The sequence below is a fragment of the Oncorhynchus keta genome, chromosome 7 (genome assembly GCF_023373465.1).
Source record: "Oncorhynchus keta strain PuntledgeMale-10-30-2019 chromosome 7, Oket_V2, whole genome shotgun sequence".
NCBI classification, from domain to species: domain Eukaryota; kingdom Metazoa; phylum Chordata; class Actinopteri; order Salmoniformes; family Salmonidae; genus Oncorhynchus; species Oncorhynchus keta.
In genome coordinates, this window is record NC_068427.1 from 4,562,341 (window position 1) to 4,634,429 (window position 72,089).

Here is a 72,089-nt window from a genome sequence, read left to right on the forward strand (position 1 = left end):
TGTCTGTCTGTCTGTCTGTCTGTCTGTCTGCCTGCCTGTCTGTCTGTCTGTCTGTCTGTCTGTCTGTCTGTCTGTCTGTCTGTCTGTCTGTCTGTCTGTCTGTCTGTCTGTCTGTCTGTCTGTCTGTCTGTCTGTCTGTCTGTCTGTCTGTCTCTGTCCTGCCTGTGCCTGTCTGTCTGTCTGTCTGTCTGTCTGTCTGTCTGTCTGTCTGTCTGTCTGTCTGTCTGTCTGTCTGCCTGTCTGTCTGTCTGTCTGTCTGCCTGTCTGTCTGTCTGTCTGTCTGTCTGTCTGTGATATTATGTACATGTTTACTTTCATCATTCATATTGTGAAATTCCTAACACACCAAATGCATCTGTAGCAAATATTTCAATTTTTTTTTAGCATATGCCCCATTTATTTCTGCAACAACACAATAAATCATCATCACACATTTTAAGCAAGCTACAGTGCCTCCTAAATACATGATTGACATCGGGAATAGAGGGTGGGCTATCAGTTGATCATTGATGTTAATGATTGGTGTAAAACTTGATCGTAATGCTCATATGAAATAATAACTTCAAAATATAATGTTCATAATCTAACTAACTCATGATGTATGGTTGGCTGGCTAGTGACTCATGGATATTTTAGTATATGTTGGTTAATATAAATATAAATGTAGCTAGTAAATGTACTGAGTCAGAGCAAATGTAACTAGCTATACAGACTGATACAGTGATGGTGTATACCTAAATCAGCATGTTGTTTGTGCAACAGTATCTTCTAAATCAAAAAGGAAAATGCAAAATATGAATATGTATGCTACATGAAGTTGCTAAGAGAAACATTGAAAGCCAAAGATTATAGGGTCTCCTAGGAAGCACTTATCAACACTTTGGTTCCTACCCTGTCACAATAACTCCTCCTTGGCATGGTCATTCATTGTCATGTCAAACAACACTGTGTTCAAAGTGTCCACTATTATATTAAAACTATAACATCAGAATAATCATTCTATTTCTATGATTTCAACGGTTCACCTAAGTATCTAAATTGTAAGTAAAATCGCAATTGCAACATTTGGTTAAAAATGAGGTCTAGATTGTTTGCCCATTTTCTGCAGCCCTATGTGGCAGTGTAGAAATGATCTGAAATTAATGCAGGAAATGCAGAAATGGCTGAAAATGCAGAAAACATTTTTTGGTTGAAGTTTAACAGTATCCAAATAATCAGAATTGAAGAAAGACCCATTGACATCACTTAGAATGTATATGTTGCCATTCTAGGGTCATGCACTACTCATAAAGCAAATTTTGAACTTTCATTATTCAAAAACATCAAATATCATCAAATACCGTCATGCCGTAAACATTTTTTTAAATAACTTGATATGATATTTTGCCGATATCGTCCAGCCCTAAGTGACTGTGTTACTTGAATTTGTTCTACAAATTGTGTACTTTTTATAAAATTGTCTGTGAACAGTTATCGTCTCTCTTCATCTGTCTCTATCTAATGTTTGTAGAATCTACTGAATTGTTGTCACAGTAAGCTACTGTTTCTACATTGTGTGTCAGGCCTGGTCTGTACTAAATCTTATTGAGCAAGGTTACCTACATTTTTCAATGGTCCCTGAATAGTTGTTCGCAATTTTACATTGTTTACAGAAGTAACAATAGTTGTCAATCAAATAGCCTACTTTGTGTGGGTTTTGAAATAATATACTTTGTAAATATTGTCATAATTTTTGACATTTTTATCAATGTAAATGATATTTATAGTTATAATATACTATACTTGGTACATTTTGAGTGAGTCATTTAGTAAAATTTACTACGATTTAAAAACAAAATACTTTTTGTCGTGTTGAGTGTTGATCATTTTTGATATTGTTTCGTTGAAGAACCACCTGATTGGTTTTGTATTGGTTTGGTAGAAGACAAAAAGGCTACGTTGTGCATGCGTTACGTGGTGTGGGACATCAAAGCCTTGTGTAATGAACCCTTGTTTCAACACAATTGGCTGGAAAACCTCAATGCTTCATCTAGCCATCGTTTCCCCATCACTGTGTAAGAATTCTTACATAATCGCACACATTTTTGGCCTAATAACATTTGAAATGTTACATCATACTTGTAAGTACACACACCGTTCTAATCACCCCATTTAAATCTGTGGTCATAAATCTCCTGGGTCAGGTTCTATCTGGCATTACATTATATGTTATAAACAGCCGTCAATCACAGACAACCCCCATAAACCTCATTCACCGTAACATACAGAGTCTTACTTAACATAACTTAACCCCACAGCCAAAGGAGCACACACCCCAACCTAAACACCATCCCCTCAGATCATTCCCACAAGCCAAAAAAGTCAACTGAGGATTACATTCGAGTTTAAAACCATGTGTGTGTGGTAAAATGTCACTGTTTTAAAATCAAATCAAATGTATTTATATAGCCCTTATTACATCAGCTGATATCTCAAAGTGCTGTATAGAAACCCCAAACAGCAAGCATTGCAGGTGTAGAAGCACGGTGGTTGGATAAACTACCTGGAAAGGCCAAAACCTAGGAAGAAACCTAGAGAGGAACCAAATCATCAGGCCCCCTCACAATTCACACCTTTATAACCCCAGACATGAATATTAACATGTTGTGTCAGATTGGACCCAGATTGGATACTAGCTACTCAACTGTTCCGAGAGAGCCAGAGTATACAAAGTTTTTATTCAGCCAAGCCTCAACACAATTGATTCAAACGAATCAACTAATTTTGATCTTCAATCATCTTCAAGAGCCAGTTGTCTACTAGTTGTGACATCTTTCTGACTCAGGCTTGGGTGGAAGAATAGCAACATCAAAATGGAGTTATGCTTAACTATGGCAATCATCGTCATGCCATGCAAGCAATAATACAGTGCCTTGCAAAAGCATTCGTCCCCATTGGTGTTTTTCCTATTTTGTTGCATTACAACCTGTCATTTTAAATGGATTTTCATTTGGATTTCATGTAATGGACATAAACAAAATAGGCCAAATTGGTGAAGTGAAATGAAACAAATAACTTGTTTCAAAAAATGTTTAAAAAAAACAGAAACGTGGTGTGTTTATTCACCCCTTTTGCTATGAAGCCCCTAAATAAGATCTGGTGCAAATGGTCCAATTACCTTCACAAGTCACATAATTAGTTAGATTGCACACAGGTGGACTTTATTTAAGTGTCACATGATCTCAGTATATATATACACACCTCTTCTGAAATCACCCAGAGTCTGCAACACCACTAAGCAAGGGGCACCACCAAGCAAGCGGCACCATGAAGACCAAGAAGCTATCCAAACAGAACAGGGACAAAGTTGTGGAGAGGTACAGATCAGGGTTTTGTTATAAAAAAATATCTGAAACTTTTAACATCCCACGGAGCACCATTAAATCCATTATTCAAAAACTGAAAGAATTTGGCACCACAACGAACCTGCCAAGAGAGGGCCGCCCACCAAAACTCACGGACAGGGCAGGGGGGGCATTAATCAGAGAGGCAACGAAGAGACCAAAGATAATCCTGAAGGAGCTGCAAAGCTCTACAGCGGCGATTGAAGTATTTGTCCATAGGACCACTTTAAGCTGCACACTCCACAGAGTTGGGCTTTACGGAAGATTGGCTATAAAAAAGCCCTTGCTTAAAGAAAAAAATAAGCAAACACGTTTGGTGTTTGCCGAAAGGCATGTGGGAGACTTCCCAAACATATGGGAGAAGGTACTCTGGTCAGATTGAGCTTTTTGGCCATCAAGGAAAATGCTTTGTCTGGCGCAAATCCAACACTTCGAGAACACCATCCCCACAGTGAAGCATGGTGGTGGCAGCATCATGCTGTGGGGATGTTCTTCATCGGCAGGGACTGGGAAACTGGTCAGAATTGAAGAAATTATGGATGTGCCTAAAAACAGGGAAATTCTTCAGGGAATCCTGTTTCACTCTTCCAGAGATTTGAGACTGGGACGGAGGTTCACCTTCCTGCAGGACAATGACCCGGAGCATCCTGCTAAAGCTACACTTGAGTGGTTTAAGGGTAAACATTTAAATGTCTTGGAATGGCCTAGTAAAAGCCCAGACCTCAATCCAATTGAGAATCTATGGTATGACTTAAATATTGCTGTACAAAAGCAGAACCCATCCAACTTGAAGGAGCTGGAGCAGTTTTGCCTTGAAGAATGGGCTAAAATCCCAGTGTCTAGATGTGCCAAGTTTATAGAGACAGTTCTGTTTTTTGTGTTATTTCTTGTTTGTTTCACAATAAAAACAATTTACATCTTCAAAGTGGTAGGGATGTTGTGTAAATCAAATGATTACAACCCCCCCCCCCCAAAAAAATATATTTTAATTCCAGGTTTTAAGGCAACAACATAGGAAAAATACCTAGGGGGTGAACACTTTCGTAAGCCACAGTAAGTCTTGACCTGGTAGTGCACCCATCTTTTTCTGTCCTCAGTGTGAATGAGGCCTCAATCTACATTTTTCCCTGGTAACTGACACTTCTAGAAAGAAAGAGAGAAGGACCAACACATGATTAAGGGTGTTGATGCAGCCTCTTCCCAATGAAGCCTCTTCCAACACCATGGAGAGGGGAAGGGTATCCATCCATCTGATGTCAAGTCATATTGTTACTTTAGCTGTAGTGCTCACTAACATGCTACAGAACAGTGTAGCTCAAACATGTCATCACCAAATAATATGTGTTTAAAATATCCAGTAAATAATTAGTTAGCAAGCTAGCTAGCTATCACATTAATTGTGCAAAAATATGATAGCTAATGTTAGCTAACTAGTTAAGCGCTAGCCGTTAGCTAACTAGTTAAGCGCTAGCCATTAACTAGCTAGCTCGCCAGTCAGTGGCATTGACAGGTTGAAACTAACATAGCTAGCAACAAAATGTGTTTCACTCTATCCCAAAAAACATCACTTCAAATCAAAGTTTATTTGTCACGAACACAGATTTGCAGATGCTTTCGCAGATGCAGCGAAATGCTTGTATTTCTATATACACATAAAATCAACATACTGCAACCCCAGGTTTGCCACAGATTAAAATAAAATCTCAAGAGAATTGTTTGCTAGAAAAAAATATTCTACACATTTGCAAACTTCTGGCATCACTTTGTTGCACACTACTTGGTTTGCAGCAAATTTGCCACAATCTTCCTGGAAGTGAGCAGCAACATATACATTTAGTAAGAGAAAATCAAATGAGGGGTATACACTGTTCCGGAGTTGGACATTGCTGGCACTGGACGAGTCATTTTCTAAGCACACAGTAAATGTTGGCTGCAGTCCAACTCTCTAACTGACAGGCCTTGTCACCCCGGAGATGAGAACAGACTAACAGGGCCTCTCGCTCTCTCTCTGGTGCAGTGAGGCCTATCATCCTATCCTAATACTGACACTACACATCATTACAGACAATAGCATACACCAGCCACTCTTGTGTAGTTATCAAGCCCTGTGTTAGCTCAGTGAACAAACACGCATGATCACACACACAGATAGATATATGCACACACACATCCAGACACACACACACACACACACACACACACACACTCACTTCATTTTAGTTCGATGTAGCTGTATCATTTTAGTTCCTGTATCATCCTTGAGCGAGACGGGAAAACTCTTGTCGTGTTTCCCTCTTGGCTTGTCGCGACAGTAATCATCAGACAAAGACCTTGCTCACCAGCCGTGAGGTTTGCACCAGAGGATGCAGAGTGTTTTTACACCTGAGGTAGACCGAAGAGTGGAGTGTGCTTACGACATAATTCATCATATAAAGTGTTTTATTAATTCATTTGATGTTTTAATGGCATTATGTGGAGTTATGTAACATTTTATTTGGAATGTTTCCATGTTGAGTTGCATGTCCCAAAATGTCAAAGTATCTAAAGAAACTCAAAGTCGCCCAGGATGGGAATGCCCTATCTGATCACATAAGAAAGGAAGTAGACGGAGGCAAATGTTGTGGTATGGCTATGTTAGATCTCCAAAAGGCATTTCATACAGTGGATCATGAGATTCTGTTCATCAAACTAAGAGCCATGGGCTTTAACAACTTAGCAGCAAAATGGGTTAGCTCTTATCTGCAATGAAGAAAACAGATGGTGGATATGTCTAAACCCAAAATCTTGAACTGTGAGGAACCCCAAAGGAGTGTGCTGGGTCCACTTTTCATGTTTCTATTGTATATAAATGATCTGAAATCTGCTTGTACTTTTTGCCTGTACCTTTTCCTCTATGCAGATGCTTCTGCTCTGTTGGTTTCCCACAAAGACAAAAATGTGGTTGAGAAAGCCCTCAGTGCTGAACTTCTGAATGTCAGTAAAGGCTACAGTATGTGACAGTAAGCTTTCATCCCCTGGTTTTAAAGGCGGTAGTATGTGACATAGTGCTCACAGCAAAATACTCTATTAATTATTTTTGATGTGTACTAGATAACCATCTGACAGGGGAGAGCATGGCACACTCCTAAGTACACCATACAATTAGGTTTCTGGGAAGAACCTCCAATTATCTGGATAAGAATGCAATGGAGTCATTGGCAGGGACTCTTTTTCAGTGCCACTTTGACTATGCATGCCCTTCTTTGTACAATGGTGCCCCCAAGATAAAACAAAATGTTGCAGACATCTCAGAACAAATTAGTCAGGATTATTCTTAAACTTACAGCACTTACGCATCTTCACCCTGGGTAACTACGTTAACTTAGTAAGGGATAACCATAACTACTCCTCCACTAGAAGGAGTCAAACTGACGTTGTTCCTTTTAGATTTCAAAGTGGTACGGGGAAAGAAACATTTTCATACTCAGCTGCCATTCCTTGGAATAGTCATCCGAATCATTTTTAACTGATAACCTCCATAGGTAGTTTCAGGTTCTCACTGAAAATAATTCTGCTATATGGTAGCATGTCTCAAAAATGAGTGGTAAGAGTATAACATGTGGCTGAGAAGGAAATGCCTGGGATAGCATATGGTCTGCCTTTTGGTGCCTAGTGTGTATCATATTGTGATTGTCTTCTATATATTAGGGATTGATTGTTTTATATATTAAGGGTATATGAGACAGGGAGATGTACCTGTCCATTGTTGTTGATTAGGAAAGGGAATTGTACTAATGACCTCATGTCATGAAACCAACAACAATTTTGTCTGTTGTTGTGTTGCCACAACAATTGGTGCCTAACCTTGTTGCATCCCCCCTTCCCACTTCAAAAAGACCACAGTGGAAATATATTTAATTGTGTTATCCTTGTGCCTCGGCTGGAGTGCCCTTATGTACAGTTGAAGTCGGTAGTTTACATACACTTGGGTTGGAGCCATTAAAAATAGTTTTTCAACCACTCCACACATTTCTTGTAAACAAACTATAATTTTGGCAAGTCGGTTAAGACATCTACTTTGTTCCTGACACAAGTCATTTTCCAACAATTGTTTACAGACTGATTAATTCACTTATAATTCACTGTATCACAACTCGAGTGGGTCAGAAGTTTACATACACTAAGTTGACTGTGCCTTTAAACAGCTTGGGGAATTCCAGATAATGATGTAATGGCTTTAGAAGCTTCTGATAGGCTAATTGACCAAAATGTGAGTCAATTGGAGGTGTACCTGTGGATGTATTTCAAGGCCTACCTTCTGATATTTCACATTCTTAAAATAAAGTGGTGATCCTACCTGACAGGGAATGTTTACTAGGATTAAATGTCAGGAATTGTGAAAAACGGAGTTTAAATGTATTTGGCTAAGGTGTATGTAATCTTCCGACTTCAAATGTATGTATATTTAAAGAATTGTCAAATAAAGTCAATCAATCAATTCAACCTGCTTCTAAAGATATTTTCTATACACTTCAGCTGTATGACTCTCACAGTAAGGAACTCCATCTGGCAATCTTAAAGGGGTGTAATGAACACACACACACACAATCTCACATACACATGCTGTGATGTGCAAAAGCTGTACAATCCAAAGCAACCTTACAACACTAGCTTTCCTCATTTGAATAGTTACCAGTTGCACAATAAATGGCAGTCTCGTTCTACATTAGATTAAGCATATTTTTTTTTGATTGGCGATCTGGCTACTCAATGGCAGATTTGTATTCAATTTAATTTCAGTTTAATTTCTAGCTAATAAGCAAAATGATATTCAATTTATTCAATTTGTTAATTAAAGCTGCTCCAGCTGTGTCTCCTGTGTGCCAGCAGTGCCACGGGCCTCAGCCACATCAGTATCAGAGAAGATATTTGATGAAGTATCAGTAAAGAAATACCATTCTTGACAAGAGAGAGAGAGAGAGAGAGAGAGAGAATGAAAGTAATTTGAGGCTAAAATGTTTTTTTTTTAGTACTAAGCAATGCCAGGTATTTCTGAGACATTTTCATCAAGAACCAATAAGCCATCAAAATGATTTCAAAAATGACTCAGCCATCTGTGAATAGCCATGAATCGATTAATTCTGTTTTATCACTTTATAAAAGTAGCCCATAAAATAAGTGGTAACTGAAATGCATGGGAATATAATTAACTAGAACCCATTTGTTTAATAGGGCTGGAAGGAGACAATAAATGGGAATACGATGTAAAGACTAAAACGCTTCTTTATGTATTTCTATGAGTTATAGTATGGACACCTGATTAGACATCCCTGTCAAAGTGTACATGGAACAGTGCAATAAGGGCAGCAGACAGTTATTAATGAATGTGTCAATGTCCCCTCTGTCTTTATGTATACATTGTAGTAGGCTGACTGTTGTCAATGTGTATGATTTGCATGTGATCCTTTTCATTCTAGCATGGTGATGCCAAAGAACAATTTCCGTCCTTAGATGGGCAATAAAGTTCTGTTCTATTCTATTATTTGTTTGACTGAAAAAATATACATCTATTTTCGTTAGGCTACAGTAAAATACCATGATCACTAAGCACAGTCGGGTTCTATAATTACATAAAACCAACCAAACAACAATGAATCATCCCTAACTATAAATGACACAGCAATAATAACGTATTAGGGAAACGGTCTCTGGTGTTTGCTTTTATTTAGAAATCAAAGGCACAATCTATACATAACCACAAAGCTGCATCCTCTTAAAACAGACACGCACATGCACACATACACAAACACAGATGCACAAGCCTACTCTTCTCTCTCCTAAAATACATTCATATCTCTTTCGCATTCATATATTTCCTATTCTTCCTTGTGTATTGTCTGTGAAGTTAGTGTGTGTGTGTGTGTGTGTGTGTGTGTGTGTGTGTGTGTGTGTGTGTGTGTGTGTGTGTGTGTGTGTGTGTGTGTGTGTGTGTGTGTGTGTGTGTGTGTGTGTGTGTGTGTGTGTGTGTGTGTGTGTGTGTGAGTGCATGTGTGTGTGAGTGCATGTGTGTGTGAGTGCATGTGTGTTTATGTAAAGGGGGTGCTCTGGAGGGCCTAATTAAACATTCTTAACTGGGGTTTAGAGACAGACGGCTCCAACATGCACACACAAACCTGAACGCCCCTCCAAAACACACATACCTCCATCCCATATACCCGACAGACACCCACACCCTCCCCTGGCCTGGCTTCTGTCTGCCGGTCTACAGAGTGACAATCTGATTAAAAACACCAACAAGAGGAGGGCCCTACGACGGCCGCCCTATGACAGGACAAAAGTGATCGCCATGGCGATGGGTAATTACAGCTGTCAACGCGTCCACCGTCCTGCTGGCAGAGGTTTGGTTCAACGCAGCAAAAATGATAGACAAGCTTAGCATGCACATTTGCCAATCGTATGACCCCCTTCTCTCTGCCCCATTTAGCTATAACATGCAACATTTTAACATGGACACACATCAAAGGGCCTGCCACTACCACCTACCACATTCGAGTCTTTTTAATCATTTTATTTTGTGTTTTGTGCTACCCTCTCCAACACGCCCCCCCTCTCTCTCTCTCTCCACTTCTCCCTCTCACGTGGACAGCTCACAAGCGAAAGTGTTATTACATGAAACTCCCGCTGTAAGCATTAATTGAAGGGAGATATGGTGGGACTGGGACGGCGGGGGGTAGAGCATGTCCATTATCACTCCTGCTTTCAACAGGTTGCATGTTTAGAAACTGCAAATTGCAAAAACTTGCAAGGGCAAAATGTTTGACATTATTTGATCTGCAACCATATGGTGGAAAAAGTCCCCGAGAGGAGGGGTGGAGGAATAAATAAACAAACAAACAAATAAATAAATAAACATGGATGAAAAGCAAAAAAGGGGGGAGGGGATACAAACATTGAAATAAACACAAACAAATCATTGAAATAATGATTTAAGTTGGTTAATTAACATGGGGGTTTGCTTCAGAAGGTGATGCCAAGTGCTCTTGGCTGCCTCTCTACCTCCTCCTCTGCTTCTCTGCATCTTCTCCTACATCCATCCTCACCCATGCCCTTGCATCCTATCCTATGGCTGACAGGGACGAAAGCCATACTGCAGATGCTACACAGCGCCTTTCTGAAGAGTGGAAGGAAGGACTACAAGTTCACATTGAGAAATACATACACTTTCTGCTAACGCTCTGAAGGTTGATTTCAGTTGGTTGTACTAATTAAGCCCAGGTCTACCGTGCGCGTGTGTGAATGTGTGTGCGTGCATGTGTGCGTGCAATACTGCGTGTGTGCATGCCAGCCGTGTGAGTGTGTGCACGCATGTATGTGTGCACGGATGTGTGTGTATATGCATGTGTGTGCGTCTCCTAATGGTTGTCCTCAGTGGAAGTTAATGGGACAAATAATGAGACCTAGAAACAAAAGCCCAAATTTAATTAAGAGCAGAAAGTCATGTCGGAATCTTTCATTTGAATTCTTAAAAAATGGACTATTTTAATAAATACTTTGCTTGCCTGGTGTCTGACATTTAATAAACTGTGTTTTTGACCACCTGACTGGCATAAATCATTCTACTCTTATTAAAACCCTGCTAAAAGTTATAAAAATAAACACCTGTACTAGAACTTCATTCTATTCTCAAACCAAAATACCCAAAGGGAAAAACTAATAATTGTGCAGTAAATGTAATTTTAACAACCGAGGAATTATGAAAACAGCCAATTAAAAGGCGAGCATTCATATCCCTCTAGCTACATTCTCTGAATAACTAGACTGCTCTTTGATACAGCCATGATACCATGTATAAGGATTCCAAACCTTATTTTCTTAACTCCAGGGCTACGTCCCAAACGGCACCCTGTTCACTATTTAGTACACTACTTTTGACCAGGGTCCATAAGTCATAGGTAGTGTGCCATTTGGGATGTAGCCCAGAACAAACAGAGACTTCAAGGAGGTCTAGTTTAAGGGTTTAAATTCCCTGGAAGTGGGAGACATTGGGATCTGCCTATTGCTGTTATTCTGGGCAAATGGGATCCAGGGAGTCAGATGACTATATGCAACGTCTCAAATACCACCCTATTCCCTATTTAGTGCTCTTCTTTTGAACAGGCCCATGCACTATTAAACAAGTATAAAAGTAGTGTACTTTATAGGGAATAACTGTATCTCAAATGGCACCCTATTCCTTATATAGTGCACTATTTTTGACTGGGCCCCTACGGGATGTGGTAGGGATAGTGCACTTTATGAGGAAAAGGGTGATAATTGGGACATATCCTATTTCTGCTGAGGGAGAAGAAGGCTGTGTAGGCATGGACAGAGTTAGCGCTATAGCTGCTATTGCAGCTGATCTTTCAAAGGCAATGGTTCAGAAACATATCCAAATTAAAATGAGCTTTTTACTTCCAATTGCTCAATTCAGTGGTTCAGAAACTAAAACCAATGTTATAAGGATATAAGAAAATAGGTAATTTTGGACAAGAACAATAGGGTTTTCTCCACATAGAAACACAAATGTTAGACATTTTGTCACAAGAAAACTTGAAGAGAAATGAGTGAGCAATAAATCCTTGTTGGAAAATGGTTATTTGTATCTTGTTGTTGCCTTTAATAAGGTTTATATATTACGTGTAAATTCATAGGCCTACTTGCTCTTATTATGGGAATAGAATTGCAAATATCCAACATAAAGGAATATAACAAAAATGTGAATGAATTTAAGGTTTGGCATTCCTTAGTGGTTTGTGGAGAGTTGGAGACAATGCTTTGCAGAGACAATGCTTTGCAGATTAATTCCATTGATAATGTCCCTCGTAATTAGTTTCATTTGATCATTAGAATTTTCGTACAAAGTTAGAATTTTGTGACAACCCTGTGTATCAGTGTGTCAGATAAATGTCCTATCGGGTTTTCTGCTGGTTAAGGGAGGGAGTCAATCAAAATAACACTTCAGGAAGCCAATAATAAAATATTAATATCAACAGGGGAAATATGTCTTGATATATGTTCACTATAAGTAAACATTATTCTACACTACCATTAAGAATAATATTCATTTTCACAGTGCAGGAACAATATTAATACATTTAATCTAATAGGCTAAATCTCTATGTACTCATAATGTGATGTTTAGGATATGCTTGTAAAGATATTTTAATACAAAAATATATTTTTGAGATTCTATTTAAAGCACTATGGAAATGTAATTCATTGTTAGTATTATATATGCTCTATAACAAAGTCAATCATTACCTTTTTTAAAGCATTGTTGGTTTGATTGAATTCATGTTCTTCTCTCCTCGCACAGACGGGCCCCTGTTGCTGCTGTGGGACTCAACCAATTAGGAACAGGCGTGAGGATTAGCGGGGATCCTGAGAGGAAGTTAAAACAAGAGGAAACATTAACAGGAACATAAAAGACAGGAAGCAGGGTTGACTGCCACTCCTCTCCTCCCTGTTACTGCGCCCATTTTTCCTTGGTTAACGGGATTACATAGTCCCTAACTTCTTGTGTGTGTGCGTGTGTGTGTTTCTTTTCTTCCCCCCCCAAGCAAACGGACAATAAATCCTGAGCCATGGCAGAAAGATCCCGAGAGGCCGGCCATCTTAATTAGCATAACAAGTTAGAAAATCATTACGGCCTTAAAGTGCATGGAGAGAAAACAACATCAGAAGTACACAGGATGTCGGCCAGGAGTTTAAGAGGGCTATTTAATTGAATAAAAATGTTCGGGGAAGGCGGGGACAGGGTGACCTAAAATGTGAGGGCAAGGCTGGGGGAGGGACCAGACTGAAATTGAGGCCTGACTTCCATAGGAGGGCCTGAGACAATGACAGACGCACACACACACACACACACACACACACACACACACACACACACACACACACACACACACACACACACACACACACACACACACACACACACACACACACACACACACACACACACACACACACACACACACACATTTTAAACAACATTGTGTCATTGTACACACACATGCGCACAAGCACACATTATTGTCCATGGCCACAAAATATGGAGCCCCCCTGTACATCAATTACAAGCCTATTGAAACACAGCATACCCATTGAACTGAAGTCTATCCCAGTCAAGGACTATGATCTGTCGCTTTCCTCTGCCATGCTCGACACCACAGAGTAAGGGTGCAGAAACAGACGTTTTCTAGCCAACCAGTTTAGCATGAGCTCACCCAATTGCCTGCTTTCACTAACCTGTCCTGACAAGTACCCAGATTAACGTAATCTTATATCAGTGCAGAGGAGCAGAAGAGAGCAGATGGACCCCTCGCTTCACCCCCCTCACACACACACACACACACACACCTCCCCTCAGACTTAACCGTGGAGTGCTTAGCGTGCACAATACCTGGGCCCCAGCCAGTTCAATCAGTGTAGTCTCAGCAAATTGCCACAGCTTCACAGGGAATAGAAGACACCATCTTTGTAAAGTCTACTGCCAACCTCTCTCGCTCTCTCGCTCTCACTCTGGTTCTCGCTCTCTCTCACACACTCTCTCACTTTCTCACTGAACATTTGAGTTCTGGATCGGGTCAAGTACCCACGGTTCCACAAAAAAATCAGCTGGCGGGTGAAAGGAAAATATTCCTTCAACTTGTGGGTCGGTTCAAGGTTCAGAACAATTATACTGTGGGTCGAAATGTTCTCTCTGCTGCGGTGCTGCAGCTGTAGCATAAAGCCTTGCAGTCCAAAACGCGCGAACACAGCAGTGTACTAGAATATTTGACCATTGGCTTTCATACACAACTGAAGCAATTTCTCCAACTGGCACTTAATGGTGATGGGAATTTCGGCTCTTTTTACTGACTCTGATCTTCGACTCGTTTGGTCAGCATAACTCCGATTTCGTTCATTTGAGTCAGTGAGTACGTTTAAATGCACAGTAATAATTCAATATTAAACTGATGATAGCAAAAGGCAGAGTATGGCATTAGTCATGTCAACACCTCTGCTTATCTTAATCGCGGGAAGGTGATAATCGAAGCATAGACTAATTAAAACACTTGGTTTTCCGAGCAACCTTTCAAGTTTTTAGGACAGTGGTTTATTTGATCTGTACATGTGCCAGTACCGGTAACGCAAGCCTCCAACTTATGCAGGAGTGAAGTGAGTTTTGAAAAGCTAGTAAGTATGCATCCTAGAAATAGTTTGCACAAACTCAAATGTGTCCATGTAAACAGGATTATTAGGGAAATCGTTCCTCATATTAAGCATATTACCGTTTTAAACACATTTTTGAATTAACCTGTGTATCCAGAATACATGTAATATTGTGTTCTCAGTAATGCCAGAGCACGCAGGACCCCCTACCGGCGAACGATGAGCTGAAAACCTGCGAATCATGTTTCTACGAGCCTCTTATTCACATGTCGTTCACCACAAGGGGTTTTGTCATTTGTGACTGAGACTTGTCAATGTGTGCTAAACAATGCATGCTAGGTATACAGATAAGATTATTTCTTGATACATTTGAAACTAGGTCTAGTTGTGTCTGCAACTGGAGAAGATTGTGAACGACTCTTGGCGGAAGACATTGCTTGAATGCTTTGAGGATGGTAATTTCTAAATTAAAACAATTGGTCTTCTCCTATCAAGGCACAAGGCGAGACCCAAATGCAGACACATGAGGCAGATGGAGTCTTACAATGTTTAATAATCCAAAGGGGGAGGCAAGAGAATGGTCGTGGACAGGCAAAAGGTCAAAACCAGATCAGAGTCCAGGAGGTACAGAGTGGCAGACAGGCTCGTGGTTAAGGCAGGCAGAATGGTCAAGGAAGACGGGTACAGACTCCAGAAACAGGCAAGGGTCAAAACCGGGAGAACAAGAAAAAGGAGAATAGCAAAAGGAGTACAGGGAAAACCACGCTTGTTGACTTGACTTAAACATACAAGACAAACTGGCACAGAGAGGCAGGAAACACAGGGATAAATACACTGGGGGGAAAAACGACACCTGGAAGGGGGTGGAGACAATCACAGGAACAGGTGAAACAGATTAGGGCGTGACATCACCAGCAGGTAACGGTATTTAGTTTCTTTCGCTGACCAAGCAAGGAATTTTTGCATGGAGGTCAACGAGAGAGTGTCGAATTTATTAAACAAAACATGTAATGGCCTATTTGCTACGTGAGGTTAATTTGATCTAATATAATGTTCATCATGCGGTTACGAGTGTACTGATACAAGTAGGACACGTGACATCCGGCAACGTTGTTAAAAAACACTTCATATCAGAATTTGTCTCGAGATGGCTTTGCATATTTATGACACGTGGTTAATAGCACAGCATCTCTGTCCATTGAATACAGGAGGTTGACGTCGACACCCCTCATCGAATATTCAAACATTTAATAAAATAAGGACATGTATCCACCAATTCAATAAGAGGAATAGGTGGAGAGCTTGACAGCTTGACATATCAACATCTCTGGCACAGTCAATCGCGAACTACAGTCCCCCAAATGATTCGTTCTCGAGTTCAAATTTGTTGAGCGGAGGCTCTGTATGTTTTGGTTCTACAAAGCGGTGTCCATCATAGCGGTCAATAATCAATGATCATGTCGTTTTTGCACCATGCAATCAATTACAAGCAAGATTTCTGGCTCTCACAGACCTGTAACTTCTTCTTTAAGAGGCTCCTCTGTCCTCCACTCGTTACCTGTATTAATGGCACCTGTTTGAACTTGTTATCAGTATAAAAGACACCTATCCACAACCTCAAACAGTCACACTCCACTATGGCCAAGACCAAAGAGCTGTCAAACTACGCCAGAAACAAAATTGTAGACCTGCACCAGGCTGGGAAGACTGAATCTGCAATAGGTAAACAACTTGGTTTGAAGAAATCAACTGTGGGAGCAATTATTAGGAAATGGAAGACATACAAGACCACTGATAATCTCCCTCGATCTGGGGCTCCACGCAAGATCTCACCCTGTGGGTTCAAAATGATCATAAGAATGGTGAGCAAAAATCCCAGAACCACACGGGGGGACCTAGTGAATGACCTACAGAGAGCTGGAACCAAAGTAACCGTGCTTCTACACCTGCATTGCTTGCTGTTTGGGGTTTTAGGCTGGGTTTCTGTACAGCACTTTGAGATATCAGCTGATGTACGAAGGGCTATATAAATAAATTTGATTTGATTTAACAAAGCCTACCATCAGTAACACACTACGCCGCCAGGGACTCAAATACTGCAGTGCCAGACGTGTCCCCCTGCTTAAGCCAGAACATGTCCAGGCCCATCTGAAGTTTGCTAGAGAGCATTTGGATGATCCAGAAAAGATTGGGAGAATGTCATAATGTCAAAAATATTACTTTTTGGTAAAAACTCAACTCGTCGTGTTTGGAGGACAAAGAATGCTGAGTTGCATCCAAAGAACACCATACCTACTGTGAAGCATGGGGGTGGAAACATCATGCTTTGGGGCTGTTTTTCTGCAAAGCGACCAGGATGACTGATCCGTGTAAAGGAAAGAATGAATGGGGCCATGTATCGTGAGATTTTGAGTGAAAACCTCCTTCCATCAGCAAGGGCATTGAAGATCAAACGCGGATGGGTCATTCAGCATGACAATGATCCCAAACACACCGCCCGGGCAATGAAGGAGTGGCTTCGTAAGAAGCATTTCAAGGTTCTGGAGTGGCCAGTCTCCAGATCTCAACCCCATAGAAAATCTTTGGAGGGAGTTGAAAGTCCGTGTTGCCCAGCAACAGCCCCAAAACATCACTGCTCTAGAGGAGATCTGCATAGAGGAATGGGCCAAAATACCAGCAACAGTGTGTGAAAACCTTGTGCAGACTTACAGAAAACGTTTGACCTCTGTCATTGCCAACAAAGGGTATATAACAAAGTATTGAGATAAACTTTTGTTATTGACCAAATACTTATTTTCCACCATAATTTGCAAATAAATTAATAAATCCGTATTAAGAATAATATGGATAATAAGTAAGCATTTCACTGTAACGTCTACACCTGTTGTATTTGGCGCATGTTACTAATTCAATTTGATTTGATTTGGGCAGCTTGTAGGCTACTTACTAATAGGCTAATTTTGCTCTGACCCGCCGACTAGCTAATAGCTCAGTAACTAATTGGCCGGTTGCCAAACCATCATTCAGATCATACAAACAGGCCTAGTGCTAAACTTGTCTCGGTGAAGTGAACTTATGTTGTTGCTCACCAGTGCACTCTGATGACGAAATAATTAACAATTTAGTCTAACAACATTTATGAAGGCAGCAAATTTCTCCCACTTGTCAACACATTCAAGTGAATAGATTATGGCTACCGGAGACGCATTTGTTTGGAATGGGGGTCTCAGAGCCACGTAGATATGTCACAATTGGACTCCGGACTATTTTATTTTTTATTTTTTTATTTCACCTCTACCTTTCACCTTGTTCTCAACTAGGTGGGCTAGTTGAGAACAGGTTCTCATTTGCAACTGCGACCTGGCCAAGATAAAGCGTAGCAGTTCGACACATACAACAACACAGAGTTACACCTGGAATAAACAAAACATACAGTCAATAATACAGTAGAACAAAAGAAAACAAAAAGTCTATATACAGTGAGTGGAAATGAGGTAAGTTAAGGAAATAAATAGGCCATGGTGGTGAAGTAATTACAATATAGCAGTTAAACACTGGAATGGTAGATGTGCTATGACCTCTTAGTATCTGTGTACAAAGCTCTATTCATTTGAATGTGTTGACGACAGTTAGAGAAATTGCTTGAGCTGCACTAAGAATTAGAGAAGTATGAATGCCAACGGATTCTAGAACACTGCTGGTACACCTACACCTTTGGTACTCTTGTACCCTTTAGGCAGCCCACTCTACATCGAATCCTTAGGCAGCCCACCCTACCTGGTTAAATAAAGGTAAAATAAATAAATACAATAAGTGTAGCGTTGGGTTGCCTAGCAACCGTGGTAAACAAACACACGGTGCTCATGCCTCTTCCATGCACACAGACTTGAAATTCGCTAGCCTGGCTGATTTCAATGTGGGTTTTCATTTCCATTGATGATTCACTTTCTTTTCCTTAAAAATATCCACACTCACACTCACAATTCCTGCATTCCTACATTTTGTTATCTGATGATTTCAGGGGGGACCCCGGGTGCGGCTTTAAGAAACGGACCCGTGCAAGAATCTACTGAGCATAGCTGCCATTACTAGCAGACAACAACCCACTAAGCTCTATCCTCTACAGAGATTATTACTGATACATCAAAACTGTGTTTATGTGTTGTGTGCATGTGTGAGACTATATACAAGCGTGTGTCCATGCCTGTATGTGTGCGTGTGCCACCACATCGTATTGACAGAAGGATATAGGATATGCAGAAACATACAAAATGACTACTCCTTTATCAAATACATCCAATAAATAGTACAAAAAGCCCCTCCAAAACCACCAGGCTCCGAGACTGAGTAATTGAATGGGGGATTTCTAGGTAACACTTGTCATCTGCTTTGTGGATAGAGGAGCTGTGTGGAGCTTGTCTTTTTACAGTATCTCTGGTAAACCACAACTTCGCTAAACTGAGCAGATGGCGAAGCTAATTAACGCTGCTCTGTCTGTAAGTTTGTTTATGAAGAGAGAAGGGGCTTCCAGACATCTTGACACATTTTATTAACATATCATACCTTAATGCTATGCCTCCTGATACCCAGCGGGCTCTTTAGCGAAACACACACACATGCAGACACACAGGAACACACAGATGTGGGTAGTGTGTGTGTGGGTGTGTGTGTGTGTGTGCACACTGTGCACACCATGGAAACACTAAAAGGCATCCATGCAGAACGAAACACCCTGTATGTACACTCATGAATATGCACGATTAGCGGGGTACAGTGTGTGTGGGTGGTTGTGCGTCTGTGTGTACCTGTAATTGTGGATGAATATCACATACGAGGCTGTGTGTTTGTGTTTGCATCTACATGAGTGAGTGCTCTCAAGTGTGCACATTTTATTTGTGTGTGTGTGTATGCTTGCACACATAGTGTGTGTGTGCCATGTCCCCATGCCTCTCTGTCTCTGTCGTCCCACATTAGATTCACCCCCTGTAGCTCTGACAGCTTTCACTATTGTCTGGCGGGACACACACGATGATGTCACAAACAGATAGGGACACTCCACTCCCCGAGGTGCCCAAGGTATTCGGGGGTGGTGGAGAGGGAGAAACAGACACAGAGAAGGAAAGTGAGAGAGTGATAGAGAAGGAGAGAGATGGGGTGGCAGAGTACTCTGGTACATGTGTGTCATTCAGGACTCCTGCGGAGCTCCTCTTTACATATGATTAATACAATGGGAGCACTGGGAATGGGCCCAGGCTGATACACTGAGGGAGTAGAGGTTGTTGTAAAGGGCCTTGAAGAGGCTCCGCCCCCAAACATAAGTGCTGAAAGAAGTGATACTGTGGGCAATACAAAATCCTGCAGCTCCTCTGGTTTTTAAACGGTTAATAAAAGTAGGTAGAAAAGGGTGATTCTTCACGAAAAATGGTGTGCCTTGCTTCAGCTGGTCAAACGTATTTTTAATGTTAGTGGAAGAAGTACAAAAAAAACGAGGCGAGTGTTGAAGATTTTCGGCCACTGTAAGGCCCGGACTACAAAGATAAGAAAAAACCAGCCTGAATCAAATGTGAGTAATCTAGTCCCTATTCGATTAACTGTTTTGAGGCAGGTTCCTTAGACAGGGAATCCCTGTTAAAATGAGGATGGGACTATCGAACATACACTGAGTGTACAAAACATTAGGAACACTTTCCTAATATTAAGTTGCACCCCCTTTTTTCCTCAGAACAGCCTCAATTCGTTGGGACATGGACTCTACAAGGTGTTGAAAGCATTCCACAGGGATGCTGGCCCATGTTGACTCCAATGCTTCCTACAGTTGTGTCAAGTAAGGCTGGAAGTCCTTTGGGCGGTGGACCATTCTTGATACACCGAGGAAATTGTTGAGCGTGAAAAACACAGCAGCTTGACACACTCAAACCGGTGCTCCTGGCACCTACTACCATACCATGTTCAATGGCACTTTAATAATTTGTCTTGCCTATTCACCCTCTGAATGGCACACATATACAATCCATGTCTGGTGTGGGAAAGCCCATGCTGGGCTAGCCTATGTTGGGCTGGTCTGGTCTGGGCTTGTTGTGGGATAGCCTGTGTTGAGCTGGTGTTGGCTGGCCTGTGTTGGGCTGATGTGGGATTGCTGTGGGCTAGCCCGTGTTGGGCGGGTGTAGGCTGGCCTGTGTTGGGCTGATGTGGGATTGCTGTGGGCTAGCCCGTGTTGGGCTGGTGTAGGCTGGCCTGTGTTGGGCTGATGTGGGATTGTTGTGGGATAGCCTGTGTTGGGCTGGTGTAGGCTGGCCTGTGTTGGGCTGGTGTAGGCTGGCCTGTGTTGGGCTGATGTGGGATTGTTGTGGGCTGGCCCGTGTTGGGCTGGTGTAGGCTGGCCTGTGTTGGGCTGGTGTAGGCTGGCCTGTGTTGGCCTGATGTGGGATTGCTGTGGGCTAGCCCATGTTGGGCTGGTGTGGGCTGGCCTGTGTTGGCCTGATGTGGGATTGCTGTGGGCTAGCCCGTGTTGGGCTGTTGTGGGCATGGTATGGCCCATGCCCACTTTGCCCACCGAATGCCAACATTGGGCCAATGCATTTCAAAGATGATGGTACAAAAAAATACAAAAGAACAGTTGTTTTTTTCTTTGAATTATCTATTACCAGATCTATTGTGTGTTATTCTCCTACATTCCTTTCACATTTTCACAAACTTCAAAGTTTTTCCTTTCAAATGGTAGCAAGAATATGCATATCCTTGCTTCAGGGCCTGAGCTACAGGCAGTTAGATTTGGGTATGTAATTTTAGGTGAAAAATGAAAAAAAGGGGCGGATCCTTAAACGTCTTAAACAAAAATACTTTTAAAGAGCTAAAGCAAGTCACACAACTTTTCTTCATGGAAAATTACCTCAGTTTCACATGTGCAAATGAACAATGTCAGTCATGAAGTATTGAACATAAAGGTTAACAAAGTGTTTAATTTGTTTTTAACAATTTTTGTAAAAGAGAAAGGTCACCAGGAAGTGACATTTAACTGCCCTCTCACACTCTCCTCCTGTGCAGCCAAAATGGAAAGAACGTCATGACATTTTTTTTCTGTTGTTTGTCTTGTTGTCAATGGTTGGTAATGTGCAAAATTACAATGCAAGTCTTAAAATAGTGCAATACATCCTGGTAATCTCTCACTTCCACAAAAAGCTAAGATGATTTTGTAACGTTTATTGACTTGGTCGAACGTGCTGACAATGATTGTTCCAATGGCTTAGCTAGCTACTAGCTTATATTTATAGTGCATAATGGGGGAATACTGGCTAGCTTTACCATCTTGTGTTGGTTTGTTTTACTCACTAAAATAATGCAGAATTTAATTTGGATTGTTTGAATATGAATCTTTTCAAATTCATTCATGAAAAGTCAAACGTTTTGGTTTCTTCGGTCAAGTCCTCAGCAATTGTTTTCTGTGCTAGCTATATTTGAACAATTTTGATAACATGTTCATATTTCCTTTAACATTCTGTGTTGTGTCCGTATTATTGACTTTTGATAAGTGAGGCATCTTTATATATGCTTTATAAATGCTTTATGAATGGGAAAATACTATAGAATTTACTTTACATTGACTGCATAGAATGCATACACACTGTAGACCTGTCATGTGTGCGTATGACCAGTATGACCAGGATGAAAGAGTTACAGTGCCCACCTGAATTATTGGCACCCTAGGTAAATTATGAACAAAAAAGTGTGAACTAAATGTCATTGCTGTTTATCCGCTTGATCTTACACTCAAAATATCATACAAATCTAACCCTTAATTGGGTTAAAATGATTGGAATCCCTGAATTTAGTACTTTGGGGACTCTCCCTTGACCAAGATAACAGCGCTGAGTCCTCTCCTATTATGTTTGATGAGGTGGGAGAACACATAGTAAGGGATCTGAGACCATTCCTCCATACAGAAACTCTCCAGATCCTTTAGAGTCCATGGTCCTCGCTTGTGGACTCTCCTCTTCAGCTCACCCCACAGGGTTGCAATGGGGTTTAGGTCAGGGGACTAGGATGGCCATTGCAATAGCACTAGGACGAAATGTAGAGCGTCAGCATTCAGAACATGGGCCATTCTCACTGTATTCTCCCTGTACACCAAGTCAGAAACGTAGGATAAATAAATGGCCATATAAAGTAGACAATGAAAGCTCTTACAATATTAGATGATTGCATTTCTCTAAAACAGGCTATAGGCTACATGTGCACCACCAAGTCAAAACATTAAGTGGCATTAAGAGGGGGAAAAGGGACCAAATTATTATGGTGAGGCACATGGGCTAGTAACAGCTTTCTACACAACATAGACTTAGTATTACTTTCTTAGCTACAGTATACACATCTCTCTGGCATATTACATAATGTATGCAGCAGCATACAAGACATTTTTGGACTCACCTTGTTGTGCTCTGCTCACTTGAACAGGAAGGTAGCGTGGCAGTCCTTTGTGGGCAAAGTTTGTCATCAAATTTTGCCAATCAAATTCTTTCAATCGCTGGATTTGCAGTGCCAGACGTGTCCCCCTGCTTAAGCCAGTACATGTCCAGGCCCGTCTCAATTTTGCTAGAGAGCATTTGGATGATCCAGAAGAAGATTGGGAGAATGTCATATGGTCAGATGAAACCATAATATAACTTTTTGGTAAAAACTCAACTCGTCGTGTTTGAACTACAAAGAATGCTGAGTTGCATCCAAACACCATACCTACTGTGAAGCATGGGGGTGGAAACAACATACTTTGGGGCTGTTTTTCTGCAAAGGGGTCAGGACGACTGATCCGTGTAAAGGAAAGAATGAATAGGGCCATGTATCGTGAGATTTTGAGTGAAAACCTCCTTTCATCAGCAAGGGCATTGAAGATGAAACGTGGCTGGGTCATTCAGCATGACAATGATCCCAAACACACCGCCCGGGCAACGAAGGAGTGGCTTCATAAGAAGCATTTCAAGGTCCTGGAGTGGCCTAGCCAGTCTCCAGATCTCAACCCCATAGAAAATCTTTGGAGGGAGTTGAAAGTCCGTGTTGCCCAGCAACAGCCCCAAAACATCACTGCTCTAGTGGAGGAATGGGCCAAAATACCAGCAACAGTGTGTGAAAACCTTGTGAACCTTGTGAAGACAGAAAACATTTGACCTCTGTCATTGCCAACAAAGGGTATATAACAAAGTATTGAGATAAACTTTTGTTATTGACCAAATATTTATTTTACATCATAATTTGCAAATAAATTCATTAAAAATCCTACAATGTGATTTTCTGGATTTTTTTCTCTCATTTTGTCTGTCATAGTTGAAGTGTACCTATGATGAAAATTACAGGACTCTCATCTTTTTAAGTGGGAGAACTTGCACAATTGGTTGCTGACTAAATACATTTTTGCCAGCCATGGAGTCGGTGGGCATAGGCGTTTTACTGTTCTCAGTTTGACAACCGTGTCCCGTGGAACTCGGTTGGTAGAGAATGGCAAGGTGCCAGGGTTATGGGTTCAATTCCCACGGGGTAAGTAGTTACCTGGGGTGGCAGAGAGTAGTCATGGTTCCATTTAATACTGTGCGTTTCCCATCCACTGTTATGTACCTGGAGACTGTAAAGAGACCTCTGGTTGTGTGAGAGTTCATCTTTCCAGTGTCTGTGTTTTTTTGTCCATCTTAATCTTTATTTTTTATTGGCCAGTCTGAGATATGGCTTTAACATTTTTTTTTGCCTAGAAGGTCAGCATCCCGGATCACCTCTTCACTGTTGACGTTGAGACTGGTGTTTTGTACTATTTAATAAAGTTGCCAGTTAAAGACTGTGACGCATCTGTTCCTCAAACTAGACACTCTAATGTACTTTTCCGGGTCCTCCCACTCCTCTTTCTATTCTGGTTAGAGCCAGTTTGTGCTGTTCTGTGAAGGGAGTAGTACACAGCGTTGTACAAGATCACCAGTTTCTTGGCAATTTCTCACATGGAATAGCCTTCATTTCTCAGAAAAATAATAGACGGATGAGTTTCGGAAAAAAGTTATTTGTTTCCGGCCATTTTGAGCCTGTAGTCGAACCCACAAATGCGGATGATCCAGAAACTCAACGAGAATAAAGAAGGGCAGTTTTATTTATTCTTTAAATTAGCAAGACAGTGTTCAGCTGTGTTAACATAATTGCAAAATAGTTTTCTAATGATCAATTATTCTTTTAAATTATACATTTGTATTTGCTAACACAACGTGTTGACACCCAGCAGTTTAGTTTCAACTTGCTCCACTGCCACATTCTTCAATAATAGATCACGGTCTAGACGATATCCAATGCAACTAACACACTGAATTCATACATTTTCATTCATTTTATTTGCAAAGTCTTGTCTTTCTACTTAATACCACAACTAATTGTATCAATCTGCGAGGTAAATTTGTTAAACTATTCAATAATTTAGCTGTGTATTTCAGATGGAATCAAGCCATTACATTACAATACCGGAGACCACCAAAATAGATCTTGTTCTGCAAAATAAATTTCCTGAGAGAATTATTTAGCTACTTTTTAACTACTTAGAAAGTTAGCTAACCCTTCCCTTAACCTTAACCCTTTTAGCTAACCCTTACCCAACTTTAACCCTTTAACCTAACTCCTACATTTAACACCAACCTTACCCGCCAGCTAGCGAACATTTGCCAACTACCCAACACACACACACACACACACACACACACACACAGCACACACACACACACACACACACACACACAGGAGAATGAGGTTGGCACACACACACACACACACACACACACACACCCCACACACACACACACACACACACACACACACACACTCACTGACTAGGGAGATGTTTTCCTAAAATTCAACGTTAATAGCCTTTGTTTCAAACTATTGTTTTTCGGAAACTACTAGGATGCTAACTAGACACCTGCAGGATCCAACAATGACCTAACAATGGCTCTGAAAACTGTTTGTAATGTGGTTAGGAAGGACAGACAGACACACATTGCCATAGCAATCCTGGCTAAGAGGCTTACAGAGAAATCCTTTTGAGGAGATGGGGAAACTCCATTGGAATCGTATTAATGGCCATTATGTACGTTGCCCACATGTCGTCAATGGGCATGCATTTTGGGTGATTCTGGGACAAGGAATGCAACAATGCAACAATCCAACAATCCAACAGGGCTTAGGGTCAGGACAGGCATTAAGGTTCAAACCGGGAAGAGTAGAAAACAAAACTTGAGAACAAGCGAAATGGGAAACACCCTGGTTAGACCTGACATAACACGATGAACTGGCAACAGACAACCAGAAACAGGTATAACTACACAGGGGATAAGGGAGAAAAATAGGAGACACCTGGTGGGGGGGTGGAGACAAGCACAAGACAGGTGAAACAGATCAGGGTGCGACACCTGGTGGGGGGTGGAGACAAGCACAAGACAGGTGAAACAGTTCAGGGTGTGACACCTGGTGGGAGGTGGAGACAAGCACAAGACAGGTGAAACAGATCAGGGTGAGACACCCGGTGGGGGGTGAAGACAAGCACAAGACAGGTGAAACAGATCAGTGTGTGACACCTGGTGGGAGGTGGAGACAAGCACAAGACAGGTGAAACAGATCAGGGTGAGACACCTGGTGGGGGGTGGAGACAAGCACAAGACAGGTGAAACAGATCAGGGTGTGACACCTGGTGGGGGGTGGAGACAAGCACAAGACAGGTGAAACAAGGTGGAACACCTGGTGGGGGGTGGAGACAAGCACAAGACAGGTGAAACAAGGTGGAACACCTGGTGGGGGTGGAGACAAGCACAAGACAGGTGAAACAAGGTGGAACACCTGGTGGGGGTGGAGACAAGCACAAGACAGGTGAAACAAGGTGGAACACCTGGTGGGGGGTGGAGACAAGCACAAGACAGGTGAAACAGATCAAGGTGAGACACCTGGTGGGGGTGGAGATAAGCACAAGACAGCTGAAACAGATCAGGGTGAGACACCTGGTGGGGGTGGAGACAAGCACAAGACAGGTGAAACAGATCAAGGTGAGACACCTGGTGGGGGTGGAGACAAGCACAAGACAGGTGAAACAGATCAGGGTGTGAGCCACCTGGTGGGGGGGTGGAGACAAGCACAAAGCAGCTGAAACAGATCAGGGTGAGACACCTGGTGGGGGTGGAGACAAGCACAAAGCAGCTGAAACAGATCAGTGTGAGCCACCTGGTGGGGGTGGAGACAAGCACAAGACAGGTGAAACAGATCAGGGTGAGACACCTGGTGGGGGTGAAGACAAGCACAAGACAGGTGAAACAGATCAGGGTGAGACACCTGGTGGGGGTGAAGACAAGCACAAGACAGGTGAAACAGATCAGTGTGAGCCACCTGGTGGGGGTGGAGACAAGCACAAGACAGGTGAAACAGATCAGTGTGAGCCACCTGGTGGGGGGGTGGAGACAAGCACAAAGCAGCTGAAACAGATCAGGGTGAGACACCTGGTGGGGGTGGAGACAAGCACAAGACAGGTGAAACAGATCAGGGTGAGACACCTGGTGGGGGTGGAGACAAGCACAAGACAGGTGAAACAGATCAGGGTGAGACACCTGGTGGGGGTGGAGACAAGCACAAGACAGGTGAAACAGATCAGGGTGAGACACCTGGTGGGGGTGAAGACAAGCACAAGACAGGTGAAACAGATCAGGGTGAGACACCTGGTGGGGGTGAAGACAAGCACAAGACAGGTGAAACAGATCAGGGTGAGACACCTGGTGGGGGGGTGAAGACAAGCACAAGACAGGTGAAACAGATTAGGGTGAGACACCTGGTGGGGGGTGAAGACAAGCACAAGACAGGTGAAACAGATCAGGGTGTGACACCTTTTGGGAGGTGGAGACAAGCACAAGACAGGTGAAACAGATCAGGGTGGGACACCTGGTGGGGGGTGGAGACAAGCACAAGACAGGTGAAACAGATCAGGGTGTGACACCTGGTGGGAGGTGGAGACAAGCACAAGACAGGTGAAACAGATCAAGGTGAGACACCTGGTGTGGGTGGAGACAAGCACAAGACAGGTGAAACAGATCAGTGTGAGCCACCTGGTGGGGGGGTGAAGACAAGCACAAGACAGGTGAAACAGATCAGGGTGTGACACCTGGTGGGAGGTGGAGACAAGCACAAGACAGGTGAAACAGATCAGGGTGAGACACCTGGTGGGGGTGGAGACAAGCACAAGACAGGTGAAACAGATCAGTGTGAGCCACCTGGTGGGGGGGTGAAGACACGCACAAGACAGGTGAAACAGATCAGTGTGAGCCACCTGGTGGGGGGGTGAAGACAAGCACAAGACAGGTGAAACAGATCAGTGTGAGCCACCTGGTGGGGGGGTGAAGACAAGCACAAGACAGGTGAAACAGATCAGTGTGAGCCACCTGGTGGGGGGGTGAAGACAAGCACAAGACAGGTGAAACAGATCAGGGTGTGACACCTTTTGGGAGGTGGAGACAAGCACAAGAAAGGTGAAACAGATTAGGGTGAGACACCTGGTGGGGGGGTGGAGACAAGCACAAGACAGGTGAAACAGATCAGTGTGAGACACCTGGTGGGGGGTGAAGACAAGCACAAGACAGGTGAAACAGATCAGGGTGTGGCAGTGTAGCTTTGAAATCAAATCAAATCAAATCACATTTTATTTGTCACATACACATGGTTTGCAGATGTTAATGCGAGTGTAGCGAAATGCTTGTGCTTCTAGTTCCGACAATGCAGTAATAACCAACAAGTAATCGAGCTAACAATTCCAAAACTACTACCTTATAGACACAAGTGTAAGGGGATAAAGAATATGTACATAAAGATATATGAATGAGTGATGGTACAGAGCGGCATAGGCAAGATACAGTAGATGGTATTGAGTGCAGTATATACATATGAGATGAGTATGTAAACAAAGTGGCATAGTTAAAGTGGCTAGTGATACATGTATTACATAAGGATGCAGTAGATGATATAGAGTACAGTATATACGTATGCGTATACTCTTGACATTACGTATTATTGAGGAAAATAGGAAGGTTTCTTGACTCACACCCTTACTTTTGGCTCCCGAGTGGTGCAGAGGTCTAAGCCACTGCATCTCATTGCTTGAGGCATCACTACAGATCCTGGTTTGATCCTGGGCTGTATCACAACTGGCCGTGATTGGGAGTCCCATAGGGCGGCGCACAATTGGCCCAGTGTCGCCCGGGTTAGGGGAGGGTTTGGCCGGGGTAGGCCGTCATTGGAAAATAAGATTTGTTCTTAACCAATTTGTTCTTAACTGACTTGTCTAGTTCAATAAGGGTTACATAAAAAAATAAATGAATACATTTTTTAGAAAGGATTGTGTGACGATTAGCTTGGCAACCGCGTGACGCAGGATGACAAAGTGATTGGTCGACAGTCTGCTTGGGTGCGGCATTATACATTTCTCCATTCATTGGCCGGTCGAAGTATCTCTGGCTTACAAAATGGCCCATGGCGATGGTTGCTGTGGGTACACTCCCATTGCCATGGCGATAATTATCAGGAGGACACCCACATTGCCATGGTGATGCAGGAAGGAAAGAGGCATGCCAACAAATGAGATGACATGCACCAGGCAGGGTGGTTCCGGTCTATAATATTATGAAAACAAAATGCCAGTATTGTTGTCCTGTTCATCTCATGGAATAAAGCCTGGACATTTTAAGATGAAGTAAATATCTGCATGTATTTTATAGAGTGCTCCAACAGTCCATTACTGGAAGTTTTTCCCTAGCTAAGCCACCCATATGTATTTTTTTAACATAAAATCTGTATTTTTGATGTCTGAAATCTCTCACTTCTGAAATTCAAAATATTACCTGTCCAGGTCACACACTCTGAAAACAACGACTATACAGAATTGATGGAATCTTGCAGAAACAAAGCAAAAGGAACATTTTCCAACTGTGTTCCTCCACTGATAATACCGATCCAAAACAATTTAAGATCGAAACAAAAGCCACAGAATCCCAAAACAGAAAAAGGAGTGACAAGGATATTACTGCACAACTATATGCTCTGGTAAGATACCCTAAAAAACAACAACATAGAACATAAAATATTCCAGCAGATTGAACATAGCATGAATAATTGATAAGACACATGCAAAGAAGGAGCTTTAGAGTTACATTATGTAAACATGTAGAATAGATCTGAGTAAGACAGTTTTTCTCAACAAGCTCTCACAGTCTCACTGCAAAATTAGTTCTCCGAACGTCAAATGTCTAAGTTGCTCCAAATAATACATCTCTAAGTGTTTTTGACACCCTGGTTTGACTATTCCTGTTCAGTATCATGTATTTGCTCCAAACACCTTGAGGGTTAAGGTCTGGGATAGAGTCCACTATAGAAAAAAATAGAAATAGAAAAAAAGAGAGTCCACAACTGGGATCAAACACACAACCTTCTGATCCAGAGTCACGGGATAACACCCATCTGCCACCCCTGTCAACAAAAAATATTATTCCAGGTGTGTGTGTGTGTGTGTGTGTGTGTGTGTGTGTGTGTGTGTGTGTGTGTGTGTGTGTGTGTGTGTGTGTGTGTGTGTACGTTTATGTTTTGTATGTTACCTGTGATTTAAGTATGCTGTCAATGCTTCTGATGTTCTCACATTTCAATAAACACCAAACAAACAGAGGCATTATTATTTCTCTCTAGACTGAAAATCTAAATAATCCCCACCAGACCATGGGTGAGCCTAGCTCTGCACTCCTCCCCAGCAGAGGAGAACTAGGCTGAGTGGAGCAGCCTGGAGACATGGCCCCGGTCCAAATCTCACCCAGTCTGAGGGAGGGAGGGAGGGAGGGAGGGAGGGAGGGAGGGAGGGAGGGAGGGAGGGAGGGAGAGAGGGAGGGAGGGAGGGGAGGGAGGGAGGGAGGGAGGGAGGGAGGGAGGGAGGGAGGGAGGGAGGAGGGAGGGAGTGTGTGTGTGTGTGTGTGTGTGTGTGTGTGTGTGTGTGTGTGTGTGTGTGTGTGTGTGTGTGTGTGTGTGTGTGTGTGTGTGTGTGTGTGTGTGTGTGTGTGTGTGTGTGGTTCATGTTGTGTTGTGTTGTAGACACTCACATTACCACAGACATACCTACAGATAGAAACACACAATACACACATGTGACTCGTTTTAGGAAACTACAGTAGGTGTATATCACAGGTATCTACTCCACAGGAGAGCCATTAGAATGTCATTTTTATTTTTATCAAATGCTTATTTTTATGGCAGAAATGGCTTCTGGAACATGGTAACTTTCATGTGCCTTAATAACAATGTAACAATAACAATGTGTTAAGAACAACAACAATGTGTATGCCATCTGTAAATATGAATACAATTGTTAAAATTACCAGCCTAGTTGGTTTAGCTACAGCAAAAGCGGGCAACCTTCCCGCTAGCCTTGATTGGCTGAGATAATGAGTGGGCTGGACATGCCGAGAGATGAGTCTGCCATATAGTATATTTGAGCTGGTCAGTATGTGTAGGTAATTATGTCTAACACAACTTTTTTTGTATTTTTATGTATAGCGTAGTAGAAATGCATAAGTGTTGCTCTCCACTTTCTGAAGGACCGAGTTTTGAAATCAGTGGAATCAGAGTGTGATAGATAAGGAGATGGAGAAAACACCTGTCTCCGGATTACATCCTCAAACTAAGGGCAACAATGGCACCAGTGACACGGAGAAGCGTCCATCCATGATGTATACTGTTAAGATAGTCTAGCTAGCTACATTTTCAGATATTACACGTTATTACATGCTAATTTTGACAAAGTCATTTTAATTTCACGTTAAAGTGTACTGTTAGCTAGCTAGCGTTACATGTATGATCTGTGTAGTTATATTAATCGTATCTCAGAAATCCATTTGCATTGCTAGTTATAGCCTAATGTTAGCTAGCTAACATGGTTGGTTAGCTACCTGCAGATTCATGCAGGGTAGTAACATCATGATTATGGTTTGTTGTTTAGCTAGCTACCTACATAACCAAAGACTGCACTGTCCATTTCAATAGAATGTCACTGCGACAACTATTGATAGACATAGCAGCATAATGTTGCTCTGGCACTCTACTCCGATAAACCATTTGCTCCTCAAATGCAGTGTATGATATACCATTTTCTAGCTCTGTTTCTGCTTTTATTCAATGTAAAAAACACTATTTCAAACTGACACTACTCATAAACATCTCTCTCTCATTCTCTCTCTCTCACACACTACGGTTATTATAGTAAACTGACATTTTAAATTTCAGTTTAAATCGAAAAATAAACATAACATTTTTTTCAACTGAAATCAAATAATTTGGGAAAGTAAAACTATACTGACATTATTATTTTTGACTCCAAAACTAAAATTAAAACCATCATGAATTATGTTCAGCTTTCACTAGCTATCACTAGCTAACTTGATTCTTCTTACTACTAAAGTTTAAAAGCATTGGATTGGTGTAAACATGAGCGAGAGAAAGTTTCCTTCCACCATTTTTTGGCATGAGTCTCGGCTCTATTTAGAAAAAAATCCAAGTCACATTGAGATTAATCTCATTCTCAGACAACTTCCGACAAAATGTGCAAATTGTCTGGTGGACCAAAAGCATCAAACTTGGCCTTCATTAGCCAATACAGAAAGACCGGGAGGAACTCCCGGCACATAAGTATAAGAATGCGCCGAAGAGGATGGCTGCCGTTTTACATGCTAATTTATTAGTTTTTTTTGCATTGTTTGTAACTTATTTTTTCAAAAAGTTCTACAGCTGCACCATCGAGACCATCCTGACCAGTTGCATCACCGCCTGGAATGGCACCTGCTCGGCATCTGACCATAAGGCGCTACAGAGGGTAGTGCGCACGGCCCAGTACATCACTGGGGCCGAGCTACCTGCCATCCAGGACCTATATAATAGGCGGTGTCAGAGGGAAGCCCATAAAATTGTCAAAGACTCCAGTCACCCAAGTCATAGATTGTTTTCTCTGCTACCGCACGGCATGCGGTACCGGAGCACCAAGTCTTGGTCCAAAAGGCCTTAACAGCTTCTTACCCCAAGCCATAAAGACTGCAGAACAATTGATCAAATAGCCACCGGACTATTCACACTTATAACCCTTCCATTTGTTTTGTACACTGCTGCTACTCACTGTTTATTATCTATGCATAGTCACTTCACCCTTACCTACATGTACAAATTACCTCAATTAACCTTTACCCCCGCACACTGACTCGGTACCGGTACCCCCCGTATATAACTTTGTTATTGTTATTTTATTGTGTTGCTTTTTATGTTTTTACTTTAGTTCATTTGGTAAATATTTTCAGAACTCTTCTTGAACTGCACTGTTGGATAAGGGCTTGTAAGTAGGAATTTCACGGTAAGGTCTATATTTGTTGTATTCGGCGCATGTGACCAATAAAGTTTGATTTGAATCAGGTTAATCTACCAACCAATCATCTCCCACAGATCCACAAAACCTTCCCCCTAACCCTCCCCTGTACGCTAATACACCACAAGCACAGAGCCACTCCTCATAGTCCTGTGATTCGCTAAATTGAAATGATGACAAACACTTTACTCAATAAGGTCACTCCCATAGAATTCTATGGTCCCTCCTACTAAGGCCTGGTTTCAATTGTTGATGTGCCATGCTTATATGCACTGTGGGCAATAGCCTGGGGACGGGGTCACATTGAGATTGCCTTTATAATTTTAACCTAACCTTACATCTCGAGAACCCACTGCCATACAGCCATAGGGTGCTCATTTGAACAATTGACCACAGCGGGGCCAACGTGTACAGCTACCAAAACGATGTCTACATAACGATAATCACCACGAAGCATTGGAATCATGACAAGAGCGAACCTAACCTATGACCTAAACAATCACCTTATGTAGTACTGCCCCTCAGTTGCAAGAAGTGACCCCCTCACCAGAAAAAGTAACAATACATCCAAAATGGCTCCTAGGCTCCCACGCATGCTTTCTGTCCATAACACTAAAACTACGGACTCGATTAAATCACATCCACTTTAGCCGACATCCGCATAGTGGTTGTTTTGGCAGTGTCAGAGGTGGAACTGCATTAGAAATGTCAAATCCACAAGCAACTCCTGGCATTATACCTAAAAGCAGACATTGCCATTGGCTGCACGGAGTCGCAGTAGCCCTTTCCTGCAGTCAAATTACCTAGTGACCTCATGGGTGGAATGATATTCATGATTTCATAATTAATAAACATGATTTAAGGAAACCCACTGAAAATTCTGTGTTTCTATGTCAAATTGTTTAGTTATTTTTGTCTTCTATGATGCAAACTCAAAATGTAATTCATTTCAAGTCCATATTTGATTTGATTTGATCTGACATGGTTCTTTTTTTTAAGCCCATAACCAAGTGTTTGAGTTGTACAGTAGATTTGTTTTAAAGTAGATTTGTTTAAGACTACGAAGAAACAACTCTGTGTGACCCTGATTGTGCCCACTGCAGTGAAAGGTTAAGAGAAATCCCATCCAGTCTTTTGAGATGTGATCTACACATCGATTAGGCTGATACAATCCTCATTATTTAAGTCAATGATTTTCAATTAGTGTCATTATTTCTATATAGCCAAACACTCTTTCCTTCTGAACTTCTAACGAGAGTGGGACGTGTGTGGCTTCGTGACAATGATCAAGAACAGCTGCTCACTGATTTGACAGCGCCAATGCAGTTAGGTCAACCATAACAGCCCACAGATGCATCCCAACCAGCTTTACTGTTAAGACTATAAACCTTCTCTACCACACACACACACATGTACGTGCCCGCAGACACACACACACTGACACTCGCACGCACACGGACACACACACACACTACTTTAAACCCCTGGTCGTCTCCAGGTCTAACCTGTTAACCTGTCTCCGCTGTGTGGAAGCCCAGGCTGTGGATCTCTTATCCAATCAGAAGGAGCCCTGGCTGTTATCACTGGCCCTCAGGCAATGGTGTGTGTGTGTGTGTGTGTGTGTGTGTGTGTGTGTGTGTGTGTGTGTGTGTGTGTGTGTGTGTGTGTGTGTGTGTGTGTGTGTGTGTGTGTGTGTGTGTGTGTGTGTGTGTGTGTGTACGTGAGTTGCACTTTCCAAGGCACATGCTGGTTGTCCAAACGCTCGGCTTAAAGCCAAGCACCACACCTTTGACCATCTCCATTTTGCTTAAATTGACGGTTCAGGACTGATAACAAGATTTGCTTTCTTCCACATCAAATGAAACACAATGCCAGGGAGAAAGGAGCAGTTCAGAAAACATTCAGGAGTGTGCCAAATCTGTCTGTGTGTGTGTGAGGTCACAGAGTTTCAAACACACACACACACACACACACACACACACACACACACACACACACACACACACACACACACACACACACACACACACACACACACACACACACACACACACACACACACACACACACACACACACACACACACACACACACACACACACACACACACACAGCAGCAGCAGCTCAAGACACACTCTGAAAATGGGAAAAGCAATTATGGAAAATTACCTCCTATTGTCCTCTGTAGAGGCTCTGGTTTAGTAAAGAAGTATGAAGGTTAAAATAGAAATAAATTCATTATTGGTATCATACATTTTCTATTATGTATTTATTTGTATTTTAATAACCTTAATCTTTGTGTGATGTGATGGCTGACCCCCCCAAAAAACGTCTCTTTATCGGATTCCAACCAGCCATGAGGATTGTAAAATGAATTAGGATGACTAGTTTAATTTATTTCATTCATTAATTGGTTTTAAGTGTTGACCTATTTGATGCATAAAGCCATAGAAATACAAAGATTGAGTGATTGGTTTGTTATTTTATTGTTTACGTACGCCGAGATGCCACACGGGCCAGTGAACTTAAGGCTGCATTCAATCCGCATCGCAGAACTACCGCGGTAGATCGCCATTATAGCTCGATGGAAATTGAAAGGCAATGTTCCATTATTCGCAGAAATTAACTTTACATTTTGACACGGATCTTCCACGATAACTCTGCGATATAGATGTAATCTAGTCCTTACAGTTTGTGCCTTTGTCCTAACCCCTACCCGTCCAGCCCCAAAGCGAAAGAACACACACACACACCTACCCCCACGCCCACCTCCACACGGACCAAAACCCTGACAAAACACAACCCCCTCGGAGTGTGAAACCCTCACCAGCTCTGATCGGCCATTCCCTCAAAATATATCAATGCGAAACAAGAGAGTGATCGAGAGCTTTCTTTCTTTTAAAAAATGAACAGACCTCTGTTTAACAAACATTGTGAGAGAGCCATGGACCTCCCTATATTTGCCCTGTGGGCCTTTGTTGAAAGTAGTGCCCTATAAAGGGACTAGGGTGCCAGTTGGGGCTCACATGTGGACTATGGAGAGGCTGGGGATGGTGGTGTTTTCCTTGCTGACATCAACATACATTTCACTGGTGTGGCTCCTCCAGCCCAGCGTGAGCTTCTCACTGGGAAACTGGAGAGGAAATTCTCTCAGCCGCCAGTGAGAGCAATCAAAGGGCTGTAGCTCACACAGACCTCTGACACACTGAACTCCTGGCTGACCTCCCTTTTAGAACACACTCACACACACACACACACACACACTCACACTCACACTCACACTCACACTCACACTCACACACACACATACTCACACGCACGCACGCACGCCCGCACGCACGCACGCACACACACACACACACACACACACACACACACACACACACACACACACACACACACACACACACACACACACACACACACACACACACACACACACACACACACACGGAGACGTACCGAGAGGCACACAGACACATAGACATACTTGGGCATACAAGTAGGCAGAAAAAAATGGACATACATAGGCCCACAAGTAGCCAGACACATACATAGGCAAACACACATACATGCACATCTTGTGTGTCTGTACTGTGAGGCTTTTGATAGTAAGGCCAAGGTCCAGAGAGTCCCATTCAAAAGAGGCTCACTAAAGTGCACCTTTGGATTGATAAATCATTTAAATGGCCGTGTGTAGGGTTGTTGCACCAATCAGTACCCTTTTCTTCATGGTGTGTGTGTGTGTGTGTGTGTGTGTGTGTGTGTGTGTGTGTGTGTGTGTGTGTGTGTGTGTGTGTGTGTGTGTGTGTGTGTGTGTGTGTGTGTGTGTGTGTGTGTGTGTGTGTGTGTGTGTGTGAGAGAAAGAAAGAAAGAGAGGCGGTGGTCCTCCATTCCGAAGCACACCGGCTGGTCTTTCCACTCCACTTCCTCCAAAAGGCGACCGGCACACAATGGCCGCCATAATGAGGACCTCTTCCAAGAGCTTGCACAAGAGTCCACTCTGAGCAGGTGCAGCCGGCCCCCACTGGAGCTTCTGAAGTCTCTAAATTGCTGTGGTGTGTGTTGACTTAGATGAGCGAGCACAGACTGAGATCAGGGGTGTCTCTGTGTGTGTGTGTGTTGTTGTGGTCTATCTCTCAGATGAGTGGGCACACCCGGCCAGTGCTCTTAAGGGCCCAGGACCCACGACCAAGGGCCATTCATAGGAGCCAGGTGAAAGCTTCTGCAGCTGGGGTTAACTGAATAGGACTGTCTCTTCTCTGTGACCTGTGTATTCATAACCAATTCATTTCAAATCCTGGCATAGGTTTTTCAAAGGGAGTGAGGGAGAGAAAGACTGTGTGTGTGTGTGCGTGTATGTGTGTTTGTGTGTGTGCAGCCGGTGTGTGTTTGTGTGGTAGCAGTGCGTGCATGTGTGTTTGTGTGTGTGCAGCCGTGTCTGTATGTGTGGTAGCAGTGCGTGCATGTGTGCAGCCGGTGTGTGTATGTGTGGTAGCAGTGCGTGCATGTGTGTTTGTGTGTGTGCAGCCGTGTCTGTATGTGTGGTAGCAGTGCGTGCATGTGTGTTTGTGTGTGTGCAGCCGTGTGTGTTTGTGTGGTAGCAGTGCGTGCATGTGTGTTTGTGTGTGTGCAGCCGGTGTGTATGTGTGGTAGCAGTGCGTGCATGTGTGTTTGTGTGTGTGCAGCCGCGTCTGTATGTGTGGTAGCAGTGCGTGCATGTGTGTTTGTGTGTGCGCAGCGGTGTCTGTATGTGTGGTAGCAGTGCGTGCATGTGTGTTTGTGTTTGTGCAGCCTTGTCTGTATGTGTGGTAGCAGTGCGTGCATGTGTGTTTGTGTGTGTGCAGCCGTGTCTGTATGTGTGGTAGCAGTGCGTGCATGTGTGTTTGTGTTTGTGCAGCCTTGTCTGTATGTGTGGTAGCAGTGCGTGCATGTGTGTTTGTGTGTGTGCAGCCGGTGTGTGTATGTGTGGTAGCAGTGCGTGCATGTGTGTTTGTGTGTGTGCAGCCGGTGTGTGTATGTGTGGTAGCAGTGCATGCATGTGTGTTTGTGTGTGTGCAGCCGTATCTGTATGTGTGGTAGCAGTGAGTGCATGTGTGTTTGTGTGTGTGCAGCCTTGTCTGTATGTGTGGTAGCAGTGCGTGCATGTGTGTTTTTGTGTGTGCAGCCGTGTCTGTATGTGTGGTAGCAGTGCGTGCATGTGTGTTTGTGTGTGTGCAGCCGTGTCTGTTTGTGTGGTAGCAGTGCATGCATGTGTGTTTTTGTGTGTGCAGCCGTGTCTGTATGTGTGGTAGCAGTGCGTGCATGTGTGTTTGTGTGTGTGCAGCCGGTGTGTGCAGCCGTGTCTGTTTGTGTGGTAGCAGTGAGTGCATGTGTGTTTTTGTGTGTGCAGCCGTGTCTGTATGTGTGGTAGCAGTGCGTGCATGTGTGTTTTTGTGTGTGCAGCCGTGTCTGTATGTGTGGTAGCAGTGAGTGCATGTGTGTTTGTGTGTGTGCAGCCGGTGTGTGTATGTGTGGTAGCGGTGCGTGCATGTGTGTTTTTGTGTGTGCAGCCGTGTCTGTTTGTGTGGTAGCAGTGAGTGCATGTGTGTTTGTGTGTGTGCAGCCGTGTCTGTATGTGTGGTAGCAGTGAGTGCATGTGTGTTTGTGTGTGTGCAGCCGTGTCTGTATGTGTGGTAGCAGTGCATGCATGTGTGTTTGTGTCTGTGCAGCCGTGTCTGTTTGTGTGGTAGCAGTGCGTGCATGTGTGTTTGTGTGTGTGCAGCCGTGTCTGTTTGTGTGGTAGCAGTGCATGCATGTGTGTTTGTGTCTGTGCAGCCGTGTCTGTTTGTGTGGTAGCAGTGCGTGCATGTGTGTTTGTGTGTGTGCAGCCGTGTCTGTTTGTGTGGTAGCAGTGCGTGCATGTGTGTTTGTGTGTGTGCAGCCGTGTCTGTATGTGTGGTAGCAGTGCGTGCATGTGTGTTTGTGTGTGTGCAGCCGTGTCTGTATGTGTGGTAGCAGTGCATGCTTGCAGCATAGACAAAGCTGATTTCAAACAGTACTACCACAACACTATGGTCTTTATCCTACATTGTGAAGAGAGAGGGGCAAAGGTGATGGCAGTGGGGTCAGTGTTTTCAATACATGCCGTCCGTCAGCTAAATAGACGATAATAGCCTCACTTCATTAATCAACTAGGCTTATTTTCATTTAAAACTTTCAATTCGCTACTCAGAATAGTCTGTACAGCCTTCTCCTGCTGAAATGTACGATTTGCAACAAATTTCTACTGAACTATTGATAGGACAGGTGCCTGTCAGTCACAAAGCTAGCGATGACAGGAAACACAGTTGGTTTGTCAGTCTGTCTGTCCCGCCTCTCAGTACCTGTGTTATTTTTCTGTGCTGTGGTTGGCTGCAGTCTAATTTATTTTCACAGAAGAGGGAGGAGGGAGACCTTGACGCTTCTTCATCGTCTTCTGTGAGTGAATTTACACGTACCACTTATGTAATGTAAGCAGTAACGATGAGTTGAAATCCACTTAATTATTGTTTTGTAGAGCATTTCATAGGCCTACTATAGCTAGCCATTGAGTCGGGGCGCTTTGACTGACGACCGAACAGCAAGTGTTGACTCGTTTATAAAAGGTGTCGAACTGACTGAATAAAGTTAATCTCCTATATGCCACTCACAAATCATACAACATATTTCAAATCAAATCAAAATGTATTTATGTAGCCCTTCGTGCATCAGCTGATATCTCAAAGTGCTGTACATGAAGACACAACACCTAGGAATAACAGCATACTTGACTCAGCAGCAAAGCACCATACCAACACACATTCAACTCAACATCTCTACAAAGCTGTACCCCCCTCTCTACACAGAAATCCCTAGTACATATCAAATCAAATGTATTTATATAGCCCTTCTTACATTAGCTGATATCTTAAAGTGTTGTACAGAAACCCAGCCTAAAACCCCAAACAGCAAGCAATGCAGGTGTAGAAGCACGGTGGCTAGGAAAAACTCCCTAGAAAGGCCAAAACCTAGGAAGAAACCTAGAGAGGAACCAGGCTATGTGGGGTGGCCAGTCCTCTTCTGGCTGTGCCGGGTGGAGATTATAACAGAGCATGGCCAAGATGTTCTGGGGACAGCGAGGAGCCATCATGTCAGGTAGTCCTGGGGCATGGTCCTAGGGCTCAGGTCCTCCGAGAGAGAGAAAGAGAGAGAGAAAGAAAGAAGGAGAGAATTAGAGAACGCACACTTAGATTCACACAGGACACCGAATAGGACAGGAGAAGTACTCCAGATATAACAAACTGACTCTAGCCCCCCGACACAAACTACTGCAGCATAAATACTGGAGGCTGAGACAGGGCCAAACAGGAAGGATATAACGCCACCCACTTTGCCAAAGCACAGCCCCCACACCACTAGAGGGATATCTTCAACCACCAACTTACCATCCATTCACCCCTCCCTCCATCCATTCCTCCCTCCACCCATCCCTCCCTCTATCCATACATCCCTCCCTCCCTCCGTTCACTCATCCCTCCCCCCATCCACCCCTCCATCCACCCCCATCCCCCATCCACCCCTCCCTCCCTCCCTCCATCCATCCAGTCATCCACCCCTCCCTCCCTCCCTCCCTCCCTCCCTCCCTCCCCTCCCTCCCTCCCTCCCTCCCTCCCTCCCTCCCTCCCTCCATCCACCCCTCCCTCCATCCATCCATCCCTCCCTCCATCCACCCCTCCCCCTCCCTCTTTTCACCCCTCCCCCATCCCTCCCTCAATCCATCCACCACTCCTTCCCTCCTCCCCTCCCCATCCATCCCTACCTCCATTCACCCCTCCCTCCCTCCCCCATCCCTCCCTCCATCCATCCCTCCCTCCATCCACCCTCCCTCCCTCCATCCCTCTTTTCACCCCTCCCTCCATCCATCCCTTCCTCCATTCACCCCTCCCTCCCTCCATCCAACCATCCCTCCACTCACCCCTCCATCCATCCATCCATCCAGCCCTCCCTCCATCCACCCCTCCCCCATCGCTCCATCCATCCATCCCTCCATCCCTCACTCCATCCACCTCTCCCTCCATCCATCCACCCCTCCCTCCATCCATCCCTCCCTCCCTTCATCCATCCATCCCTCCCTCCATCCAACCCCCAACCATCCATCCCAACCTCCATTCACCCCTTCCTCCATTCACCCCTTCCTCCATCCATTCCTCCCTCCACCCATCTCTCCCTCTATCCATCCCTCCCTCCGTTCACCCATCCCTCCCTCCATCCACCACTCCCTCCCTCCCTCCCTCCCTCCCTCCCTCCCTCCCTCCCTCCTCCCCTCCCCCTCCTCCTCCTCCCTCCCCTCCCCCTCCATCCACCCCTCCCTCTCCCTCCCTCCCTCCCTCCCTCCCTCCCTCCCTCCCTCCCTCCCTCCCTCCCTCCCTCCCTCCCTCCCTCCCTCCCTCCCTCCATCCACCCCTCCCTCTATCAATCCCTCCCTCCATCCACCCCTCCCTCCATCCATCCACCCCTCCCTCCATCCATCCCTCCCTCCCTCCATCCACCCCCCTCCCTCTTTTCTCCCCTCCCTACATCCCTCCCTCCATTCACCACTCCCTTCATCCATCCCTCCCTCCCTCCATTCATCCCTCCTCCATTCATCCCCCCTCCCTCCTCCTCCCTCCTCCCTCCCTCCTCCTCCCTCCCTCCCTCCCTCCCTCCCTCCCTCCCTCCCTCTCTCCTCCCTCCCTCCCCCATCCCTCCCTCAATCCATCCACCCCTCCCTCCATCCCTCACTCCATCCACCTCTCCCTCCATCCATCCACCCCTCCCTCCATCCATCCTTCCCTGCCCCCATCCATCCCTCCCTACATCCACCCCTCCCACCCTCCACCCCTTCCTCCATCCATCCCTCCCTCCATCCACCCCTCCCTCTTTTCACCCCTCCCTCCATCCCTCCCTCCATTCACCCCTCCCTCCATCCATCCCTCCGTCATTCACTCCTCCCTCCATACAAACATCCCTCCACTCACCCCTCCCTCCCTCCCTCCATCCATCCGTCCCTCCCCCCATTCACCCCTCCCTCCCTCCATCCACCCTCCCTCCACCTCTCCCTCCATCCATTCACCCCTCCCTCCATCCAACCATCCCTCCACTCACCCCTCCATCCATCCATCCCTCCCTCCATCCACCCCTCCCCCATCGCTCCATCCATCCATCCCTCTCCCTCCATCCATCCACCCCTCCCTCCATCCATCCCTCCCTCCCTTCATCCATCCATCCCACCCTCCATTCACCCTTCCCTCCATCCATTCCTCCCTCCACCCATCTCTCCCTCTATCCATCCCTCCCTCCGTTCACCCATCCCTCCCTCCATCCACCACTCCCTCCCTCCCTCCCTCCCTCCATCCATCCATCCACCCCTCCCTCCCTCCCTCCCTCCACCCACCCCTCCCTCTATCAATCCCTCCCTCCATCCACCCCTCCCTCCATCCATCCCTCCCTCCATCCACCCCCCTCCCTCCCTCTTTTCTCCCCTCCCTCCATCCCTCCCTCCATTCACCACTCCCTCCATTCACCACTCCCTTCATCCATCCCTCCCTCCATTCATCCCTCCCTCCCTCCCTCCCTCCCCCATCCCTCCCTCAATCCATCTACCCCTCCCTCCATCCCTCACTCCATCCACCTCTCCCTCCATCCATCCACCCCTCCCTCCATCCATCCTTCCCTGCCTCCATCCATCCCTCCCTACATCCACCCCTCCCACCATCCACCCCTTCCTCCATCCATCCCTCCCTCCCTCCATCCACCCCTCCCTCCCTCCCTCTTTCACCCCTCCCTCCATCCCTCCCTCCATTCACCCCCCCCTCCATCCATCCCTCCATCATTCACCCCTCCCTCTATCCAAACATCCCTCCACTCACCCCTCCCTCCCTCACTCCATCCCTCCTCCATCCACCCTCCACCATCCATCCCTCCCCCATTCACCCCTCCCTCCCTCCATCCACCCTCCCTCCACCTCCCTCCATCCATCCACCCCTCCCCCTCCATCCATCCTTCCCTGCCTCCATCCATCCCTCCCTACATCCACCCTCCCACCATCCATTCCTCCTCCATTCACCCTCCCTCCATCCACCCTCCCTCCCTCCATCCATCCCTCCCCTCCATCCACCCCTCCCTCCCTCTTTTCACCCCTCCCTCCATCCCTCCCTCCATTCACCCCTCCCTCCATCCATCCCTCCCTAATTCATCCCTCCCTCCCTCCATCCAACCATCCCTCCACTCACCCCTCCCTCCATCCATCCATCCCTCCATCCATCCACCCCTCCCTCCAGCCCTCCCTCCATCCACCCCTCCCTCCATCCATCCCTCCCTCCATCTACCCCTCCCACCATCCATCCCTCCCTCCATTCACCCCTCCCTCTATCCATCACTCCCTCCGTTCACCCATCCCTCCCCCCATTCACCCCTCCCTCCCTCCCTCCCTCCCTCCATCCACCCTCCCTCCACCTCTCCCTCCATCCATCCACCCCTCCCTCCATCCATCCTTCCCTGCCTCCATCCATCCCTCCCTACATCCACCCCTCCCACCATCCATTCCTCCCTCCATTCACCCCTCCCTCCATCCACCCCTCCCTCCCTCCATCCATCCCTCCCTCCATCCACCCCTCCCTCCCTCTTTTCACCCCTCCCTCCATCCCTCCCTCCATTCACCCCTCCCTCCATCCATCCCTCCCTAATTCATCCCTCCCTCCATCCAACCATCCCTCCACTCACCCCTCCCTCCATCCATCCCTCCATCCATCCACCCCTCCCTCCAGCCCTCACTCCATCCACCCCTCCCCTCCATCCATCCCTCCCTCCATCTACCCTCCACCATCCATCCCTCCCTCCATTCACCCCTCCCTCTATCCATCACTCCCTCCGTTCACCCATCCCTCCCCCATCCACCCCTCCATCCACCCCTCCATCCACCCCTCCCCCTCCCTCTATCAATCCCTCCTCTATCCACCCCTCCCCCATCCCTCTCTCAATCTATCCACCCCTCCCTCCATCCCTCACTCCATCCACCTCTCCCTCCATCCATCCACCCTCCCTCCATCCATCCTTCCCTCCCTCCATCCATCCCTCCCTACATCCACCCTCCGACCATCCATCCCTCCTCCATTCACCCCCCTCCATCCATTCCTCCCTCCACCCATCCCTCCCTCTATCCATCCCTCCCTTCGTTCACCCATCCCTCCCCCATCCACCCACCATCCATCCCTCCCTCCCTCCATCCATCCCCCGTCCATCCACCCCTCCCACCATCCATCCCTCCCTCCATTGACCCCTTCCTCCATCAATTCCTCCCTCCACCCATCCCTCCATCTATCCATCTCTCACTCTATCCATCCATCCCTCTGTTCACCCATCCCTCCCCCATCCACCCCTCCATCCCTCCCTCCATCCACCCCTCCCTCCCTCTTTTCTCCCCTTCCTCCATCCCTCCCTCCATTCACTACTCCCTTCATCCATCCTTCCCTCCATTCATCCCTCCATCCATCCATCCCTCCCTCCCTCCCTCCCTCCATCCACCCCCCTCCCCCATCCATCCCTCCCTCCATTCACCCCTCCCTCCATCCATCCCTCCCTAATTCATCCCTCCCTCCATCCAACCATCCCTCCACTCACCCCTCCCTCCATCCATCCATCCCTCCATCCATCCACCCCTCCCTCCTTCCCTCACTCCATCCACCTCTCCCTCCATCCATCCACCCCTCCCTCCATCCATCCATCCCTCCATCTACCCCTCCCACCATCCATCCCTCCCTCCATTCACCCCTCCCTCTATCCATCCCTCCTCCGTTCACCCATCCCTCCCCCATCCACCCCTCCATCCACCTCTCCTCCATCCTTCCATCCACCCCTCCCTCCCTCCTCCCTGCCTCCATCCATCCCTCCCTACATCCACCCCTCCCACCATCCATCCCTCCCTACATCCACCCTCCCACCATCCACCCCTCCATCCATCCATCCCTCCCACCATCCACCCCTCCCTCCATCCACCCCTCCCTCCCTCTTTTCACCCTCCCTCCATCCATCCCTCCGTCATTCACCCATCCCTCCCCCATCCACCCCTCCATCCACCCCTCCCTCCATCCCTCCATCCACCCCTCCCTTCCTCCCTCCCTCCCTCCCCCTCCATCCATCCCTCCCTACATCCACCCCTCCATTCACCCCTCCCTCCATCCCTCCCTCCGTTCACCATCCCTCCCCCATCCACCCCTCCATCCACCCCTCCCTCCATCCCTCCATCCACCCCTCCTCCCTGCCTGCCTCCATCCATCCTCCCTACATCCACCCCTCCCACCATCCACCCCTCCCTCCCTCCCTCCATCCATCCATCCATCCCTCCCACCATCCACCCCTCCCTCCATCCACCCTCCCTCCCTCCCTCTTTTCACCCCTCCTCCATCCCTCCTCCATTCATCTCTCCCTCCATCCATCCCTCCGTCATTCACCCCTCCCTCCCTCCATCCAACCATCCCTCCCTCCACCCCTCCCACCATCCATCCCTCCCCCGTTCACCCATCCTTCCCTGCCTCCATCCATCCCTCCATCCACCCCTCCCTCCATCCATCCTTCCCTCCCTCCATCCATCCCTCCCTACATCCACCCCTCCCACCATCCATCCCTCCCTCCATTCACCCCTCCCTCCATCCATTCCTCCCTCCACCCATCCCTCCCTCTATCCATCCCTCCCTTCGTTCACCCATTCCTCCCCCCATCCACCCCACCATCCATCCCTCGCTCCCTCCATCCATCCCTCTGTCCATCCACCCCTCCCACCATCCATCCCTCCCTCCATTCACCCCTTCCTCCATCCATTCCTCCCTCCCTCCATCCATTCCTCCATCTATCCATCCCTCACTCTATCCATCCATCCCTCCGTTCACCCATCCCTCCCCCCATCCACCCCTCCCTCCATCCACCTCTCCCTCCCTCCCTCCCTCTTTTCACCCCTCCCCCATCCCTCTCTCAATCCATCCACCCCTCCCTCCATCCCTCACTCCATCCACCTCTCCCTCCATCCATCCACCCCTCCCTCCATCCATCCCTCCCTACATCCACCCCTCCCACCATCCATCCCTCCCTCCATTCACCCCTCCCTCCATCCATTCCTCCCTCCACCCATCCCTCCCTCCCTCTATCCATCCCTCCCTTCGTTCACCCATCCCTCCCCCATCCACCCCTCCATCCCTCCCTACATCCACCCCTACCTCCCTCCCTCCATCCATCCTCCCTACATCCACCCTCCTCTCCTCCATCCCTCGCTCCCTCCATTCACCTCCCTCCCTACATCCACGCCTCTGTCCCTCCCTCCATCCATCCCTCCCTAATTCATCCCTCCCTCCATCCAACCATCCCTCCACTCACCCCTCCCTCCATCCATCCCTCCATCCATCCACCCCTCCCTCCAGCCCTCACTCCATCCACCCCTCCCTCCATCCATCCCTCCCTCCATCTACCCCTCCCACCATCCATCCCTCCCTCCATTCACCCCTCCCTCTATCCATCACTCCCTCCGTTCACCCATCCCTCCCCCCATCCACCCCTCCATCCACCCCTCCATCCACCCCTCCCCCCTCCCTCTATCAATCCCTCCCTCCATCCACCCCTCCCCCATCCCTCACTCCATCCACCTCTCCCTCATCCATCCACCCCTCCCTCCATCCATCCTTCCCTCCCTCCATCCATCCCTCCCTACATCCACCCCTCCGACCATCCATCCCTCCCTCCATTCACCCCTCCCTCCATCCATTCCTCCCTCCACCCATCCCTCCCTCTATCAATCCCTCCCTTCGTTCACCCATCCCTCCCCCATCCACCCACCATCCATCCCTCCTTCCCTCCCTCCATCCATCCCCCCGTCCATCCCCCCGTCCATCCACCCCTCCCACCATCCATCCCTCCCTCCATTGACCCCTTCCTCCATCAATTCCTCCCTCCACCCATCCCTCCATCTATCCATCCCTCACTCTATCCATCCATCCCTCTGTTCACCCATCCCTCCCCCCATCCACCCCTCCATCCCTCCCTCCATCCACCCCTCCCTCCCTCTTTTCTCCCCTTCCTCCATCCCTCCCTCCATTCACTACTCCCTTCATCCATCCTTCCCTCCATTCATCCCTCCATCCATCCCTCCCTCCCTCCCTCCATCCACCCCTCCCCTCCCCCATCCATCCCTCCCTCCATTCACCCCTCCCTCCATCCATCCCTCCCTAATTCATCCCTCCCTCCATCCAACCATCCCTCCACTCACCCCTCCCTCCATCCCTCCATCCCTCCATCCATTCACCCCTCCCTCCTTCCCTCCCTCCATCCACCTCTCCCTCCATCCATCCACCCCTCCCTCCATCCATCCATCCCTCCATCTACCCCTCCCACCATCCATCCCTCCCTCCATTCACCCCTCCCTCTATCCATCCCTCCCTCCGTTCACCCATCCCTCCCCCATCCACCCCTCCATCCACCCCTCCCTCCATCCTTCCATCCACCCCTCCCTCCCTCCCTCCCTGCCTCCATCCATCCCTCCCTACATCCACCCCTCCCACCATCCATCCCTCCCTACATCCACCCCTCCCACCATCCACCCCTCCCTCCATCCATCCATCCCTCCCACCATCCACCCCTCCCTCTTTTCACCTCTCCCTCCATCCATCCCTCCGTCATTCACCCCTCCCTCCCCCATCCCCCCCTCCATCCACCCCTCCCTCCATCCCTCCATCCACCCCTCCCTCCATCCATCCATCCATCCCTCCCACCATCCACCCCTCCCTCCATCCACCCCTCCCTCCCTCTTTTCAGCCCTCCCTCCATCCCTCCCTCCATTCATCCCTCCCTCCCTCCATCCATCCCTCCGTCATTCACCCCTCCTCCCTCCATCCAACCATCCCTCCATCCCTCACTCCATCCACCTCTCCCTCCATCCATCCACCCCTCCCTCCATCCATCCTTCCCTCCCTTCATCCATCCCTCCCTACATCCACCCCTCCCACCATCCATCCCTCCCCCGTTCACCCATCCTTCCCTGCCTCCATCCATCCCTCCATCCACCCCTCCCTCCATCCATCCTTCCTTCCCTCCCTCCCTCCATCCATCCCTCCCTACATCCACCCCTCCCACCATCCATCCATCCCTCCCTCCCTCCATTCACCCCTCCCTCCATCCATTCCTCTCTCCACCCATCCCTCCCTCTATCCATCCCTCCCTTCGTTCACCCATTCCTCCCCCCATCCACCCCACCATCCATCCCTCGCTCCCTCCATCCATCCCTCCGTCCATCCACCCCTCCCACCATCCATCCCTCCCTCCATTCACCCCTTCCTCCATCCATTCCTCCCTCCCTCCACCCATTCCTCCATCTATCCATCCCTCACTCTATCCATCCATCCCTCCGTTCACCCATCCCTCCCCATCCACCCCTCCATCCCTCCCTCCCCTCCCTCCATCCACCTCCCTCCCTCCTCCCTCCCTCCCTCCCTCCCTCCCTCCCCACCCTCCCTCCCTCCCTCCCTCCTCCCTCTTTTCACCCCTCCCCCATCCCTCTCTCAATCCATCCACCCCTCCCTCCATCCCTCACTCCATCCACCTCTCCCTCCCTCCATTCACCCCTCCCTCCATCCATTCCTCCCTCCACCAATCCCTCCCTCCCTCCCTCTATCCATCCCTCCCTTCGTTCACCCATCCCTCCCCCATCCACCCCTCCATCCCTCCCTACATCCACCCCTACCTCCTTCCCTCCATCCATCCCTCCCTACATCCACCCCTCCCTCCCTCCATCCCTCCCTCCCTCCATTCACCCCTCCCTCCCTCCCTACATCCACGCCTCTGTCCCTCCCTCCCTCCATCCATCCCTCCCTCTCTCCATCCACCGCTCCGTCCATCCATCCCTCCACCCTCCCTCCCTCCCTCCCTCCCTCCCTCCTCCCTCCCTCCCTCCCTCCCTCCACCCCTCCCTCCCTCCATCCTTCCATCCACCCCTCCCTCCCTCCATCCATCCATCCACCCCTCCCTCCATCCACCCCTCCATTCAGAAGCAGGAGGTTGACTGACTGGACGACTCAAAATAATGCAATTAAACACTGACCACAGGGTAGAGGAGCTACTTATCAATACACACAGCAGGGAGTGGAGCAGGGCTGGCTTGCTCAGGCTTACGATCCACCTATATGCCTCATGAACAGGGGTGTTTCATTAAGGACTGCTATATCCGCACTAGCACAATGTTTCCTGTACACATGTGAAGTGTGGCAATCGCAACTATGAGAAGAGACAATCAGTACGAAATATATGAGTTCTGTGGACGTTGTTCTGTGGACGTTGTCGACGTTGTCGACTGATACTGGTGTGTAAGCCACAATCAATGATGTTGTGGACAAGGAGAGGTGGACAGAGAGAGAACGAGACAGGTTTATTCATCTCTCTTTCTTTCCCTAACTTAGCCAGGCACTTTGACCCACCGGTGTCCCCGCCCTGCACCATTTCCCTCCAAGCACAGCATCCCTCCATGGGAGCCCTGTCAGAAGGGTGCTCCTATCCCTTGACCCTACTGAGGTAACCTGGACTAAAAATATTTCATATTATTCTATAAGTAAATTGGAGACCCTCCATTTGGTATGATATTAATATAGGTATGTATTAATTTGTGGATGTCAATCATCCATTTCGTATGATAGAGTTCCTTCAGAAAGTATTCATAATAATAAATAATAATAATATGCCATTTAGCAGACGCTTTTATCCAAAGCGACTTACAGTCATGTGTGCATACATTCTACGTATGGGTGGTCCCGGGAATCGAACCCACTACCCTGGTGTTACAAGCGCCATGCTCTACCAACTGAGCTACAGAAGGACCATATTCACACCCTGTAACGCAGACGCTGGGTAGCAGGAAGCAAGTACAGGGGGTGTGGACCAATGGACCAATACAAAACAAGAGTAGCGTCTGGACATGAGAAACACAACTAATTCTGCCTGGGAAAATAACCAAAGGTAGTGACAGATATTGAGGAGGTAATCATAGAAGTGATGGAGTCCAGGTGAGGTGCAGGTGTGCGTAATAATAAGTCAACTGGCGGCAATGAGCACCAGAGAATGGGTGTAGACATGGCAGTACCCCCTCGCTGACGTGCGGCTCCAGCCTCAGGACGATGACCAAAGGAACGGGCCGAGGACCAGGAGCAGGCCGGTCACCTCTAATGAGGCGTGGGAACCTGAGGAGCCGGCTGAGGAGTGGGAGCATGACTAGCCAACCGAGGCTTGGAAGCCTGACGGGCTGGCTGAGGCATCCCCGGTAGCTTTGACAATGGAAGCCTGACGAGCCAACCGAGGCTTGAGAATCTGACGAGCCAGCTGAGGCATGGAAGCCTAACGAGCCAGCTGAGGCATGGAAGCCTAACGAGCCAGCTGAGGCATGGAAGCCTAACGAGCCAGCTGAGGCATGGAAGCCTAACGAGCCAGCTGAGGCATGGAAGCCTAACGAGCCAGCTGAGGCATGGAAGCCTAACGAGCCAGCTGAGGCTTCCCCGGTTGCTTCGACAGTGGCCCTTGGACCCAACATCACCAGCAAAAAATTATGAATAAAAAAAAAATCCCTGTTGCTTCCATTTGTTGAGGCAGTATTCTGTAACGCAGACGCTGGGAGTCAGGAAGCAAGTACAGGGGGTGAATTTAATAATACAAAAACCATGGACCAATACAAAACAAGAGTAGCGTCTGGATATGAGAAACATAACTAATTCTGCCTGGGGAAAGAACCAAAGGGAGTGATAGATATAGGAGAGGTAATCATAGAAGTGATGGAGTCCAGGTGAGGTGCGTGTAATGATGGCGGCAGGTGTTCGTAATAAAAAGTCAACTGGCGACAATGAGAGCAGAGAGGGGGAGCGGGAGTAGACGTGACACACCCCTTTGCATTTTTCCACATATTGTTGTGTTACAGATAGAATTTTAAATGGATTCAATTGAGATTTTTTTGGTCATTGGCAACACACAATGCCCTATTATGTCAAAGTGGAATTATGTTTTTATAAATGTTTAAATATGAACTAAAAATGAAAAGCTGAAATGTCTTGAGTCATTAAGTATTCAACCCCTTTGTTATTGCAAGCCTAATAAGTTCAGGGGTGAAAATGTGCTTAACAAGTCACATAATAAGTTGCAATAACATTATTTGTGAGTGGGTACCTCATCTCTGTACCCTCGGTCTCCCAAGTGGCACGGCGGTCGAAGGCACTGCATCTCAGTGCTAGAGGCATACCTACAGACCCTGGTTAAATTCCAGGCTGTCGGCTGTGATTTGGAGTCCCATTGGGAGTCCCAGAGGGCGGCGCACAATTGGCCCAGCGTGGTCTGGGTTAGGGGTTGGCCAGTGTAGGCCCGAGAATTTGTTCTTAACTGACTTGCCTCATTTAAATGAAAATACAATCACAAAAGAAATTGCTTTTTTTTAATGCCTCGCAAACACAAAAAAAGCAGACATTAAATATCCCTTTGAGCATGGTGAAGTTATTTATTACACTGAATGGTGTATCAATACACCCAGTCACTACAAAGATACAGGTGTCCTTCCTAACTCACTTGCCGGAGAGGAAGTAAACAGTTTAGGGATTTCACCATGAGGCCAATGGTGACTAAAAACAGCTACAGAGTGTATTGGCTGTGATAGGAGGAATATGAAGATGAATCAACAACATTGTAGTTACTCCACAATACTAACCTAACCTAAGTGAAAAGAAGGAAGCATGTGCAGAAAAACATGCATCTTGTTTGCAACAAGGCACTAAAGTAATACTGCAAAAAAAGTGGCAAAGCAATTCACTCTTTGCCCAGAATGCAAAGTGCTACAGCACTTTTGAAATGTATTCAGACCCCTTCCCTTTTTCCACATTTTGTTACGTTACAACCTTATTCTAACATTTCTTAAATATATATTTTTTTATCAATCTACACACAATAATCCATAATGATGAAGCGAAAACAGGTTTTTAGAAAGTTTGCAAATTTATTAACAATAAAAAACAGAAATACCTTATTTACATACTGTAAGTATTGACAGGTAGGAGCATTGAGCCATTAACCGAAAGGTTGCAGGATCGAATCCTGAGCTCACAAGGTAAAAATATGTTGTTCTGCCCCTGAGCAAGGCAGTTAACCCACTGTTCCCCGGGCACCGAAGACGTGGATGTCGATTAAGGCAGCCTTCCGCACCTCTCTGATTCAGAGGGGTTGGGTTAAATGCAGAAGACACATTTCAATTGAAGGCATTCGGTTGTAGAACTGACTAGGTATCCCCCTTTCCCTATTCAGACCCTTCGCTATGAGACTTTAAATTTATTTCAGTTGCATCCTGTTTCCATTGATCATCCTTGAGATGTTTCTTCAACTTGATTGTAGTTCACCTGTGGTCAATTTAATTGATTGGAAATGATTTGGAAAGTTACACACCTGTCCATAAAAGGTCCACAGTTGAAAGTGATTGTGTCGAGGCATAGATCTGGGGAAGGGTACCAAAAAATGTCTGCGGCATTGAAGGTCCCCAAGAATACAGTGGCCTCCATCATTCTTAAATGGAAGAAGTTTGGAACCACCAAAACTCTTCCTAGAGCTGGCCACCCGGCCAAACTGAGCAATCAGGGGAGTAGGGCCTTGGGCAGGGAGGTGAGCTCTGACAGAGCTCTAAAGTTCCTCTGTGGAGATGGGAGAACATTCCAGAAGAACAACCGTCTCTTCAGCACGCCACCAATCAAATAAAATCAAAAGTTATTTGTCACATACACGTGTTTAGCAGATGTTATTGAAGGTGTAACGAAATGCTTGTGGTAGAGTGGCCTTTATGGTAGAGCGGCCAAACTGAAGCCACTCCTCAGTAAACGGCACAACAGCCTGCTTGGAGTTTGCCAAAGGAACATAAAGGACTCTCAGACTATGAGAAATAAGATTCTCTGGTCTGATGAAACCAAGATTTACCTCTTTAGCCTGAATGCCAAGCATCACATCTGGAGGAAACCTGGCACCATCCCTACGGTGATGCATGGTGGTGGCAGCATCATGCTTTGGGGATGTTTTTCAGCAGTAGGGACTGGGAAACTAGTCAGGATCGAGGGAAATATTAACTGAGAAAAGTACAGAGAGATCCTTGATGATCAGGTTTGCGGAGCTTGTAGAGTCATACTCAAGAAGACTCAAGGCTGTAATCGCTGCCAAAGGTGCTTCAACAAAGTACTGAGTAAAGGGTCTGAATACTTATGTTTTTCAGGATAAAAAAATGTATGAATGGGGCAAAGAACATGCAAAATCATAGAGGACAACCTGGTTCAATCTGCTTTTCACCAGACACTGCGAGATTCATTTACTTTACACCAGGACAATAACATAAAACACAAGGCCAAATCTACACTGGAGTTGCTTACCAAGAAGACAGTGAATGTTCCTGAGTGGCCAAGTTACAGGTTTGACTTAAATGTACATGAAAATCTATGGCAAGACCTGGAAATGGTTGTCTAGCAATGATCAACAACCAATTTGACAGAAATGGAAGAATTTTGAAAATAGTAATGGGCAGATGTTGCACAATTTGCAAAATATTTACTCAGGGGTGTGAATGCTTGTGTAAATTAGATATTTCTGTTTTTAATTTTCAATAAGTCGGCATACGTTTCTAAAAACATATTTTCACTTTGTCATAATGGGCTATTGTGTATAGATTGTTGAGAAAATAAAAACATTTGATCCATTTTGAACTCAGGCTGTAACACAACAAAATGTGGAATATGTCAAAGGGTATGAAATCTGTCTGAAGGCACTGTATATTACAAAGTACAACTCATAATATGGTATGTTACAAATTCCGATCTGTTGTTGCTAACGTTAGCTAGGTGGCTAGGTTTCTAATGCTAATGTTAGCTAAGTGGCTAACTTTAGGTGGGCTAGGTGTTAGGGTTAGGGATTAAGATTTGGGTTAGGGTTAGGGTTAAGTTTAGGAGTTAGGTTGAAGGTGTAAGTTTAGGGTTAGGGGAAGGGATAGCTAAAATACTAAATAGTTGCAAAATCGCAAAAAATAAGTAAAGTTGGGTTAGGGTTATCCATGGTGAGATTTGAACACACAACCTTTTGGTTGCTAGACGTTCGTGTTATACGCCCAGCCATCCATACTGACCAACCACATTACTTTTGTTTTGGCCTTAAGTAGCCTCCTGTTTTATGTAACCATACCAAACGTAACTTATCATACCACTATAATTTGAAGGTCCCAGATTTACAAATATTATGTTACGTCTTGTCTATGAGACCAGGCCGCACTGAGCTCCAGCACCGTGGTTCAACCGGCCACCGCCAGGCCGCTCATAGCCTCACATCCCACTACCTTCCCTGGGTCAGCAGCTGACGCAACATGGGCCTCTCTCTGGTTGGCTCTCCCAATCATGAGACTAGGCACCTGTAGGCAAGACCCACTCATACATAATAAAGAGACCGCCCAAGGCCCTGTGTTTGATCTCACGGTGTGTGTGTGTTTGAGGTGGAGGGAGAGGGAAAGAAAAAGAGAGACTGAGAAAGAGAGAGAATTATATTTATTCCTCTGTGTGCGTAGGCGTCAGGAAGAACGGCATGTGTGTGCGTGTGGTCTCACCAGTGCCAAGTGGAGACAGCATCATCTTCGCCCTACAGAGTTGTGAACCTCCGCTGGCCCTCCCTCATCTGCATAGCTAAAATATGCACCGATAAGGTTGGCTAAACTGACACCGGGCCTAATCAACAGGGATCCACCAATGAGAGAGGTACAGGGTACAGGGTGGAGGGATCAGGGGAAAAGGAGAAAGAGGAGAAATCCAGTGGGGGGGCAAGGGGAAAGTTTGGAGTCGTCCTTTTGTTGCTGAGAATTGTCCTGCGCGGCAGGAAATGCAAACTTGTAGCGTATTTGAGTTTTTAAAAGGCTTCTGAAGTGTATACTTTCCACTTTGAAATTCAAGACTTGATTTGCCCCAACCAAAAATGTATCAACAAGGGCACAAAAACACAGATACACATATTGACGCAAAGACTACGAGAGGCGGGTAGACATCGAGGGAGATCGAGGGAGACTGACTCGTAAGTGAGGGCTGGGAGAAAGTTAGTCTATAAAGAGTTCCTGGATTGACAAACAGTCTAAACAAACCGTGCTGGGGAGTTTAATGAACAGAGCCAAGGACTTAGAGAACATGAAAGCCTGCAAAGCAGTGGAGAGGTGGTCCGGCTGTTACAGCACTCGGCAGGCTGGCTAATCGATGGGAGAGCAGAGAGAGAGAGGGCAAGAATCTGTGAGTCACCAGAAGTGAGGGAGTAGAGAGGAGAGAGGGAATGCCACACAGAAGCAGAGTTCAAGAGGGAAATAAATCTTTGTAAAACAGGACAAAATGCAACAAAAATCTAAAGTTGGACCTGCCAAAGTGTGAGGTAAAACTCCACAGAGAGCAGTCCAACTGGGATCAGACATCAATGCAACGTCTATTCCACGTTGGTTCAACGTCATATCATTGGAATTGATGTGGAAACAATACTGATTCAACCAGTGTGTGCCCAGTGGGGTTTGACGAGAAAAGTTTGACTTGAAATCACTTGAAACAGTTTCAAAATATTTATTTCGTATTGGGACTTAAAGAGCAGAGTGATCATTTTGGCAGAAAAGGTTCGACTGCAGTATGTGCAAGCTTTTGGGGATGTTTTTTTTTTTTTAAGAGTACACCGATTAGCGAATGTTAGCATGAGATGCTAACATTCGTTGTGAAAAGAAAAGAATACCTGGAACTGTGTCGGGTCAGAACTGATCGATGGTCCTCAGCACGTTAGGCTGTACCATGTGAAGACAGAACGGGGTGTGTCTCACCCTGAGAGGAAAACCAAACATCAGTTTGACACCCTTATTGTCTGCATCCAGGCAGATGGACAAACGGGGGCTATTGAGACAGGTGCACAACATATGGGACTGTAAAGGAACACCTATGCAAATAATACCTGAAACCTTTACAAACCTTCCCTCAACATTGTCTACACACTGCACAGTACCCAACAAGAGAAATACACTTGGAACATTTTTGAAATATTATTTCCTCATTCCCCTAATGTTCTCTAAACATAATATACCTACCCAGAGAAATGTACATAACAAAAAAAATCCCTTCAACATTCTGAAAAGTTTTATTCTGAGTTAACGCACTAAATTGCCACACGCAAGCATGCTACTTGCCTAGTACACTCTCAATCTAAGTGGTATGATAGTGTGGATTTTGGAGCACTGAACCTGAACTCTTTACCTCATATGAACTCAACTGGGTGTGAATGGGAGAATCCCAAATGCATACTCCTCACATCCTCTCTCCTATCTCCTCCTTCTCAAAACTCATTGGAGAAGGTCAGAGGGGATGGACCTTCTCGCATCCTCTCTTGGCAAGGAGAGAGGATGTGAGAAGTATGCAATTGAGATTCTCCCAATGAGGTAGAATATCCTCTACCGGTGTCTGTAATGTTAGTGCAGTGTTGTAGAGATGTCATCTTTAAACAGAGCAGATACAGTATATGAGAAGAGCTGTGAGTATATGGCTGTATGTGGGAGGTCAGAGGAGCCCTCCAGGGGAGGGCACACAATGGGCTTACTGGGTTACTGTGGGGGCGAGTGTGTCAGTGTTCATCGGCCCCCATTCAGCATGAAAAAAGCAGAGGCAGGGGAGGAAATTGCGGCCATGAAATGGTTGCCCAGGTTCTAGGCAGAAGGCTATTGTGTTATGTAAAAACTGCCGCACTGTCTTTTTTCAGCCCTAATGCCAGGTTTGACAAAAAACAAGTCACTTGTCCTGAGGTGGGAGGTGTGGCAATATTTGTGACAATTTCATGCAGTTTCATGCAATTTCATGCAGCGCTAATGGGAAGTTTTAAGACTCACAAAAAGCAGGTCTTAACGGTAACGTAGTTGATAATAGCATGGATTTTGAGAGCGGAAGAGCAGCCTATCCAGGCGTGACGCACAGTGCCCATGGAAGGAGAGGTGCCTTTTGTGCCCGTGAATCTTGTATTTAGAAACATAAAAAAAAGAACTGGTTTCCAACCATTTCTTTTAATTGGATAAAACACAAGCATAGCCTACCATCCCCTTAATCAGGGATGGTTTAGCTGCATCGCACAGGTACATCTTTTAATCTTGACCGTTAGCCAAAAGTAGAATAAATGGGGATTAAATGGTCTTCTGAGAGTGCTTTTAAATATTTTGCTTTTCATTATTCACAATTCACATTCGCTTGTTCAAGTAGGCTATGCATTCCCATTTTCGAAGAGTGCTCCTCCGTCCAAACTACTCAATCCTCCTGTCATGCCATATCAACGGCAGATGTTCTGTGCGAATGCTATGCGTAAAGACATTGAGGCCTACGTGTACATGCCATGGAACAATAGAAGTCACTTACGATATGCTTCTGACCCCATCCTTATTAGAAATATTGTTGTTGTTTTTAAAAATAAAAAACAGATTGATCGTTTTTCGTTTCAGATTCTCCGTCCATGGGTTTGTGGTGATAACATACATGGTTTTCCTGCTATTTCTGGAGAAGTGAAAATATGATCTGTGAGAGGGTCCCATGATGTTTATAAAAACAATACATTTGCGAGGAGTATAACGGTGAGTGGACATTCCCTCTTTCTCTTCACAACGGATCTGTATCCAGCTCCTGTGAAAAGTTTGATTGTGCGTAAAACCCTCCGTAGTCTGAGTTGTCTTGTCTGTATTATACACCCAGGAGCAATCATGGTGCCTGTAACTACATTTAGACATAACCTATGTTTTTTAGAATTTGATTAGAATTGCCCAATTTACAGTAGGCCTATAGCCCCTATATCAGTGTGTATGTTATGGCCTGTTTAACAATGTATATTAAAGCAATTGATGACCCCCCATCTCTGATTCAGTGGGGTTGGGTTAAATGCAGAAGACACATTTCGTTTGAATGCAGTCAGTTGTGCAACTGACTAGGTGTCCTCTTCTCCTTTCGCGATTAGAACAATGTGGACTGTAAACATGTTCAGCAATGTATTTAACTTAACGAACTAGGCTACAGCGGACTAAAATTCAAATTTGTGTTGATGACAAAGCAATACATAAAATAACCTAAATACACAACTTGAAGCAACCACATATTTAGTCATGGAGCACGTTCGGATTTGCCAGTGAGGGGCCAAGCGTCAACACACGCACAACTTGCTTATACATCAAAAGCCAGCCCTTTCGTGCCACCCCCCAGCTAACCTGCCCATATATCTGGTTGTGAAAATGGAAAGAATATTTCTGACACGCCCGACCCATAGCGCTACGACCAGCACTTAGATTTACCATTGCGTTAGATTTGTTAAAATAGAGTACAGAGTGGAGAGAGAATCAAGTGTGTGAGTGGGGAAACGTTTGTGTTTGTGTTGAGAATGTGTATGTGTATGTTGAGTATGTGTGTGAGTGGGGAGAAGTGTGTGTTTGTGTGTGTGTTTGTACATCTGGTTCATGTGAACACGACAGCTGACCATATGTCCCGTGTAAAACAGCAGACAATGGCCACTGAAAACTCTCCAGATATGTTTAGCTGTGTGCTTGTGTGTGTGTGTTTGTGTGTGTGTGTGTGTGTGTGTGTGTGTGTGTGTGTGTGTGTGTGTGTGTGTGTGTGTGTGTGTGTGTGTGTGTGTGTGTGTGTGTGTGTGTGTGTGTGTGTGTGTGTGTGTGTGTTTGTGTGTGTGCATCTTGACACTGCGTGGTGTTATTGAGCGACACTCTGCGGTGTTAACATTTCAAAAGGAGCTTTGGGTAAAAGTGTCTAACAGGAATAGATTTAGGATCACTGTACCATCCCCTAAATTGAACCATCTACATCAGGGGGAGTTCAAATCTGACATTAGATCAGTATTTATGGGCAACATAATCCAAATCCTTCAAAATGAAAGGCAGAGGAAGAATCACTGAAATGGTTGCCCAGGTTCCAGGCTGAAAATGAGTTACTTGGGAGTTAATCCAGGGTTTGGAATTCATTTGTTTTTGTTTGTTTGTGCATGTACATTCATATATCCGTTCTACAAGTGAACGTGTGTGTACATGGCTGTGAGTTAATCCAGGGTTTGGAATGCAGGGGGAAGGAAGTGTGGCGAGGGCATGGTACGTGTGCACGACGACGAGCAGTGTTCTCCACTGACGTGTGCTCAGTTCCACTTGGTTCCACTCAGGTAGAGCAGAGGAGTTTTAATACACTCAAGCATGCGCTAATTAAAAATCCACACTGCATTGCTGCTGCGCGATCAATATGCTTAATTAATTCACCTAGCATCACGCCATACACACAATGTAATCTATAAACGAGTTTGCTCCTCTCGAAACTCACTCAATTCCTGTCGGATGAGAGAAACTACTTTTTGATATTTTATTTTGTATTAAATACGATCGATTCATAATTATCTCATACTAGTTGTGATTTCGATTACATGGAGGTACAGTGGCAGATAGGTTTATTTCTAAGTTCATTAAAGCAATCATACACAATGTTTAAAAAACATCTTCACAATCTCACCTTCACTCTCACCCAGAGAAATCCTTCACGTTTTTATTTCGTTCCATTCCAGTCTATTTCAGTCATATCGTTTTCATTCCTGTCATAATTATGGTTCAGCTTTCCAAGGGCTGCTGTCTGTGTAATTGATCTGGAATTGCACCTGTGATTAAGAATAGGCCATATGGGAAGATGCATGTCTTCCAGTAATTGTCCTTAATTCCATCAACCATGAGAACACCATTATTCTCCAGAACATGGAATGTTCTCTGCCCCTCCGGAATACATTCACACTTCTGGAACTGGGAATGTTAATGCAGTCCTTTGTCCTTTCGGGAAGTGTTCATTTCTAAATGTGTGTAGGAAGGGGGAAATAATGGATATTATACATTGTCCTTACCTTATTCACAGTAGATATTACTCAGGAATACTGGAGCTATACTGCGCTATTAAGTTATGGTGGTGGTAGTAAACATTCTCTGGTTTCAAAGAAAATAGAGGCAGTAAGAAATGTATACTAGTTTATTAGGTACACACATCTAGTACCGGGTCGGACCCCCCTTTGTCTCAAGAACAGTCTGAATTATTCGGGGCATGGAAACATTGCTCAATTGGTATCAAGGGGCCTAACGTGCGCCAGGAAAATATTCCCAACACCATTACACCAGCTCCACAAGCCTGTGCCGATGACAGGATGGGGCCATGGACTCATGCTGCTTATGCCAAATCCTGACTCTGCCATCAACATGACACAACAGGAACTGCGATTAGTTTGACCAGGCAACATTTTTCCACTCCTTAAATGTTAGTGATCGCGTGCCCACTGGAGCCACTTCTTGTTTTTAGCTGATAGGAGTGGAACCTGGTGTGGTCATCTGCTGCAAAAGCCCATCCACGACATAGACCGACGAGTTGTGCGTTCGGAGATTCCGTTCTGCACACAACTGTTGTACTGCACTGCGATTTACCTGTTTGTGGCTCTCGCTGACAGGATTCTTCTCCTACTCCTTCAACGTTTCATCAGCGAGCTGTTTTCGCCAACGGGACTGCCGCAGACTTGATGTGTTTGGTTAATCGCACCATTTTCGGTAAAACCTAGACACTGTAGTGAAAGCCCAAAAGGCTAACCTTTTCTGAGTTACTGGAACTGGCGCGCCTGGCACCGACGATCATTCCACGCTCAAAGACGCTTAAAGTCACTCGTTTTGCCTATTCTAACATTAAATCAAACATGAACTGAATGCCTCGATAACTGTCTGCCTGCTTTATATAGCAAGCCACTGCCTTGTGACTCGCTGTCTGTATGAATGATCCATTTTCGTGAACAGGGTGGTGTACCTAATAAACTGGCTACTGAGTGTATAGTGTGTTTTTAGTCTAAACTATTATATATGGGCTTCCACGACTGGCAACGACGATCATACCAAGCTCAAAGTCGCGTAGGTCACTCTTTTTGCTCATTTGAACATGAAATCAAACAGTAACGGAGTGCCTCAATAACTGTCTGCCGACTTTATCTTGCAAGCCAAGGCCACATGACTCACTGTCTGTATGAGAGAACCATTTTCGGGAACGCGGTGGGGTACCTAACAAACTGGTCTCTGAGTGTACACCGTGTTTTACGTCATAACTATTATAGAACACGAGCTTTTGAACAGGAGTCTTTAGATCCTCAGCTACTCTCAGTCAATCCTAACTCTCTCCATAAACCGCCCTCTTAGGATTCCCATGTACATTCGTCAACGCTGCTGTGATGTTTCACCTAAATTCTGAACCTTTCTAATCGCATAGTGTCTGCATAAGTTTAATATTTGACAAAAAAATGTTATTATATTGTTGACTGATTGACTATGGCTTACCAAATCTCCCAACAGTGCTGTTTGTAGGGTTAATTTTAGGTAAATGTGATTCTTCAGCCATTCCTGAACCTGTGACTAGTAAACAAGCTATACTGAACAAATATATAATAGCAACATGCAACAATTTCAATGATTTTACTGCATCACAGTTCATATAAGGGAATCAGTCAATTTAAATACATTCATTAGGCCCTAATCTATGGATATCACATGACTGGGAATACAGATTTGCATCTGTTGGTCACAGATACCTTAAAAAAGGTAGGAGCGTGGATCAGAAAACCAGTCAGTATCTGGTGTGACCACCATTTGCCTCATGCAGCACGACATCTCCTTCACATACAGTTGATCAGGCTGTTGATTGGGGCCCTTGGAATGTCGTCCCACTCCTCTTCAATGGCTGTGCGAAGTTGCTGGAGATTGGCAGGAACTGGAACACGCTGTCGTACATATTGATCCAGAGCATCCCAAACACGCTCAATGGTTGACATGTCTGGTGAGTATGCAGGCCATGGAAGAAATGGTACATTTTCAGCTTCAAGGAATTGTGTACAGATCCTTACCACATGGGGCTGTGTGTTATCATGCTGTAACATGAGATAATGGCGGCGGATGAATGGCACAACAGTGTGCTTCAGGATGTCGTCATGGTATCTCTGTGCATTCAAATTGCCATTGTTAAAATACAATTGTGTTTGTTGTCCGTAGCTTATGCCAGCCTATACTGTATCCCCACTGCCAACACGGGGCACTCCCTTCACAACATTGACATCCACAAACCGCTCGTCTACATGATGCCATACACGTGGTCTGCAGTTCTAATGTCGGTTGTACGTACTGCCAAATTCTATGGAGGACATTCCTGCAGTCAGTATGCCAATTGCACGCTCCCTCAAAACTTGAGACATCTGTGGCATTGTGTTGTGTGACAAAACTGCACATTTTATAGAGGCCTTTTATTGTCCCCAGCACAACGTGGACCTGTATAATGATCATGCTGTTTAAGCAGCTTCTTGATATGCCACACCTGTCAGGTGGATGGATTATCTTGGCAAAGGAGAAATGCTCACTAACAGGGATGTAAACACATTTGTGCACCACATTTTAGAAATAAGTTATTTGTGCGTATGGAACATTTCTGGGATCTGTAATTTCTGCTCATGAAACATGGGATGAACATTTTACATGTTGTGTTCATATTTTTGTTCAGTGTACATCGGGACAATACCAGAAAAAGTTATCTATTTATTCTGTTTCTTCGCAGGAACATTTGCAGAGCTGAGATGTTTGTACACATATACAGCACATGACATTATGTTGGTGGCAAGAATTTTGTATAATAATTGAAAGTTTTATATCGTTGTTTTGTGCATTAGTTCATAAACCATGCGCCAAGGAATCGGCATATCGAAAATATTTTGCAACCAGGATGGCCGCTGTCAACATTTTGGTCCTCAAATCTGCTGTATTTTTCTATTCGTTAAGATTTTTGGGGTGACCAATTTTGGTATTTAATAAAGGGCAGACAAACAAGTTCCCTAACATCTTTCCCTTCAACTTGCCTCCTCCATGTCTGTGGTATTGCTGTTGGTTGTACTTTTGGATAAAGCAAACATTTCTGTACATCCCTAGCCCCTACTCTAGTCAGTATTGGAAGCCCCTAGCCAGTACTAACGCCCCCTATCCAGGCTTTGCCCAGTTCAGCAGCCCCTATTTCATCTAGAACTGGGTATTCAGTACATAATAGACAGTACAGAGATCCCCAAGCTCCTAGACTACCCAGTACCGAGGCAGCCTCCAGCCCCTAACCCAGTGGAGTTTAATACATTCCATGGGTGTCTTCTGGTTTTAAGACCTAGACAACCAGGTGAGGGTAGTTCCTTAATTAATTTATAAAGGACAAGGGAGGAGCGACAAATCTGCAGACACTCGGCCCTCCGTGGAATGAGTTAGACATGTGTCCTAACAAGTACTGGGGCCCCAGTCCCTTTTCTCGCGAGCTCTCCATGCAGCTAACCCTGGAGCAAGCTTGTCACGTCTGTCCACTGTTTGTTTTAAAATAATTGTAAAGGAGGACCTTGACCGTGACCCAACCAAAAGGGCCCTTTCTTGTCCTCCTCCCATGCCAAACTCCCTAATTTCTCCCTCTCTATTTATTTAACCCTGCGTATTTGTTGAGTTTTTGTTCAAAATCCAATTAGGGTAATTCGAAACAGTCCCGGTGTGAGAACCCTGTCCTCCCAGAGCCCAGATAATACCCAACCTAATTAAGACTAGTCCTCTCTCTCTCCCTCTCTCTCTCTCTCTCTCTCTCTCTCTCTCTCTCTCTCTCTCTCTCTCTCTCTCTCTCTCTCTCTCTCTCTCTCTCTCTCTCTCTCTCTCTCTCTCTCTCTCTCTCCCTCCTCCCCCACCCCCCTCAAGCCGCACTGAATCTGTAAATTAAAAAAACCTTGTCAGAGATAAAGAGATGGGATTAGGTAACAACTAGGAGGGCCGACTCTAAATGTCTCTGAACTTCTTTTCTTTCTTTCGCCAACAAGTTTTCACACGTGCAGGTCTAAAACATATTCAACGGTGCTCCTAGAGTAGAAAAGGAGGGAGAAAACATGATATATGGGGAGAGAGAATGAGAGGTACGAAGAAAGAAAAGAGGAAGAAAAGATGAGAGGAGACAAGAATAGAGAGGAGAGAGAGCGAAAGAGACAGAGGCAGAGACAGGAGTAAGGTAGTGAGGCTGGTGTGGTTGTGGATGGGCTTGTTGGTGGGTTGATTGTGGGTAGAAAGAGACCACTTAATAGTGTCAATGGTAATGTGAAGTAATACATGGCTGTTTAGGCCGTCTTTAACCCTAAAAGCATCAACATACAGATGAAATCGGAAGATTCTTCTCTGTATCACGGAGGCGCTCCGCACTGCTAAAGCTGACTCTCTCTCCTCTGCTCTCATCCTTCTAGACCTATCGGCTGCCTTCGATACTGTGAACCATCAGATCCTCCTCTCCACCCTCTCCGAGTTGGGCATCTCCGGCGCGGCCCACGCTTGGATTGCGTCCTACCTGACAGGTCGCTCCTACCAGGTGGCGTGGCGAGAATCTGTCTCCTCACCACGCGCTCTCACCACTGGTGTCCCCCAGGGCTCTGTTCTAGGCCCTCTCCTATTCTCGCTATACACCAAGTCACTTGGCTCTGTCATAACCTCACATGGTCTCTCCTATCATTGCTATGCAGACGACACACAATTAATCTTCTCTTTTCCCCCTTCTGATGACCAGGTGGCGAATCGCATCTCTGCATGTCTGGCAGACATATCAGTGTGGATGACGGATCACCACCTCAAGCTGAACCTCGGCAAGACGGAGCTGCTCTTCCTCCCGGTGAAGGACTGCCCGTTCCATGATCTCGCCATCACGGTTGACAACTCCATTGTGTCCTCCTCCCAGAGCGCTAAGAACCTTGGCGTGATCCTGGACAACACCCTGTCGTTCTCAACTAACATCAAGGCGGTGGCTCGTTCCTGTAGGTTCATGCTCTACAACATCCGCAGAGTACGACCCTGCCTCACACAGGAAGCGGCGCAGGTCCTAATCCAGGCACTTGTCATCTCCCGTCTGGATTACTGCAACTCGCTGTTGGCTGGGCTCCCTGCCTGTGCCATTAAACCCCTACAACTCATCCAGAACGCCGCAGCCCGTCTGGTGTTCAACCTTCCCAAGTTCTCTCACGTCACCCCGCTCCTCCGCTCTCTCCACTGGCTTCCAGTTGAAGCTCGCATCCGCTACAAGACCATGGTGCTTGCCTACGGAGCTGTGAGGGGAACGGCACCTCAGTACCTCCAGGCTCTGATCAGGCCCTACACCCAAACAAGGGCACTGTGTTCATCCACCTCTGGCCTGCTCGCCTCCCTACCACTGAGGAAGTACAGTTCCCGCTCAGCCCAGTCAAAACTGTTCGCTGCTCTGGCCCCCCAATGGTGGAACAAACTCCCTCACGACGCCAGGACAGCGGAGTCAATCACCACCTTCCGGAGACACCTGAAACCCCACCTCTTTAAGGAATACCTAGGATAGGATAAAGTAATCCTTCTCACCCCCCTTAAAAGATTTAGATGCACTATTGTAAAGTGGCTGTTCCACTGGATGTCATAAGGTGAATGCACCAATTTGTAAGTCGCTCTGGATAAGAGCGTCTGCTAAATGACTTAAATGTAAATGTAAATGTAAGATTACATGCGCTTAGGTTGAAGTCATTAAAACTTGTTTTTCAACCACTCCACACATTTCTTGTTAACAAACTATAATTTTGGCAAGTCGGTTAGGACATCTACTTAGTGCATGACACAATACATTTTTCCAACAATTGTAGACAGACAGATTATTTATCTTATTATTCACTGTATCACAATTCCAATGGGTCAGAAGTTTACCTACACCAAGTTGACTGTACCTTTAAACAGCTTGGAAAATTCCAGAAAATTACGTCATGGCTTTAGAAGCTTGTGATAGGCGAATTGACATCATCTGAGTCAATTGGAGGTGTACCTATGGATGTATTTCAAGGCCTACCTTCAAACTCAGTGCCTCTTTGCTTGACGTCATGGGAAAATCAAAAGAAATCAGCCAAGACCTCAGAAAAAGAAAAAAAATTTGACGCCAAATTGGTAATGGTTGCAAAGAGACTGTCTGTCAAGCAAACACACACTCACACTTCTGATGAAAAATGACTTCTGTCTGTCATTCAGCAGGGTGGAGAGCAATATGGAGGGGTGATGGAATAGATGGATGAATGGAGGTGGGTTTACAGAGACCAGCTGCTGCACGGCCCTATAAAAACGCTTCCCCTTTTAAACTCCCTCCCTCCTTCCTTATATACCTCTCTCTCACCTTCCCCTGCCTTCCTCACACACAAACGTGTACAAACACAGAGTAAACACAGACACTAGGCCTGCTGTGTCCTGTTTATCTCCCCAGACCACCCAACTCTCTCTCAGAGGCACTGACAGAGAAACTCTGTCAAACACACACACACACACACTTCTGAACTTATCCTTTAATAGGGAATGGTGGTCAGGGGTATGAGGACCCTCCAACAAATTAAAATCAACTCAATGAGCACCTCACCTCAATCAGACCATGAACATGCACCTGCCTGGGCTGTAGTGGAACAATTAGGGCCAAGTTCAGCCTTTGATAAATTGGTTCAACACGACAGCTGACCATATGTCCCGTGTAACACAGCAGACAATGGCCACTTAAAACTCTCCAGATATGCTTAGCTGTGTGCTTGTGTGTGTGTGTGTGTGTGTGTGTGTGTGTGTGTGTGTGTGTGTGTGTGTGTGTGTGTGTGTGTGTGTGTGTGTGTGTGTGTGTGTGTGTGTGTGTGTGTGTGTGTGTGTGTGTGTGTGTGTGTGTGTGTGTGTGTGACACACGTAACTCGCTGAAAAAGTAGAGGAAAAAGCTTCTGTCGATTGGTTTAATTACTCTGCGAACACCTCTCGACATCTTTCACATTTCTGTCCGATGTGTGTTCTTGCTGTCAGGCCCATGTGCCTGTTTTCAGTTGACTCTGAGACAATGGATGCGTCCCAAATGACACCCTATGTAGTGCAGAGTGGTGATTTTGGTATAAAAATATTGTTGGAGTAAACATAAAAATAAATAAATTGTGCATGCCAGCAAAGCCACTATACAACACTAAAGTATTCATTCATTGAACTATAATGGTGACAAACGGTGCCAACAAACTGTTAGGGCCTACATAAGCAGTCCCAACATCCTACCACTGCTACATCTGGCTATCAGCAGAGCCTTGTCTGGCAGGAAAACAGTTCATTCAGCTTCATTTACTGCCTTTAAAAAAACATAGCTGATATGGTTGGCTTGCTTAAACAAATGTTGTATCTAATGACAATTGAGATGTACAAACTATGGCATAAGGGAATGACGAGTGGATGAGAGGCAATGCGTCATTTCGATTAAGACATTAATAAGCGAGCTATTTGGTCAGCACTTTTGAAATGTACAGCAACTGAACTCAGGACATGGGTCGTATTATCCCTGTACACAAAGTCAGAACCGTAGGATAAGTAAAGGGGGCATACACAGTGCCTTGCAAAAGTATTCACACCCTTGGTGTTTTTCCTATTTTGTTGCATTACAACATGTAATTTAAATGGATTTTTATTTGGATTTCATGTAAATGTCCAAATTGGTGAAGTGAAATAAAATTTAAAAAACGAAAAAGTGGTGCCTGCATATGTATTCACCCTGCTATGAAGCCCCTAAATAAGATCTGGTGCAACCAATTACATTCAGAAGTCACATAATTAGTTAAATAAAGTTCACCTGTCTGCATTCAAAGTGTCACATGATCTCAGTATATACCTGTTCTGAAAGGCCCCTGAGTCTGCAACACCACTAAGCAAGAGGCAACACCAATCAAGTGGCACCATGAAGACCAAGGAGCTCTCCAAACAGGTCAGGGACAAAGTTGTGGAGAAGTACAGCTCAGGGTTGGGTTATAAATATAAACATCCCACGGAGCACCATTAAATCCATTATTAAAAAATGGAAAGAATATGGAACCACAACAAACCTGCCAAGTGAGGGCCACCCACCAAAACTCACGTACCAGGCAAGGGGGACATTAATCAGAGAGACAACAAAGAGACTAAAGATAACCCTGAAGGAGCTGCAAAGCTCCACAGTGGTGATTCTGTCCATAGGACCACTTTAAGCCGTACACTCCACAGGGCTAGGCTTTACGGAAGAGTGGCCATAAAAAAGCCAATGCTTAAAGAGAAAAATAAGCAAACACATTTCGGTGTTCGCCGAAATGCACGTGGGAGACTCTCCAAACATATGCAAGAAGGTACTCTGGTCAGGTGAGACTAAAATTGAGCTTTTTGCCATCGAAAATGCTATGTCTGGAGCAAACCCAACACCTCTCATCACGTCAAGAACACCATGGTAGTGGCAGCATCCTGCTGTGTGGATGTTTTTCATCGGCAGCGACTGGGCAACTGGTCAGAATTGAAGGAATGATGGACGGCACTAAATACAGGGACATTCTTGAGGGAAACCAGTTCCAGTCTTCCAGAGGTTTGAGACTGGGATGGAGGTTCACCTTCCGGCAGGACAATGACCCTTAGCATACTGCTAAAGCAACACTCGAGTGGTATAAGGGGAAACATTTAAATGTCTTGGAATGGCCTAGTCAAAGCCCAGACCTCAATCCAATTGAGAATCTGTGGTATGACTTAGATATTGCTGTACACCAGCAGAACCCATCCAACTTGAAGGATTTTGCCTTGAATAATGGGCAGGAATCCCAGTGGCTAGATGTGCCAAGCTTATAGAGACATACCCCAAGAGACTTGCAGCTGTAATTGCTGCAAAAGTATTACAAAGTACTACAAAGTACTGATTTTTTTGGGGGGTGAATAGTTATGCATGCTCAAGTTTTACGTCTTCTTGTCTGTTTCACAATTGAAAATATTTAGCATCTTCAAAGTGGTAGGCATGTGTAAATCAAATGATACAGACCCTCCCAAAACATTATTTTAATTCTAGGTTGTAAAAGCAACAAAATAGGAAAATGCCAAGAGGGTAAATCATTTCTCAAGCCACTCTAAGCAGACAATGAAAGCTCTTACAATGTTCAATAATTACATTTCTCAAAGATAGGTTAGAGGCTATATGTGCACCACCAAGTGAGAACAGTAGGCTAAGTTATGAGGGAGGAAAGTGACCAAATGATTAGGGTGAGGCACATAGGCAACTGTTTACTTCACAACATACACTTAGTATGACATTCTTGGGTACCGTATACATTTCTCCCTGGCGTGTTACATCATTTGTGCAGCATCATGCAAACCATTTTTGGGTTGACCTTGTTGTGCTGTGCTCACTTGAACAGGAAGGTGACGCGACAGTCCTTCTTGTGGGCTCTAGAAAGAGGCCCGATTTTCCGACATTCCGAATTCCAAGTTGGATGACAGTTCAAAAAATGTTTTCGTATTTTCCCCAGTTGGAACTAGTTTTATCCGAGTTCCCCGTTGTCCGGAACTCACTGAAGTCTGAGATTTCCCATTTCTGAGTTTCCAGTTGTTTTGAAGATGGCAGAAGTCATGCTGGATTGACAGCATGGCAAATGGATTCAAACTTTTCTGGCCCATGGCGTTACCCCCTTTTTCGTGATATCCAATTGATAGCTACAATCTTGTCTCATCACCACAACTCTCTTAAACAACTTCTTTGGGACAGGGGGCAGTATTTGTACGTCCGGATGAAAAGTGTGTCCAAAGTAAATGGCCTGCTACTCAGGCCCAGAAGCTAAGATATGCATAGTATTAGTAGATTTGGATAGAAAAAACCTCTGAAGTTTCTAAAACTGTTTGAATCATGTCTGTGAGTATAACAAAACGTATTTGGCAGGCGAAACCCAGAGGACAAACCATTCAGATTTTTTTTTGTTGAGGTCACTCTCTTTTCAAAGGGTTTTCATTGTGAATCCAGATTTCTAATTGACTTTCCTGCAGTTCCCATCGCTTCCACTGGATGTCAACAGTCTTTAGAAATTGGTTGAGGTTTTTCCTTTGAGAAATTAAGAAGTAACACTGTTCAGAACGAGGGTAGAGAGAAGTGTACTCTGTTAGAGGCGAGTGACTTGAAAAGCTCCCTCCACTTTGTTTTCCTCCGGTATTGAAGACAGATAATCCCGTCTTCAATTTTATCGATTATTTACGTTAAAAAAAATACCTAAAGTTGTATTAGGAAAGTAGTTTGACATGTTTGGACAAAGCTTACAGGTAGCTTATGAGACATTTTGTAGTCATGTTGCGCGACTTGGAACAGTTTTTCTGGATCAAACGCCCCAAATAAATGGACATTTTGGATATATATGGATGGAATTAATCGAACAAAAGGACCATTTGTGATGTTTATGGAACATATTGGAATGCCAACAGAAGAAGCTCGTCAAAGGTAAGGCATGAATTATATCTTTCTTTCTGCGATTTGTGTCGCGCCTGCAGGGTTGAAATATGCTTTTCTCTCTTTGTTTACAGAGGTGCTATCCTCAGATAATAGCATCGTTTGCTTTCGCCGAAAAGCCTTTTTGAAATCTGACATGTTGGCTGGATTCACAACACGTAGCTTTAATTTGGTATCTTGCATGTGTGATTTCATGAAAGTTTAAATTTTATAGTAATTTATTTGAATTTGGCGCTCTGCATTGTCACTGGATGTTGGCCAGTTGGGACGCTACCGTCCCACCAATGCGTTTTATCTCTAATTTCACTTCATATGTCAAGGATAGAAAAGGATTTTTCAATAGTTCTTGTAGAGAAAATGTCTTATGGATAGATAGCCTACTTGGAGAAATTATGGTGAATCAATAAGTGGATGTGTTTTATTACTATAGAAGTAAAATTAACCATCTGCATTATTGTTTCAAAAGGAAGGTCATGGAAATTGTCTGCATAGTGAACACTGTAACACACACACACACACGCATGTATGCACGGACACACGAACACACACACCCACCTCATTCCTGAATGAACAGGAGCAACCAGCACAGAGCAGAGTAGTGACAGGAGCGGCAATTGTGGACAAGGACAACTCTACTGTCTCTCATTTACGAAGCGTTTTTCACAGGACAACATCTCATTTAGACCACTTTTAAATGAGTACCGTCCAGAATACAGTTACACACCAGAAGGAGAGAGAACAGTTCAGGGGAGTGGCAGCAGGGGGAGCAGCTCCTCTATTGTTCTGACCTGACTGGCTACAGGCCTGAGGCACAGAGCTGCTGTGGGCAAAAACACACAAAAGTAGGTAGCACACACACACACACACACACACACACACACACACACACACACACACACACACACACACACACACACACACACACACACACACGCACACACACACACACACACACACAGACAATGTGTAAGCAACATACAATAGTTTACATTAGTTTAAGAATTCAGAAAACAAGCAGAAGCCTGAAGTTGGATCAGCATGTGGTTTTATCATCGACTAATCAAAATAGTAACCCTCTTAGCTAACTGACTATGATGGATGATTGTTTTCTAACATGTGTAAAGAGAAGAGATTGACTGTGTGTCTGAGATGTTTGTGAGATGTCAGCTGAGACATGTGTCAGAAGCCCCAGGGGGCTGACTCTAAGACATTACACTAAAACCTGAGAGGCTTTACAGGTCCTTACTGTGACCACTGACAAGTTCATCTCTCTCTTTCTCTCCCACTCAATTCAATTCATTTCAATTCAAGGGGCTTTATTGGCATGGGAAACATGTGTTAACATTGCCAAAGCAAGTGAGGTAGATAATATACAAAAGTGAAATAAACAATACAAATTAACAGTAAACATTACACAAACAGAAGTTTCAAAACAATAAAGACATTACAAATGTCATATTATGTATATATACAGTGTTGCAACGATGTACAAATGGTTAAGAGTACACAAGGGAAAATAAATAAGCATAAATATGGGTTGTATTTACAATGGTGTTTGTTCTTCACTGGTTGCCCTTTTCTTGTGGCAACAGGTCATAAATCTTGCTGCTGTGAGGGCACACTGTGGAATTTCACCCAGTAGCTATGGGAGTTTATCAAAATTGGATTTGTTTTCGA